This window comes from Saccostrea echinata, unplaced genomic scaffold, assembly GCF_033153115.1.
Source record: "Saccostrea echinata isolate AGI-Se365-2 ecotype Australia unplaced genomic scaffold, CSIRO_AGI_Sech_v1 ptg000012l, whole genome shotgun sequence".
Classification (NCBI taxonomy): Eukaryota; Metazoa; Mollusca; class Bivalvia; order Ostreida; family Ostreidae; genus Saccostrea; species Saccostrea echinata.
The window spans coordinates 21,439,814-21,510,000 of NW_026889761.1; the positions used below are offsets into that span (position 1 = coordinate 21,439,814).

Below are 70,187 nucleotides of genomic sequence, written 5' to 3' on the forward strand. Positions count from 1 at the left end.
TTTGTAATAATACTCAAACTGCTGATGAATTTCATTATATCTTAGAATGTAAAACTTTAGCCATGTAAGAAAAAATTACCTGGGCAATTATTATTCCCACAGACTGAATGTTATTAAATTCATGGAACTAATGTCAACTAAAAACGAAAAAATGCTGAAAAAACTATGTATGTTTATCCTAAAAATTTATGCTGCTGTCTGTCCTCCTTGACATATTTTTCCCTCTCTTATTTATTTTCTTTTTCAATCATCTGTCATGTTTTTTGTTTTGTATATGTACCTCTGACCAGTTTGTATATAATGTATATATGTTATTAATGAACCCCGTGTACCAATATTTTGGTTTGGGTGAATAAATTGAACCTTACATATAATCATTTAACTCCCCGCATTTTCCTGCGTATTATTTTTTAAACCTGTATACAATAATACATGTACTTACTATTGATTTAATTAAGAAAAGATAAAAACGCATTTTAAACATCACTAATTTTGTAATAACCAGAAATAAAACGTCTGTTGTTAGAAATGACATCTTAAAGGGATTGAAATTCAATTAAAATTGCATTCTTCGGTGCTATTTCCTGGTAAATGACACTGTAAAGAGAGTACAACAAATTATCCCTCTAATTAAAAACGTTGTGATACTTAAATGAATTAATTTGTTAAAGCTTTTTTGCGGTGATCACTTTCCTTGCCCAAGTCCGTTCCCTAATTAGTTAATACAGTGACAAATTCTATTTGGACAACATCTTGAGGATTCTGTTTGCTACATAATGTGTAAAATGTGGCACTGGTGTCCCTCCCACCTGTTCCATTGTGGGGAAAATTACATCTCCCACATGTGTACCCCAAAATAACGCCAAGACCATTGTCCATGGTTTGGTGGTACTTAATTCTCCCCAGGGACTCCAAGGCACCACAACAGAATAACAGTGTAGTTAGGAGCGCGGACCTCTACCCTCAGGGCAGTCGGTGTCCACTACAGCTTATGGGCGTTCCCTGGTCCTCCTTGTAAACGAATTCCCCACACAAGTGTACAAAATCCTCTAAATCTGCTGAAATACTGGTCAATTGATGGTTAATGAGGCTTCCCAGATCAGTGTAGCCTCAAGTCAACTATTGGTGTAGAGGATATTTTGATTAGCATAAAAAATCAAGAGTGATATACAACTTAAATTTTACTACACATTGTAAAAAACAAAACTCAATCATGTTAGGAAATAACGTTTTACAAAATTAACCAGTAAAATAAGTTGAATCATGAACTCACTGTATGCATAACAAATATAATCAACAAAATATGTAGTTGGCAATTTTATAGGTAGATAGCGCATGGTCTCTATTTCAAAGAAATATCATCAACAATGACTAATCATACATGTGGTAATCAGTATAAAATAAAATATCCCCATTCTCTCAGACACTGAGATTCAAAACGAAGCTTAATATTTTAACCTTATATGCTTGATAGTTTATATGTACGCAAATAGTATCTACGCAGAACAGAGTAACACAAGGTGTATTGATAAATAGTGGTGCAATAATTCTTGTAAAAGCGCTGATCAGGTGTTGATAGAAAGCATTAAAAAGACATCTCTGAAAACTGGAACCCACTTTGTATGATTTGATTCTGATCTGCAAGAAAGTACAAATCCAACGCTCCACAGATTTTATCATTAAAATACTGGGGATTTTTAAATAAACATCAGTTGCATTATTTCGCAAGAAGTGCCACTCATGAAATTTTATTACTCATTTTTATTTCTTTATTACTGAAATATGTGTAAAAGCCCTTCATAAACAGTCCATTCATGAATTCATGTTCTCCTGAAATGACGTCTAAGAGCCAGTCCCTATATTAAATATTCACATACAATAATGAATGTACAGAACTGACTGCATTTTGTGGAATTTCAGTATCAGTGGATTTGATACTCAATGAAAAAAATACAGGTTTTCTGCAGAAGTGTTGTAAAAATTTGAATTTACACATCATACAAAATCTTAATTTAATGTGAATCAGTTTCTGCCAAGTCTCAATGATTTTAAAAAGTGTTTGTTCACTTATTGCACAGTATTGCACGGACATTTTACGGTACATCAACAATGTACAAGTACTTAGTGTTTACATTTGTTATAAGGTAAATGCAAAGCAGCATATATGTGTGTATAATTCACAACAGAGTTGATCATAAATATTCATAATATAACATTTTTTTTATATATATGAATCAAGAAAGATTGGACATATGTATGAAGATGGCAAATAACGCAATAACATACAAAAAGTGTGACATATTTTGGCACCACTACTGACTTCCACACAATCAACACATATACTAGTTTCTACTGGGGTAAGCAGCTTTCTTGTGCAGTAATACAGAGTTGCTGCAGTCTCCCTGCCTGGGCCTCTGTGCTGGAAAAATATTCTCATCCCCATAGATCCTCTGTTCTTCCAAATTTGAAGATCAAAGAACTGAAAACATTAAAATTGACTTAAAATAGGATGATTTTATTAATCTAAGATTTTAGGGCTTAATTGACTTAGGAGCAGGGTTCTGTACCTTTCAATGATTGGGAATTTTAAAAGGAAAAAGTACAAAATTTGGAAATATTGATTAATTATATTTGTGTGATTGTAATTGTATGCTTATTCTCCACTCACATCTTTATGAATCATTATAATTTTAAAATCTTCTTTTTATATATATAAAAAGTACTGAAAAATTCTATATGCTTGCCATTTGGGAATTTTAAAGCTTAATTCTGGGGAAAAAAGAGTCAATTTTCAATTGAGACGGGGCCATTTTACTGGACCCGGATGCAATGGACATTATTAAGCCCTGGATTGTTTTGATTTCTTTTTTTGACAATATTATCAGGATCAATTTGTTAAATAATATTTTTGCATGAATGTTTAAGTTCAGAATATTAATATAATTGTAATTTTATAACAATGTGCTCTAAAAAGTTCTATAATAGCATAAAGAGAGTTAGGAATGAATAATAGAAAAGATATGGAGAAATTGTGGAATATTCAACTTCATCAAGTTGAATATATCAACACATATTTCTTTAATGTTGCTACTTTCAACCACTCTGTAATATTACCTGAAGAAAATGAGGGCATTCTGTAGGAATACAGCCACCCCTGGCCAGTCTGGGATTCCTATAATGAGGAATATACAGATAGTATAATTATCCTAACAAAACAAACAAAGAAAACAAGATGTGAAACACTGATGCCCTCATATGGCAGCTAATTGCAAAGGTTAATGTTTCTCAAATGCAATTCAAACTCCAAGGTCAAGAGATCAAAAATGTTGTTACTCAAAAAAGTACCTGTGTCAACTGATATACCTGTAAATACATGCATGAAAGCCCAAACACCAACCATTCAAAAGTTATGGTCAAGGTTAATATTTTCTATAAGTGAGTCAAACTCCAAGATCAAGGGGTAAAAATTAATGGTATGCAGGTGAAGACCTAATAATAAATACACATGCAAAATATAAATGCCCTAGCACCAACTATTCAAAACTTAGCACAAAGGTTAACATTTTTCAAAAGAAGGTCAAACTTTAAGGTCAAGGTGAAAAGGTCAAAATTATTGGTATCCCAAGAAAGGTCTTGTCACAAGAAATACACCTGTAAAATTTTAAAGTCCTAGTAGGGTGAGTTAACCATGCATCGGACACATAATCTTTGATTACGGGGGCATAAAAACTTCTGGCCAGTTTATAAACTTTATTCAAATTTGTCTAACATGTCTAATGGCAAGACATTACACTGTGACAAGATTATCATATAATGATTAATTGTTCCAACACATACATGAACAGAGCAACTATGACAGATTTTTTTTTTCAAATGACAGCTAAGGCTTTGTACAGACCTGGGTTATTCACTACATAGAACCCAAACAGGATCCAAGATGCTGCTATGAGGGCACCAAACCCCATCAGGAATCCAATAAAAAGCCATATCCTGGCTGCAGTCTGACCCAGGCAGCCATCTGTGTAGTTATCTCCCCTTATCTGACCATTGGATACAGAATTTATGCTGGAAAATAATTACACTTAAGAAAATGAGATTACAATTTATTTTCATATTTTTTTTAATTACCCCATTTAAAGTCCCTGATTAACAATTTTTTTCCCTTCTTTCATAGAGATTACATTTATTTAATTAATTAAATTAATTAACTCTTTGAAAGCTGGTGGTAGTGATTGTTACATTTATTGAGGAGACAAAATTGACGTAATACATTCTCTATGTTGTCACTTACAAGAAAAACGCTAACGTCCCAAACACACCGCATGTGTGAAAAGCATGGTTGAAGTCTTTCTGATCTGGGTAGTTGGCTGCAGCGTCTATAACAATCCACCATCCAGTAAAGAACTGCAGAATAATAAACAACATAGGTGATGTTAATTCGGTGTGTATGTCTTATAACTCCATCCACTTTTTAAAATGAACAGTAAATTTTTTGGCACATGAATTTTGAATTTTCTTCTTTATATTTTCAAGTTGGTTGCAGTCAATAAAAAAATTTCAAAGTTGAGAAGGGTTAATAATCTTTTACCAATTATTTATATGACTGCCAATGAAAAACCACTGGATCAAAAAAGGGAAATACATGTTACTAATCATGCTAATGGAAAACTTAAATAAAACAACCTTCATAGACAATGTGGACACTTGGAGATTGATTTAATAGTCTATGCATGTATAGCAGGGGAGATTAGCAATGACTAACATTTTGCTATTAGGTTTAACACCATTGAAGAAACTGCACCTTTACCACAGGGTTATTAGTAACTATTTTTGAGTCTTGATGACTCCATTCCATCAAAACTGAGGATTGTTTAGTCTTGATGATATTAGTTAACCTACTACCTTAATACATCTAGGGTGAGTTCACCATACATCGGACACATACCTCCCTTCGGACAACTTTTAAGCAATCCAACCTGAAAGTCTCCCTGTTTTGACTTGTTTCTCTCTTACAGCCGAAGATTTTAAGTTTAATATAACGATGCCTATTTTATTTTCATGTTGTGATATAAAAAAAACCATGATAATGGCCTTGAAGTGACGTCATATTTGACATAATCAAAAGGGAATAACCAGAGATTTTGATTTTTAAATTTTTTAGAGTTGTCACTCTTTCATTAGACTTCAACGGAGCGAGTCAGACTCGGGTGTATTTTGTTAATAATTGATAATTTTATAGAAAATTTCAAGAAATGTCATTTAACAGTTTGTATTAATTTTCTCAGAGTTGTTTTTTTTACTAATACGTTCATTTCACCATGCATCGGACACAAATTAACCAGGTGCATTGGACGGATAATTACTTTACTGTATAGAGATACATGCATAATACCAAACCTGACGACAGTTTTTGAAGAAATAAAAAAAATGTAAACTCAACATATTCAGTTAAAATACAAGTTATCAATACATGTATATGACAACTAGAAGGGGGCTCTCTTGTACTTCTTCGAACTATAAGATCTATGATCCCCGAAACCAAGGGGCTAGTTGCCGTATTACAAAGCACTGCAAGGCCTATCTAAGGCGATGTGCAACTAACATCTCTTCACATTTATGGATCGATAAAGTCAATCAAATTAAACTAGAAACTTAATTTTTAAATAAAAGATAAAAATATTTTCATTTTTTTTTTTATTCAAAAGCACCAAGATAAAGGTATGACATTTTTACGGTTCAAAATACCGTTTGTCAGATGCATGATGAATATCATTTGATCCATGGTGAATTCTGACGCATTTTTAAAAAAAATCGATTTCTAATGATATTTTCTCAATAAATAGCACGCAAATGTGTCACAAGTTGATATTTTGATCACATACTTCATGTTAAGTTCCATCTTGATAATATTTGGTTGGTAGCGATATCGCTAGAACTTGTTGAAGTAGAGGGTGTCCGATGCATGGTGAACTCACCCTAATACATATTTAGCTCCATTTGGATAATATTCGGTCGGTAGCAATATCGCTAGTATTTCTTTAAATACCAGGGTATCCAAATTGGCAATGCAGGGTGAACTCACACTATATATACTAAGAGTACTCAGTCGCTGCATGGGAGTTTTATCCATAAAATCACATAAACAACAACCAGTAAGCTTTGCGAGTGCTCGCTATGCTCATGAGGCTCACTGGTTGTTGTTTACGTTGCTTTATGGATAAAACTGCTGACTCCTGTGGTTGCTGTAATATTCAATTTGTTTATTTACCAATTACCAATTAAGGCCAGCACAATCTCTTGATTAAGATATAGCTTTAAATAGCTATATAGCTTTATTAAGCTATTCAAAAATGGTTTTTGTAAGAAATAGAAGTATTTGACTATTTATATATGTACTATTGTCAATAAAAAAAGCAACCCAAATGAAAGATAGTTTTATAACATTGCTGCTTTCAAGCAAAATATGAATTTCCATTGTTTGAGTAACTGTACACTACCTTGTGTGCGCTGAGGTGTGGATAAGCATGATTGCTTCTTGTTGTGCTGAATTATAACCAATCAATTATGTTGTGGACAATAACTGACCTCCTTTATAATTTCATTCAAGAAGTAACTGTATGGTCACTAATCAATAGCCCCAAAACTTTTAGAATTTTGAGTACAGTCTCTCAAGGAGATGCAATTTGGTGAGTGATTTTTACATGCATTGTATTCAGAGGAGTTCAAAGTTGTACATTATCATTACACCGAGGTGCGACTTTTTTTTTATACATGCTGAAAAAATAACACATTTGAGAAAAAAGTGTGACAAGCTATTTAATAAAGCTATATAGCCAAATCAAGCTATATGGCTAAATCAAGAGATTGTGCTGGACCTGCTCATGGGGAAAAAAGAAAGTACATTATAAACACCTGTATATTTCCATATAAATGTAATACAATATACATACATACAAGAGGGAAAGGGTTGCATGATTGATAGGAAAGACATAAAAAGGAGGAATGAACCAGATATTTTTTGTATATATAAATGAATAATAACTTGCGTGAAACGTAGCTACATTGTGTATACTCACAAGAATGCCTGAGATAATGGAGACGACTGCATTCCTACGTTCTCCAAGCTCTATACAATCACAGCGACAGTGACAGTTATCCAGAAATCCGGACATCTTGTGATGACGAATAGCCACACGATGATTTTTCACATTAGGTAATTCGCAATACTAATGAAAAACCAGTTTGATGTCAAAATAATCAACTTCTCTTAACCTGGCGTATCTTTTCTGCATAAAAATTCTGAAACACCAACAAATTCAATATTTTACAAGAAGTCGGTGAAACTGAAATGAAAACAAATAAAAATGTCTGAAATATCCGGTTAGATGGACCGAAAGGGACCAACCGTTTATTTCCGGAATATTTTTCTCGGAGTTGTCGTTCCGTGCATGTTACTGAGAGATGTTTTCGAGCACTTCGTTAAAACATTCTAAATCAAATAAGAAAACGTGTTAATAATATATTTTAAAATGAATTTAATGTTTTATTTCTTTGGTATAATGTCGATAATGCCCTTTGCCCTTTACTTAATGTACAAGATTTTTTTTTTTAGATCAGGAAAATATGCAGTTTTTTTTATGTATTGGAAGTCCATTCGGATATGAAACGCAAAGACCAAATCATAAATATCATATTGTCTGTCACAGGCGAAAAAAGGCAAAATATAAATAATGGTTTGAGAGGAGGGACAGAGATTTTCATAACATATGTCACTAGGTTAAAAACTAGCTACATAACAGCATTAAACTGTTAAAAATAATCAGTAATCTGCGGCGATCCTTTTTTTCCAAATTTTCATTCTTAGTAGGTCATAGGTGTAGTCACAGGGGGCAGCGGGGCACTAGCCCCCCCCCCCACTTTCAGATATGTGGAGGGGGGGGGGGGGCAAGAGTATGTCTGTGCCCCCCCCCCTCCTTAATGTAGAACAAAATCACAGCTATGTTGAAATTATAGTAAACCTCATTTTATGGCAAATTTATTTTGATTATTTTATTTTCAGCAACAACTGAGTAAGCATTTCTCTTGAAGTAGTAGTAATGTAATATACTTTATACGTGCCCTCCAATAATAATAATAATAATTATTATTATTATTATTATTTCATATATATATATATATCATAGTGCCCCCTCAATAATAACGTCTGATGACCTTTTTTTTTTTTTCTTCTTTTTTTGCTTGTCAAGGAATTTTGGTAATTGATAGTGCCCCCCAACTGAAAATATATAGTGTGCCCAGTCAAAGTGAAATTGGTTCCTACAGGCCTGTTAATTTCTTTATATTACACGTTTTAGATCTTTCTTGGATTTGAGCCCCCCCCCCCCCCACTTTTAAGTTTGTGACTACGCCTCTGTAGGTTAATGGCTGGACGGGGTATTCAGCTATCCAGGCCGATATTCACTGTCCATATGTTCCAAACCACAACATTTCCCCCACCTTAAATTATTTTCGACCTCGACAAAGACAAAAACAATCCAGATATTCTTCAGTTTAAAGGACTTTCACCTCAAATTACATGTATGTTCCACAGAGGAAGAATTTGATTATAATGGGGGATCAAAATTTTACATGGGAAGATATACATAAAAAATGTGATATTTTGGAAAATTATATAATAATAATGGCAAAAAAATTCTTGACCTTGTACACCATCAGAAGATCTAATAAATTTATCATGTATTCACTATACCAAAAGTTTGAACACATCTAAAAACTTTTTTTTTTTAATTATGCCATCGGTACGTAGCGGTATGATTATGCATTTAAATAAATATCAATCTATTTATTTATTTATTTTTTTGTACATGTATATAATATAAAAGATAATAAGAACGAGTTGAGTGGATATGAAACAAATATCTTTTGTTCAAAATTATTAATAATTGTTTTTCGGACTTTTAAGGACCCTCTATACACTAAAGGATTTTTTTAGACATTAAGAAAATTATAGTGAAGGTGTATATACTGGACTCATACATATATATTTTATATTTTCAAGATGGGGTAGCTCGCATTTACCTCCAGGAAAACTGTCCAAAGGCAATGAAGTACCGATGAACAGAAATCGCTGTTGTTGAATTAAGTGGGCAAAATATATGCAAATGAATAGTCAATAATTTATCTTAACCTATTTAAGGATAATGAATGCTTTATTTGATCCCAAATTCAGGTGTAATATCCCTCTGATAAGGTAGATAACTTTCCAGGGATATTCTTCAAAGCAATCCCATGAACGGTCAAACCAGAGTTTATTAATGAGGACCATTTAATTTTATAGTCAATTCATGCCAATTCAAACTGTGTTACAAATATCGATTTATATTTTCTATTGCCATTTTTTTTTAATTACTTATTATAGTTTACCTAAAACATTGCTCATTTCCTGTAAACTGTAAAAATTGAGATATTTCTATCTCTTGACATATAATTCTTTTAATTGTTACAGAAATTTTAGATGCAGAATTTTTATAATCAAATATTTAATATTTTTTCACTAAAAAATATTGTGAACAACGATAACTCCTGTAGATAAAAAGATAACTCTTGTAGATGGATGCATTTTTATTTACAAGCACAGAAAACAATGTGATATTTTGATTTAAAAAGCATCGCTTCAGTATGTTTTCTAATTGTGAATTAGATAGGTTTGATAGTAGATATTATTTTAATACATACCTCATATTTTTATAGTGAGACAAAAATTATTGATCTTTCTATTCACCATATAAAATTTTCTTTACATCATGATCAGACATGATATTCATTTCTGAAAAAAGTTAGCAACGCTTCATACTTCAAAATTTTTTCTATGTGAATCTAATTCTGTTGTTGTTGATGAAAATCAACGTTGGGAATTTAAAAAAAATGGTGAGATTTGGAGCAGTGGGATATTTAACCTTAAGTAATAAACTGTACATTTCAGTTTATTTTATTCTAGATCAAGAGGCAGATTACCCTATCTGCATAAACACCACAAAATCAGAACTCTTTAGTGTGCAGTGTATAGAGGGCTAGGGCTTTTAATTCATTATGGAATATATCGTATACATATCACAAAAACAAGATAAATAAAAAAGGGCTAAAACTCTCTCTCTCTCTCTCTCTCTCTCTCTATGTTGGCGGGGGTGGGGGGTGGGGGTGTACGCACATACTCACCTATACAGCAGTTATTATATCCCTATACTACGTTTTCTAAGAGGATAAATATAATAAATCAGTCTCAATAAGAAAACAAACTACATGTATATTCTGATGTTCATACATTTATTACTTGACCTGGAATATAATCGATATCATTACATAAAAATCTTTTCAAACAATATAAAAACACTCCAAACTCTGAATGTATTTTTTGATCACGTTGATAACCCCTTTTCCTGTCTGCTAACACAGTCAGAGAAAATGCAGCAAAGCAGAACATTGTCATAATCACTAAAGTCGATAAAGCAAATGTGTCCCACACACTCACAAATGTATTTTCAAAGCTGAATTTGTCGAGGACATTCTTACGCCGACAGAAATCATTAAATGTAGCGTACACGTACACAGTCATCATAGCAAATAATAGTAGATCACACTGAGGGCAACCCTGCCTAAAGCCATTTTTTTTGTAAAAGTCATTTCTTGGAATATTGGAAATGTATACCAATACAGTCAAAATACACAGGGAAATAAGAATCACATTGACACAATATTCTACATATGAATCATTGAAACAAATTTTGTGAATCAGCGGAGCATTTGCAAGAGCATATAGAAATATTAAACACACAGCCTCTAGCCAGGATGTATATTGAAATATCGAACTGAACGCAGTGATACAATAAAATACAGTCGCTAACTTCGCTGCCATAACTTTAACTGTTGTTTGCACACAAATATCACTGAAATATCCGGACCGGTCATAATGGTAGTTTGTTAGCGTCATAGCCAATCCTGCAAGTCCCAGGCACATGGAGTCAAACTGTCTGAGGATGAATGCCGTTGATTTCTTAGATATGGAGGCAAATGAATAGCTAATCAGCTTTCCCATGAAAATAAATATAACTAAAGTCACAGTCACTGAAAAGTTCCACATGTATTTTTTGGAATAAAAGGCATCCAATACAATTCCAGAAAAATACAGATAAAAAGCTAAAACAAGTCCGAAAATAGCACAAGCGACACAAACACATTGTCCTAGAAATTCTCCTATGGGACGTTGCGTTCTTTTCACTGTTGATCCCAAAGTTGTCCAAGGCATATTGTAATCTAGAAAGAGAAAATTATCTCAAAGTAATAAACACTATGTATCGTTGTGGGTAGGCAGAAATAAACGAGGAAGGTCGAAAAACTGGGTTCATCCTTAGCTGTTGCATTTATTATATAAGGTGTCGTCTACCCGTATAACAGTCCGCGCTCCATGCCCCAAGGATACCGCTATCGTATCTTAATATTCATTAATAATAATAAGTTAACATGTGTCATTTACTAAGTGAAGAATTTTATCAAACTTAGATTGAATACACAGCATTTAACTATACTTTTTATACATAAAACTAATATTTATTGTTATGCCCGAAAAAATACCCTAGCCATATATGACAGGAAAGGTATTTCAACTGGTTCCTTGATTGTGAAGTGTTTTTAAAAATAAGGCATCATTTAAAACATTTATCGGAATATAAATACGGGTTGCCGGGGTTGGTCACTTGATCAAATCCTAGAAAGCCCGAATTGCATTTTGGTAGACCATACCGTATTTATATCCCGATGTAAATGTTTAAAAAGATACCTTATTACACTGTACTTAAATTGACATTTGTTATGGTTCTAAATCCATGAAATGATATATTTTTTTCAAACCTCAACGGACCGTTCACGGTAGCCTAGTGGTAGGGTGTTCGCTTCGTGATCGGGAGGCCCGGGTTTGATTCTCGTTCGTCGAACCTGAGAAGTACACGTATAGGTAAAACTGCAGATCTATAGCTCGCTGGTCTGAAAAAAAGTGAGATGGACGACCAGAGGTTAGTGCTAGGGCTTTCACACTTCACATGTGTATTTCATGTGATAAGACCTTCCTTTGGATACCAACAACTTAGACCCCTTGACATTGACTTTGGAGTTTGTCCTCCTTTTGAAACACTTTAACCTTGACCATAAGTTTTGAACAGTTGGCGCTAGGGCTTTTATATATTTGTCTATTCCTTGTAACAAGACCTTCCTTTGGATACCAACAGCTGTAATCCATTGACCTTGGAGTTTTACCTACTTTTTAAAAACTTTAATCTTGGCAATAACTTTTGAACGATTGGTGCTACGGCTTTCATATTTCACATGTGTAATTCATGTGCGAAGGTCTTTCCTTGGGCACCATTAATTTTGACCTTGATGTTTGACTTACTTTTGAAAAAACTTTTAACCTTTTCCATATTTATTCAATGGTTGCTGCTAGGGCTTTCATTTTTCACAGATATATTCCTCGAGACAAGACCTTACTTTGGGTACCAATATATTTGATTTGCATTTGAGAAAGTTTAACCTTTGCTATAAGTTGCCATACATTACGGGGGCATCAGTGTTTCACAAACACATCTTGTTTTAGTTAGTTTCACATCAACTAATGTTATTAGGCCTCCTGGGCCTGGAATTGAGACCATCTAACGTCTAGCCTATTTTTGGGGGCATTTTGGGTGGCATATGACAATTCGGTCTGGACAACGCGCTTCGTTCAGATCTATGTCAATCACACGAGTAGTTGATAGAGGTATAACGATTTTTTTTTAATCGATCTTTTGAGCAGTTGAGATAAGAATTTGGAGAAATAAATAAAGAGCCGAGTGCAACTTTTTGTGTGCAATAACATACAGTTTTTTTTAAATAAAGGGTTTCTTTTCTTTCCTTTCTTTATTTCCTTAAGCTAACTGACTCATCAGAGTAATAAGTACCGGGAGTACATGTTATTAAGAAAAAAAAATCATACAGTGAAAGTGAACGTAAAAATACATGCATGAAAATAGTGTTATATATCAATATTATTTTTTCTTAACAATGTGGTAGTATTCAAAAATTTCCCCAAAGGAGATGGGCGAACATAGCATGCAGAAAGCCTATAGCTTCAGATATATAAAAATCATGTTCAATTTGTGAATTCAGTATTTAAAGTTCTCAATATTGAAATTTATGAAATTATGTAAACAAAACTTTTCTGAAGAAAATTTTCTCGGCAAAATTTATTCTTTTATTAAAAAAATAATTTTGTATTCGTGGGGTTCGAACCCTAAAAATAAAAATCCTGAGTATCATTTTCTTCCGGGACCAGCACGATAACCACTAGACTACACAAGTCCTGATGAATAGATGCAAATAGATTTAAATCATGTTTGTGATATGACCCTTGACTTAATGGACTTCAAGTATTTCTCGAAAAGATGCGAATGATATATCATAAAAGTATATTTTTAAGGTATAGTGGGTCTTTGCTCCATATTTTTGAAAACCAAAAAAATGTATATTTTTATGCAAACTTCGAGGATTAACTTTCAAAAAAATGGAGCGAAGACCTCAACTGCCCCCAAAATAGTGTTTTAGTATGAGAAAATGACTTTTTTGCCCTCTTTAGTGTGTGAACAATATTTCATAAGCAAATAATTTCAATTTTTGCAAATTGTAGAGATTTTACCTAAAGTATATTTTAATGTTAGATGAAACATCAAAGAAAATTTTGTTGTAATTGAGATTTAATTTTTCACCTTCATGTTTGTCACACTATAGGCTTTTCGCTCGTCATGTTCACCCATCCTCTTTAAAAGATCTCTAACATTATTAGTACTTAGTGATCGAATTACATGTACTCAGTAATTTAAAGACACTAGGATTAGTATCATAACACTTAAAAAAACTCTCTTAGGTCATTCTGGCACTGTAGCTCTCCGGTCTGTATTTTTCGGATAGCTACATTTCTGAAGTAAAGTTTGACGTCAGTCGATTTCAATGACATTCTTAACAGTCCAGATCAGTGTTTTGTCGATTAACTTCTTCCATCCCTCCCGGATTGCCTTTTGGCTAACGTCTAACAGTCTTAAATTCTTTTTTACATTTTGTAGAGATGTGTCAGATATTCCGCTGGTTTACAACATGTTTCATTAGGATTATTTTGGGTCTCTATTGGCGTTTTCCCAGAATGATTCATGATTTGATAAAAGTGCGCTGCTCCGTCAAATCACGAGACTTCATTTTTGCAGTTGATTTCGTAGAGGTCACATCAGAGAAAAATTACAATACTTCTGTTAGTACTTCAAATACTACGCCAGAAATCTACATACTTAATAATAAAACAATAAAAAGAAATTCTAGAGAAAATTGTTGAATAATATCGTGAAATATGGAAAATAAATGAATAAAATTTTGGATACCGCATGTTTGTTTTTCAACATTTTGCCGTGCTCCGTATATCACCATCAGCAGTATCAAAACGGCAATAATTTTATGATGTATTAAATAAAATCAAAAAATTTTACCAAGAATTTATTGGAATTTAAAAGAAATATGTTCCTGTGAAATTTCAATTTTATATGACGTCTGTAAGAGTAAATAATAGCAGAGTCCGCGTAATTTTTGAACGGCCCTCGTATAACATACTAGGTAGTGACTGTTTCTTCGCCAAGCGCCCGGCATTAGAAGGGAAAGTCACGGGTCTTTCGGATATGAGACCTTAAAACCGAGGTCCCTTGTCACATTGGCAAGATAAAGAAACCTTCTGCTCAATGGCCCTGAGTGCCGAGTATAGGTCTAAATTTGAAGCCCTTCACCGATATATGGTGACGTCTCAATTAGCTGCAATAATGTAGCCCTCTCCGATTTTTTTTTGGGGGGGGGGGGAGGAGCCCTCTCCTGAAAATATCAGATTAAAAAAAAATCGGAGAGGGCTACATTATTGCAGCTACGTCTCAATATGAGTGAAAAATTCTCGAGTGGGACGTAAAACAACATACAATTAATCAGATTTCTTGACCTTGGAGTTTGACTCACTTTTGCAAAATTTTAACAGACTTTAACCTAGCTTGGCCATAACTTTGAATAGTTAAAGCTAGGGCTTTTAAACTTCACATGTGTATACCTTGTGACAAGACCTTCCTTCGGATACCAACAACTTTGACCGTTTGACCTTGACCTTGGAGTTTGATCTACGTTTGAAAAAACCGTTAACCTTGGCCATAACTTTTGAACAGTTGGTGCAAGGGCTATTTCTTGTGACAAGACCTTCCTTTGGATATCAACAACATTGACCCTTGACCTTCACTTTGGATTTTACCTACTTTTGAAACTTTAACCTTGGTCATAACTTTTGAACAATTGGTGCTAGGGCTTTCATACTTCACATGTGTATTCCTTATGACAAGATTTTGGATACCAACAATTTTAGCCCATTGACCTTGACCTTGGAGTTTCACATTCTTTAAAATATCTTTAACCTTGGCCATAACATTTGAACATTGGGTTCTAGGGCTTTCATATTTCACGTACATGTGGATCACTTGTGACAAGGCCCTTCCCTTGGGGCCCATTTGACCTTGACCTTGATGTTTTACTTACTTTTGAAAAAAATTAACTTCGCCATAATTATCAACGGTTGGTGTTAGGACTTTCAAATTTCACAGGTATGTTCCGCTACACAAGACCTTTCTGCGGGTACCAACATCTTTTATCTTTTGTCCTGGAGTTTGGCTTGCATTTGAAAAACATAAACCTTCGCCTTAAGCTGTCATACAGGGGCATCAGTGTTTCACAATCATATCTTGTTGTTTTGTTTAAGAAATAAGTATCATTTTATATATACCTTTAATAGTCCAAATTCCAGACAGTCGGCGAAAATGTCATGGGTCTGGACACAAGAGGCTGTAAAAAAAGGTAAGGAAAAATTTAAAATCTTTTATCTCCCTTTCTTTCTTTTATTACGTATGTATCTATTCAAAACATACACTCATGTTTTATTTATCAGAATATTTCTTTAGAGAAATATGTCCCATATTTAATCAAATCCAGCGCATGAGCATATGCATTCAACATTAAACACCGTTTTTCATGTCTTCAAAAATTTGTGAAAATCTAAGAAAATGAGAAAAGAAAGAAGAAGAAAAGAATGACACCGATGGAATTGATCAGTACGTTAATTTCAAATTAGGATGACGAGTAAAATAGGGAATTCGTTCTTTCTGACATTCTTTTTTCAATGTGACAAATAAAAATCTGCAGCATGAGTTTGCTGTCTTTACTAGTTTTTAATTACGAAATATTAAATTATGAGGACATAACGAGGAAAGTACTCGGCCGTCGCCAGGTTTCTAAAGGGGGGGGGGGGGTTGCAAACGAGGGAGGAGAGGGATATCCCTTCCTTTCAGTAAGATTTTTTTTTTTTATTTCTGATACATTCTTGTGCATTCTTGATGTCAATTTTTCACAAAATAATTAAACGAAATCTAGCAGAATTAGTTTAAACATAAGAATAATGAATTTATTTTATCTTTAAAATGATCTGTCCGAATGTTCTTTTTAAAAAGATGTTGTGGCTGTGATCGCACCCCCCGCCCCTTTCCCGTTCCGACTGGCGTGGCATAAGTCCCTTTTCTAATATAACATTCCTCGAGATTTTAAAAAGAATTTTAAAAAAGATAGAACTACGTGCATTTATCAAAGATTGATTTATTTCTAGTATACTGTATTGTGTTGCATGAATATTAAAATAATTTTAACAGCATCTAACTTTTGACCATTAATACCTTTAATTAATTACCAATTTAACACCAGTGGCAGCAGAACCAGTATATGTAAGTCGTCGATGATGAAAATATACAAAAAAAAGGGTATGCGGGGGATTCCAAGTACATGTATTTAAAAAAAAAAGGCGTGCATGTATACAAATCTGTAGTACTCGTACTTTTTTTGTTTAAACTTTCACCTTTATAATATTTAAACATCACACAAACAAGTAAAAAAGTTATTTAACCGATACTTAACAAATATTATACAGAATTTTTCTAATGGAAACTTCTAATTATAATTATGAATTTACTTACTGGTAAGCTTGATTTAATCTAGAAGTCTTCGGGACAATTGAAAAGATGTTGCTGCCTTGAATGGTAAAGGCTTTCTATCGATAGTTTTTTTGGAAGTAACAGCTTGTACAGGGATCCCGTTTAATGCATTTACACACTAAGATTTATTGCCCAGCTTCTATTATAATAACTGAAAATCTGACCCTGTACAACACGTGTCAAATTACAACAGGATACATAGCCGTGTCCAAGACATCGAACGCGGACACGGTACTAAGTAGAGGGCGCACCGGAAAAAATGGTACATGAAAAGGATATATGTACATGTATCTACCTAGTAAATACAAATGTTACTGTCGAAGTCAAGAAATACCGTTATAAATTTACAGTATAAAATACTGTATTGCGCGCAAATGACTCTCGAACATCATCAATCTATAGGCAGATTACATAACAAATTACTGATGTGTTAACACAATTGAATTAATGAAGTATGTGGAGATAACAAACAGTATTGGAGCTCAAAAGTCTATTAAACATTACAAAAGAGGGGCAGAGCAAACACGGACCTCAAAGACATCAGAGGTGGGATCAGGTGCCATGAAGGAGTGAGCATCCATTGCCGACCGGTCACACCCGCTGTGTGCTCCTTATCATGATCCGGAAATAACGGAAAAATCCGTCGACAATTCAGTGTGTAAATAATGGCCTAACAATTAGTATGAAAAAAGTCAGTAAGCATTAGACTTAATGATAGATTGTATTTGCTGACAAGGTCATTGTATCGACCATAGAACTTACGAAAGGATGACTTTAAACGAGACTGCTGATATTCTTGTTTCATCAACTTGTTTGTCAGTAACTTACCTCGTTTTAAAAATCAGAAAAGACGATTAATCAGATGCACCCTTGACCCGAAACCGAAGCAAGGTCAAGGAAATCTTAAACAAAGACATAACCTCTGATTACAATGCAACTTTTAGTATGCTGTTGCGAAAGTGTGTCACCATCTTGACTCGAGGACCAATCAAAACTCAAGGCTACCGAGCAATGGAATTTTGAAACAGTTATCAAACTTTTTTTTTTAAATCTAAGATTGAATTATTATCTTACATAGGCTGCAGAACTCAGAACTCAGGTGTATACATGATCCTGGTTCTGTGGCATATCCTACACTGCAGAGCCGTCACAAGATTTCTGGAAAAGGGGGGGGGGGTGCGAAGGAGGCCCCGGAAGGGTAACCTTCCCTTCAGCCAGATTAAAAAAAAACTGGGTACCATTTTGGTGGGTTCTGTTGCAATTCGGAAGTTTTTTTTCAAATATCAAATAAACAATACAATCTAGCGGCATGACTTTAAACACATGACTAGTGAATTATTTTTTTTTTTCAAAAATTATTTTTGAGTCCTTAATGAGGGGATCCTATCGCACTCAAAGCAATACCAACCCCTTTCCGATGGCCTTGAATAGGAAAGGTTTTCATGAGATTGCAGTGATGATTTTGTGTTCTGAATCACAGGCCCATACGGGGCAATTTAAGTTGGGGGAGGGGCAAAGTCTATGAAAACTCGTGACAAGCAACCAAAAAAAATACGTTACTATTGCGGAATACAACAATATACTGGTAATTGTTTTTTCCTTTCTATTGAATAGTATTAATTATTGAAAAAATGAGGGGAGACACAACAGTAAATATGCTTTGTTTTCTACTGAATGTAGTAAATATTTGCAAAATTATTTTTTTTGGGGGGGGGGGCTTCTCAGACAGCTTTAATTTTGAACAAAGATTTTCATTTGAAGACGTTATCAAAGTCTTATTGAATGACCAGGAGTATGGATGGTCATGGTTGGGGGATCTGTGTTGTAAGAAAAATCATTTATGATATAAGCTCAACTTTCATTTGCATTCAAATGAAATCAATATGCGCTGATTAAATGCATGATTATTACGCTCGTGTATTGATTTGCTGAAACTGCATTTATAAAAAATGTGCATCTCTTTATTGATAAATATATCAAGAGTGCATACAGTCTATGCACATTTTATTTGTTTTTTAACAAAGATCTTCAGAAATCATTAAAGAAACATGCATCATTTTCATGTACCACAGATGTTTCTTGTTAATGATTAAAAAGAATAAATATAATCTTACAATGAACAAATTTTACATAATAACCGTAAAACATGTATAAAATATATCAAAATAAAGTGGACCTGTACATGTACAGCTATAGTTCATGTTCCTTCGAACATTTAGGTCTGTGTGGAACACAAGTGAATTAAGAAGTGATTCGAATTATTAGTACAGCACGTCACAGTATATAACTTAATATAGTAAATATGTGAAATAATTCCCTTTATTTCCTATTTTATATCAGCTAAATCCGTCAGATTATACAAATTAAGATCGCGAGAAATGCTTTCTCATTATGTCAAAAGATATGATTCTAATTTAAGAGACCCTTGAAAGATACTGGCCTTTCAAACGAAAGTCTTGAATCATACAAATGTTTACTGAATATATTTGACACAAATTCAGGAAAATCAGCTATTATAGAGCCTGGAATGTCTTATCTCCAGAAAAAATGTAGTATATAATTGAGGACAATTATTAATTGAAAGTGGTTTATGGTAAATTAATATAAATTCAAAAATCGAAATATTGCAACTCATTATATTTCGTCTAAAGCAAAATATGCAATATATAAAATTGCAGTTTTTGAGGTCAATATGATGATTAAGCTATATATCCAAGGAGTATAATATTCACCGAGCCCAAAAGTGCGAGGGTGGCGCAGTGGTTAGAGCGTCTGCTCTAGAGTCGCGAAGTAAGGAGTTCATCCTTACCTCGCGGGTTCGAATCCCACTGCGGGACGTGGAGACCGGTCCTTCGGATGAGACCGTATAAACCGAGGTCCCGTGTCGCAGTAGGTGCTGGCACGAAAAAGATCCCTCACTGCTCAATGGCCGTAAGTGCCGAGTATAGGACAAAATTTGCAGCTCTCCACCGGCAAGTGGTGGCGTCTCAATATGAGTGAAAAATTCTCGAGAGGGACGTTAAACAACATACAAACAAAAAACAAAAGTGCGAGGTGAATATATTTCTAAATCGGGTGAGTATCATTACCGCTACATTTTCAAAATTGTCTTACCGCTACATACTCATTACCGCTACAAAAAAGATTACATTACCGCTACATTTAAAAGTATACATTACTGCTACACTGCCTCTACTTGCCAGCGGCTTATGCATGTACAGGTTGATTAAAAGTACAAAATAATACATGTCTAAGACCTGTTCTCCCTGCTCACCACGGGAAGTGAAAGTAAGACTTTGAGCAGTTTTTTTTCAGTATTTTATTTAAAATCTATTTTACTTAATAAAACATTTTAGAAAGTTTTAAAACAGAGCATTGTTCATGGATAAAACACGCAGTCTTTACATAATTGGAAGAGCTTTGAAGGCCATTTACTTGACGTACTGCTGTCTGGAACTCTAATAATGAATCATAATGAATGAACTTATATTCAGTGGCATTGCCTGCTGATTCGATATGTAGCGGTAATGACTTGTAATCGATGATGATCACCCGAAAATTCGAAGAAATGTAAGAAATGTAACGGTAATGAGTTGAAATTTTTCGCAATGTAGCGGTAATGTTGACTTCCCTCTAAATCACATACTGTGTTAATTGAGAAAAACAGCAGTTGTTTTATTGTTTGATTCAATGATTAATTGATACAGGCTCGTCATCTTTCTTGAATTTGTTGCAGTCCTAGCCGAACGCAGTGAAAGAAGCGGGATTATAATAAATTATAACATAACTAGTTGTGTAATTTGGAATTTCTTGATCTATATTTTGTTTGGATGAAAAAAAAGAACGCTATGATCACCTGGTATTGCGGGTGCAGGCGAAAAATAACATTCCATAGCTAATTGTATATCAATTTGGGAGTTTTTGACTTATCATTGGTCTTATGTAGAAAAAAAAATGTTTTGTTCACCTGAAAGGTCTCATGCAGTTGAAAATAACTTAAACAATTGTAATTTTAACAATGTTGGATCTCGTTTTATCAGAGAGCTAGGAATTGTTCAATTATATAATTATTATATACATGTGTATATATTTCCTTCCTAAAACCATCTACATTTCAATTATGGAAAAGGTATGCAAGGTAACTGACGATGTCTGGATTGACTTCTCCTTCGTAATATGATAGAGGTCTGATGACATTTTCCTCGAAATTAGTGTTTTTATATCTTTTCGTAATATACTGAAATACTTCTATGAGCCTAAGAGATCTCTTTCATGCCAGCACCTACTGCGACACATGAATCTCAGTTTATACAGTCTCATCCGAAGGACCGGTCTCCACATCACACAGTGTATTCAACTATGATATAAGGATCAACTCCTTACGCCGCGACTCTAGAGCAAACGCTCTAACCACTGCTCCACACCAGCGACCAAGATCTTTTTTCATTTTCTTGGATAATCAACTTATTTATCAATAGCCTGCCTCATTTTAGAAATTGTTCATATGTAGAACATGCTCTTACAAATGGAATCGGCTGGGAGACATAAATAGATATGCAGGTGATAATGGTATATTGCTAAAAAAAATAAGGGAAGTTGACAAACTGAATTAAATTCCCAGCTGTAAATGCATAACAAATGTGCATCTGCTCAAACTGAAGTAGCTTAAAAATATAAATTAGGCACACAGAAATTACTGATGTTGATGTTATGTGCTTTTATTTCCAAACTGTCAATGATTCATATGACATATACAACATGAAGACAGTTTCATCTGATCATAAAGAAATTGACTTTATTTACCTCAGTATAACCTTTTTACTTTAAAGACAGTCAGATCTGTTTAACATCTGATTTCATCAATTAAATTCTGAATCACATTCAACTTATCCAGCTGATAAAGTTATATCCCACTGAAGCAAAGAATATTTAAAACTTTGGCAATAACACAACTGGACAGTCCTGTCTAATGTCAAATAGATAGTCCATGTAACAAGACTCTAAAATCATTGATTGCTATTAGATGAGAATCCATTTCATGACAGCAATGTCTTCAGTCAGCCAGTGTTGATTAGTCAACAACACTGGTTAGCCTCAGTGGTGTTGGAAGGTCAATATCACTTTTGATGGAAAGTCAATCACTTGTGATGGAAGGTCAATATCACTTGTGATGCAAAAACTTATTCTGAATCTTGAACTGCCATTTTCAGACACAGCAGACACATACACGTATTCAGCTCACATAGGGAGATTGACAGCATATTCCATGGCGTGGATATTGACCAACATCTTGCTGATCTGTTTGATGTACTCCCTACAAAATCACAACACTTCATATAGTTCTCAATCATAAAGGCATACTGTAGTTTCCTTATGTTACGCAAGTACAGAATATCCTGAAATGGCCCTTAGACCCCAAATCGTGAGAACGATAATTCGTGAGTGGACGGTTGATCTAGAGCTTTTACATGAATTTCAGTGCCATAGAAATAATTTAATTTAGCGAGTTGTCCTTCTCGCAAAATTACATGATAATTAGTTCCTCGTGTATATTAAGGAATCTACAGTAATACAAATCTTGGCAAGTCAATAAAAATATTACTCAACATTTAACAGAAAGATCCAAACTCGACCACAGAAAAGCTATGAAATTGTGAGAGAGGATAATGAAGTATATATATACCTGGAGTCCTTCTTGTCAAAGTCATGTTTACTGTGACCCTCGGTGTACAGGGTCTTGGCTGCAGACACGAGAAAACGACTCAGATTCTCCAACTGTGGCATGGTCCTGTCCTCATCTAGATCACTGAACCACTCCCGGGGGAATGTGGAGATGATCTGAGATAACAAAAAGTCAACAGTTAAACAATACCCTATGATATTCGGTACCAAAATAGTTTTCTTTCTTCTTTTTTTATTTTGTCCCTTGCTACGGTTCAAAACAAACACAGATTTTAAAAACAAATCATCGATGATGCTAGGATGAAAAATTTCATTTTAAGGAAATATGTATATAAGTCCTTTCAAACTTATCGCACTTTGATTAGAAATGAGCAGAGTAATACACAGTATCTGACATTTTGTATACCAGTATGTACAATATATGTTTGCAGAATTAACTTACAGACTGGCACTTCTGTATCGTCTCTTTGTTCACACCAGAATTACACAGTCCCAGAATGATATATCTATTGAGGAGTCCATCAAGTGATAAGCTTAGCAGCATCTGATTGGATAAAATACCATGCCAACTCAGGATGTTCCCTAGCAACTGAAGAAAAAAACAAACTTTCACTTTTTTCAAAATCATAAAATCAAATCAAATTTTAGATACAAATGTAAGATTAAATTTGTTACCTTTATACAGACCCACAGCTGTCTGTGGAAAAACACAGAGGAGTTTGATGATCGGTTTTCCAAAACCCTGCATAGGAGAGAAAATATTTTTAAAATCACTTAATTTCAAAATCACCACAGAAATTAAGTCAATCCTTAGCTTTCAAATACTGATCTGTAAAGGGTGTGTAACAGTCTTCAAACATGTACAGGTACCTCATTTTATTTTTTTTTTCTATTTAAAATCATTTATGATAAATTGTTTTGAATTCCTTTTTATTTTGCTTATTGATGTTCTCTAAATCCCTGCCCGTTTTGTTGTTCATATTTACTTTCGAAACACCATAAAAGGCTCAATTAATATTTCGTATAAACTTACGACTTTGGATACAGAGGCATAAAAACATCATCTTCTAACGTTGTCCTGATCCTTTTAACAATCGCATTTAGTAGATGCTGAAAATGAATTTCAATTAATTTTCATAACTCCATCCACACTTAGATCTTCTTTCATTAACATGAATACACTTACAGTCACAAAATCAGTGAGTGGTCTATTCTAAAAACTTCAAAGGGGTCTAAAGTCAAACACTACAATTATTGAGACAGTTTGTATTGTGAATGGCCATACCTGTGTAATTTTGTTGTTGGCCTGTATACATGGATAATCTTGACTGAGCTTGGAAACAACATTCACCAAGCGGGATGTTTGTGTTATTGATAATGGATCCCAGACTGATTCTGCTAGCACTGAAATCAAGTTAGAATTCTTAACCTTTATATTTCTACATGAATATTTTCAAAGATTTATTGGAACTTCAATTATAGTTTTCTTTATCAAATCTATCAAGTTTGGAAACTGAAAAATTTTTGACCTATTCATGAAACTTCTTCCAAATTTTGTATAAAATATATATAATTTTCTGAAGCCAATTTTTGTCACTATAGTAAAATTTTGAATACATGTCATACCTGTTAATTTTGGTAATATAACTTTTTCTACAATGGATGGAAGTAGTCTTGCATCATCGTCTCCTTTAGATATCGTCTCCTGGAGTTTGAATCCGTAAAATATGAGAGTTTCAAACCATTTAGTGTCCTCAAAGTCCAAACAGTTAGCCTAAAAAACAAAACAAATATATTAAACATGCATTCTAGAATATTTATACAAAGAATGCCAAATACTTTTTTTTATGCAGTGTCCCTCAAGCTGTTAAATTTATTTCCACAATTGTATTCAGTTTCTGAGTACCTGTTTATAAGACCAAGTTTCTTGTGTGTCAATAGATTACATTGGTTAAAGAGAAAGTCTTCTAAGTGCTAAATGTGAACACCTAACTATCTGTTAAGTTGCAGTAGTTCTAATTTATCCAAATAGGGCTTTCATAAGGCAGTGACACAACACTGCATTCTGCTACATGTATATCTGACCAGTTCATCTATACACACTGTAGCTCTAGTGGGTTCTACTATATCTGACCAGTTCAGCTATGAAAAACCATACCTCTAGTGGGTTCCAATTTATAAGACTAAGCCTTATATAAGGATTAAATAGTTTAGGGAGACACAGTCCTATGTACGCGTCCTGGTAAGTGTCCTTATAGGTTTGTTTCCACTCCTCAAAGTGTTCCCGGACACTGTCCACCTCGCTGAAATCCTCCACAACATCCTCAAAGACCCTCTCCTGGGACCCCAGCACTGACTCTGCAGAAAGTAAAACAAAAGAGCCTGGTCAACGAGCATTCTACAAATAAAGAGATCAACAAGTAATACATACTAGAAACTTCAGGAATATTTCTCTTGTTTTGAAATTGTATAAATTCAAATAATGAAACAAATATTTTGGTTTCACCCACATAATCAAATGTGAGCAAGTATTGCACAAGTATTTCATACACTTATTATGTCACTTGGACGTTCATATTCTGAAGCACTAATGTGACAAGTACAGAATACACAGGGGTGAGCAGGGCACTTCCAGTCATCAGTGTGAGGTACTACCACAATATACAGTGGACTTATCATTCATTAGGGCAACCCCACAAAACGGGGGAACCGTCACAGAGGGAGAGCTCATCTTTGTCAGTATATCATATCTACATATACAACATAAAATGTCATCAGCCAGCACAGGGAATTGTGGGTAAAAGTGCCACCTTTTTCCAGGTTATATTTTGCTATTTCTGATTGATTTTCTTCTTCGTCTGATGACAAGCCGTCATGGTGTCCAACTATGTCTTTTAATTCTCTTGCTCGTCTCCTGCGTGATCTGTAAAGGAAAGAGAGCTGATGTTAGCAAGCTTTCCATTATTTCTACATAATCTTTACTATTTCTGTCTCTATTTGTTGCTATTTACCTGCGAGCTTCCCTCTCTGCAGCTCGCCTCTGTCTCTCCTGTGCCTCAGGTGAGTTCATATCGACATTAGCATTGCCTGAAAAGTTAAAAAGTCAACACAATCAGTCCAAAGGTCCATAATGTGTATGGTCTCAATACAGGAACTAGTTTAAATACAAGCACCTTGATATGTAAAATACCACATTTTACTTACCTTCATCATTTAAATGATCAAAAAGTACATTGATTAATATTATTTTCAATCTGATATTCCAGGAAATTTTTATATTAGACTACTACACGTACTATTCATTCATTAATTCTATGATTCCCCTCTGACAAAGGAGTAACAAGTTGTTAATGAGAGGGGTGAGGGGTGCAAATCATGAATTATTGTGGTTTGTCTTAATAGCAAGAAATAATTATGACACACAAATACATGAATATGTATGTCATTAGTTGGGGTTAAAGGTTAAATACCGACTTGTCATGTACTCCTGACATTGGTCTCTGACGTCCTGCTGTCGACGTGACACCAGTTTTCGTGCTCGGTTCCTCCACAGAGTCAACATTCTCTGTTCTAGATTATCAATCTCTGGAACCTGTAAGACAGATATAGGAACAGATTTAAGATTCAGATTAATGCATTATAATTATCTGTCTTGGGGGGGGGGGGGGTGTCAACATTAAATTATTATAAGTTAGAAAAAAAAATCACTTATTTTTAAACAGAAAATGATTTTCAGTTGTATGAGACATTAACAGGAAGAGAAAGAAATTTCAGTTATATGTATGTCTTTGCATTAAAATCAATTATTTTCATCTTTAAGTGTGACAATACAAGTAAATGGTGTGTTAATGAGATGAAGTATACCTAAGAGCAGAAAATCACATGCTCAAGGCATTTAGCCTCAAGTCATTAAGATCTGAATGGACCTAACACCACAAAATATCTTTTAAAAATATGCTAAGACTCACATTTTCAAACTTTGCTTTTGATACAAATTTGCCATACATGAATACAAATTCATAAATGAAAATATTTGCTTACTTTTCTGACATCTACAGTAAGTAATTTACCCTAAAGCTAATTAATCAATATTCTATAAGAGCTTTAAGGTGACACACAAATTGTTCCCATCCCAGCATGGCCCCTGCACTACCTGCTCTAAATACTTGTCAAGTTTAAATTTACAGCCAAATATAAAGGCTGTTGAGTCTTAGAAATTTGGTCAATTTACCTTGATTTTAAATGTATACTGTATGAAAAGCCATATTGAAGCTTTTAAAATTTGTATGAAAATCCCTTGCTTTAAGTGTAATTCATTCAGCACAACATATGCTTAAATTCCTTTACATTGTCTTTTTGAATAATTGAATTGAATAACTCCAGAAAATACATAATACATTTCCACATTTCATTATGTAGAGAATAATTTGCTTTTTCTTCCTTCTTAACTTGAAGAATTCTAATGGGAAATCATTGACTCTTAAGTGACCAAAAATATTTTCCTTTAAATTTGAAAGTTACTATTTCTTAATTTACAATGTCGTTTTGCATGCATATACTATGTACAAGTGTTTTTAATAAACAAAACATTTTGAGACATATTTTATTTATACAGAATGCTGCAAGTACAGGTTCCCACCCCACAACTATCACAAAACATTTCCTCCCAAACAAGGTAAACACCCACCTTCTCACTGAGACAATCAACCAAGTCTCTGACATACCCCCTCATTTCTTGGAAAAAGCGGTAACGCTCTTCCAAGCCTGCAACTTGTTCTTGACAGGTTTCAATGCTTTTCTCAGTGTCGCTAATATCACTAACTAACGAGTCTCTTTCTCGAGCGTGGCTACGATGAACTTCATCCATAGAATTCAACCTGCAAAAGGATTCTTTTTAATGAGATCATGCAAAACATACAACTGTTTACATACTGACTTAAGTATACACTGCCCTGACTTAGGTGTATACTGACCAAATTTAGGTACTGTAGATGTACTTTTTTCCTGGGATTTTTACTGGGATTAATTTACACTACATACGTGGTCACAAATTTACCACGGAAATTTTTTACAGCGTACATTAAGTGCAATTTAAATGTACAATGGCAATTTTAAAAATCCATGTTATTTTCTACCCGCGAATTGAACAGAAATTTTGATTCTGCTGAATTATGACCCATGAAAAAAGTACATTTACAGTGTATACTTACCTGTCTTGAAGACGTTTTCTGATGACCTCCATACTAATTATAGTGGAGCCCGCGGACTTGGTCAAACTCTGGAATGGTGTGAATGATTTCTTCTCCATCGTTGTTTCTTGATATCCATTGTACTGGTCATTGTGTGCAGGTGTTGCTGAAAGACTTCCATCTGTTTGTTGCTAAAATACAAAATTTACAGTGAAATAATTGCTGAAGTACAATGACAAAGAAATTTTGAAATAGACCAATGCAACATTCTATCTAATAATCCACTTTGTTCTGAATTTCTGATTGTTTTCTTTGTTTATTTCCTTTGAGCCTCTTTAATTTGACCTTCACCTCTGAACCTAAGCTGACCCCCTTTTTAATCTGTTGCTCCTCCCACTCTCTCTCCTGGTCACTATCCTCGTTGTCTGATCCTGTCAAAATCAAGTCAATAACAAAAGTTCAGCAACTAACATGAAATATGTAACCACTCCAGCCCCCATAAAATAATCTATGTACATTTGCACTGTAATGAACAGTCATAAATTTAGTTCATCAACCCTCTCTTCATTTATATAACATTGTGCTTTGACGCTAATGATTTTCCACAGAAATCTATTTATGTAAGGCCAAAAAAAATAATAGTCTTGTTTCCTGCTACCCGACCTACCCTATTTTTTAGCCTCCGACCCGAAAGTTTTTTTTAAGTTTTGGAAGAAAACAAATTGGGAATTTCCGGAATTTCATTGTTCTGTCACCGTAATCGGTTTCCGTGTTAACACAAAACAAGCATTTCACGAAATTCTTGTTCTAAATATGGACTTTCATAAAATACCACTTGAGTTGTGCATAAAAAGACATGAAATTTAATTTTAAAAGACAACGTTGACCTGTGACATGTTTTATTTGATCTTGTATTAGTTCATATCCAAAAAATGCTGTCGGAAAAAAATAAAATAAAAATATAAAATAAAATAATTTTCCTACCTACCTACCCTATTTTTTTCAGGCCGGTAGCAGGAAACAAGACTATTATTTTTTTTGGCCTAAGTAAAATAAATACAATTTCATCATACCTGGGGGTAAGCAAAATTTGACAGAAATGACCTTTCAACCTGACAATTTAACAAAGAATAAGTCATGGTGACAGTTGTCTCTCTTACCAGAGGGTCAACAAACCTTAAATTGTCAAACATAGATATTTACCATGCTCAGCTGCCAAGAAGTCATTCTGAATTTTAATCCTGTCTCTTGCCTGGGTGTTTACAGAAAAGTCCATCCTCTCATCGTCCTCATCATCCGACTTATCATTGTCATCATCCCTGATTAAAGATTACAAAAGAATCTGATAAGAAATCTGAGATAAGGTAACAAGTTTATTTATTCAACAGTTGTTTTATAACATCTCCTTATTAATAACTTTTTCTTGTGTATAAACACAATCAATATTAATGTAATGTAACATTTGTTAAAAACTGTCACATCAAATAGCAAATGATGAAAGAATGTAAATGGAAGAGTTAGTCATATAAACAATCATTTTTTGCTTTGTCCTGCATCATAATATCCTTCTCTTCACTGACCTGACAAGTCGAGATTTAGTATTTTCTGCCCTCTCTGTGTCATCCAGTGGTATGAAATCTCCAAAATCTCTTGCCTGTTGTCGTCTCTTTCTGATCATGTGAATCATATTGGCATCTGGGATTTCCCCCTCTGTTAATGAACATGAAAAATTTTAAACCATAAATTCTATCTTTTCTTGAGATGACCTGTTATACAATATTGGCAGAAAAAAACTCACTCTTCATCATCTTCTTCAGCTGACTTCCCCCCTCTGTCTCCTCCTCACTCTCATTCTCCTCAAGGTCCTCACCATTCAAGGTCTGAAACTCTGCACGTAATCTCTGCAAACGCAACAAAATACTATGTATTCCACAGTTGGAACACAAATTGACATGCAGAAGATACTCTGCAAACTCAAAATTATTTTATGATACAGTTTTACAATAATTGAGTGCCAGAAGACAATGGTTATTACTCTTATTTCTTCATCCTTATCCTCCCTGTCCTCATATGAGTCCTCCCTATAGACTGGGGAGGTCCTCTGAGGGGAAGTCTCCTCCCTTTTCTTACTTTTCTCCTCTTCTTCTCTTGCTAACTTAGACGCCAACTTCAGTTGTTTGGCAATCCGCTTACTGTGACTTGACTTCTTCACTTTAAAAACTTCACCTATAACAAAACAATAAAGTTTAATGATTTTTCATAAATAAAAAATACCGAATACATACTTATATTTTTTTGCAAGAAAGGAGTGCATGATGTACACCACAATAGGATTTTTACAGGTTTTTCTTTCAAGTGAAGCATGGTGATCATACAGACATACCGTAGTATTACCCAGAGACATAGCCAATTTCTTGCAATCTCTCTGACGGGTGCAAGACTAACCCTAATTGCTCAAAAAGTATGCAATAGCTCACCAACATATTTTGAGTGCATGGGAGAGAGATTGTCCCTAAGGCTTATGAGTCAAATGGTGTGCAAGGACCTACCCTAAATCTCCTTGGTGGGTGGGAGACAAACCCTTTTCAGTTGAACAGTGTGCGATGAATAACCCTTAATCTCTCGTTGGTGTGAAGCTATCCCATAATCAGTCTGGACTAAACCTTATTAGTCAAATGGTGTGCAAGTACTAACCCTAACATCTCAGGTAAAAGTAAGCAATATGCAAAACCAGTCAAATTGTATGCGAGGACTAATTATTGGCTTTTGGATTATGGACAACAGCATCAAGGATTGACTTCAGATTATTGTGATGTCTGCTATGGTCATAAACGTTGACTGTTTCTCCACACCATCGCTCTTTGGCGTGTCAGACCATCACATTTTGGTGCAGCACGTCCTAGGAGACGGGCCATCGGACTTTGGTCAAATTGGTGTTCATACCATCTGGTTTTGGCACACACCATCGGACAATGGTGTGACCATCGGACTTTGGAGTCTTACACATATATCACTCTGATTAATCATATAAAGGCTAATTGATATAAATTCAGAGGCCTGTGATGAAACTACATGCTGGCCCACGCTAAAAGTTTCATCCTCGGACATATCAGGGCATAAATTTGAGAGATAACATTAATCTTTTCACCAAGCAAATCATTAAATATGTGTGGGAAATAAACATAATCTTTCTGGGTGAAAAATCATACCTTCTTCATTTTCTTCTTTAAAGCTGAGAACGCTGCTACTACGATGCATTCCTTGGGATTCCTCTTTCTTCTTTTTCTTCGACTTTTTAATTTGGTCATCGCTGATGATTTGGGATTTGATTTCATTCTGATCATTTTCAAAATTATTCTCATTCCTACTTTCATTGTCAGAATCGCTATCGATTGTTATTACTTTCTTGCGAAAATTTCGCCGAGGTTTCTTGAATGAGGTCGACATTTTCCCTTACAAATGAAGCCAATAAAAAAACAAGAAATAGTATCAGTCGGATATATCTGGTCCCTTTCATCTTTGAATTAATTTTGTTACCGGTTGAATAATTAAGATAACAATAAATCGTAAGAAATTTATCTTAATATTTTAGAAATTATTTCATTAGTATATTTAATTACTCAATAATACGAGAAATCAAGATATCCGTTCTGTACGGAAGTTTTATTTTGGATTTAAAGAAAATATTACCTTTTTTATTCTTAAAAGAATATTTTAGTTTTAAATTTCCTTCTATCATTTGAAAAAAAAATTAATAAGCTTTAAAGTTTGAAAAAATACGAAATATGAAGAATTATTGATAAAACGATAGTGAAACGAGACTTCAGAAATAAAAACAAGAGCAGGAGGTTCCTCCCAGTCAATGATTTTATCACAGTATGATGAGCGAAAGGGGGTAAATGAATCCAAACATGGACACTCCACAGACACATGGGTTTGTGGAGGAAATTAAATTTCATGAACTTCAATGCCATGAGGTATGCATCTTCGCCAAATATCAGTTCTGAATTTTCTCTGTCATATTTTGTTTTGAACATATTTTATTGGTAGTATGTCAAAGGGAATCAATGGACATATTGTAGGCCTATATATGCCTTATACTTGTAGAAATTTGCTAGGCGTATTTTTATTTTGTTTAAGGTTGTTGGAAAGGGTGCTTTTGGTGTTGTTAGTAGAGCTAAATGGCGAGGGAAGGAGGTTGCAGTAAAGCTAATTGAGACTGAATCAGAAAGGAAGGCATTTAGTACAGAATTGAAACAGCTGTCTAGAGTTGCCCACCCCAACATTGTGAAGCTGTATGGAGCATGTAAAGAACCTCCAACAGTAAGTAATGAATTGCCTCATCATTTTACTGACATGATAAGTATTTTAGTGGTGGGATTTCTTAAGTTAAAATGGACCTTCAGCTCAGCAGTCTGTGCGAAAAGTTTTATGGGTCACTCAGGACATTTGGGATTGTGTACTCTTGTGTACACACAGGATCGAACCAAAGTTTGTCAGACCAAAAAACCTAAAGTAAGAAAGTGAAACAGGTGAAAATGCAGAACCAAGGACACAATCATTTACGTACTTGAATTTGTGAAATATATTTTCTAAAAGTAAATGATTTTATGACTCCGTATCAAAACAGTAAAACTCAAAAACGAACACTGAGACATAGGAAATTCTGTTCCAGTGTAAAACATGAGGCATTGGACCCGAAGCCCTGTACATCAGTCAGGTCCAGCAGTCAGATGTCTTTCATATAGACTGCATCAGGATATCTTTTAATTGCCAAATAGAGATTTGTTTTTGTTCTTAAATGCTCATTTAAAAAAACATTTTTACATTTTTGGACAATCAGACTTTTTTGTTGTAGGACTCTCACCAAACATTCTGAGCATCCTCATCATACTAATAAAACTGTTGTTATTGTCTAATTTATATGGTAATTGTAAATTCTTTGTTCACACTTCCTTTTTGCAAAATTGATTTTAGCAATTAAGGTAAATATTATGCATATCTTTAGGTGTGCCTTGTGATGGAATATGCAGAGGGTGGATCTTTGTACAATGGTGAGATTATTACCTATACATCATCATGATAATTCCTGATACTTACAAACCACAGCCACTTATACAAAGAATCTGATTGATTTCATAGTACATAATTAACTACATCTTGATGTTAGCAAAAACAGAAAAATAAAATTAACAAACTTCTAATGGAATGTATGGCTATTTGTAGTGTTGCATGGGGCAGGCCCCCAGCCCACCTACACAGCCGCCCATGCTATGAGCTGGGCCCTGCAGTGTGCCAAGGGAGTAGAGTACCTACATGGAATGAAGCCCAAAGCTCTGATTCACAGAGACTTAAAGCCACCAAAGTAAGTACAGTAAAACAAGCTTATAACAAAGTGCCAGGGACGGACAATTTTGCTTCGTTATAAGTGTACAGCAAAACACACTTGTAACAAAGTGCCAGGGACAGATGATTTTGGTTCGTAAGAAAAGTAATTTGTTATATCTGTTATGTTCACAATATATTTTATAGCCATGGGAAATTAAAATCACTTGGCTGTAACCGTCAATTCATTATAAGCGTGTTCGCTATAAGCGTGTTTTGCTGTAATTCGTTATATCCATTAAGTTAACAATATATTTTTTTATTGTAATAAGCAATGATTGTGAAGAAAAACGGAAGCACCTTTTCATATTTTGTACTGTGTATAAGAGCACTTTTATTTGTTGTGAACATTTACTTATATTCATCAATGTTTTGTTAAAGTTCACACACATTAAATCCTCCATTTGTTGTAGCCTGCTGTTGATAATGGGTGGGACAGTTCTGAAGATATGTGATTTTGGCACAGCCTGTGATATACAAACACACATGACTAACAACAAAGGGAGTGCAGCGTGGATGGCACCTGAAGTCTTCGAAGGTTTGTATAAAACAGGATTTATTATTTTACCAGGGGTGTGCAATTACAAAAATTAGTTACTAGCTCGTCGGGCTAATGGCAGTAACAAAGTTACTAGCCCGAGGTTGCCAGTCACTAGCCCATTAAGTACCGAAAACAATACATGTATAAGATTAACAAAAAGGTAAAAAAAAAAAAACCATTTAAGTTGAAATAAATAAAGGAAATAATGGTTTGCGCTTTGTTATTGTCAAGTACTTCAACCTATTTTTATCAACTATAATTGTTACTGAAACGACTGGCGATAGCAACACACAATACATATACATGTAGGTTAAAACGAATTAAAGATTACGATTTTACAACAAAGTTAATTCGTACATCAATTCAGTCCACGTAAATATATGTATACTTTCGTTTTAGATTTACTAGCCCGACAGGCTAACGCAGTATAGATTTATTATAGCCCGACCTCTAAAATTGGTAGCCCCGGGCGTTGGTAATTGCACACCCCTGATTTTATGGTAGTATATTTTTTATCCTCTGAGATTGGAGCTCTTTGTAAGTCTATTTTCAGTGAGGTGTACAAAGACCATTGATCTTGAAATGATTTTCTATTGTTGGTATGGGACAAATTCTTATGGAATTTGTTCACTATAATTTTCAGGTTGTAATTACATTTAGAAGTGTTACACATTGTAAAGCAGTCTGTATTTCAGATATTTGTGTACTGATTTGTTGTATTGTTTACATGCAGTAATTACAGTTACATGTAAATGTATGATATATTGTATACTGATTTGTTGTATTGTTTACAGGCAGTAATTACAGTTACATGTAAATGTATGATATATTGTATACTGATTTGTTGTATTGTTCACAGGCAGTTATTACAGTTACATGTAAATGTATGATATATTGTATACTGATTTGTTGTATTGTTACAGGCAGTACCGGATAATTATAGTTACATATAAATGTATGATATATTGTATACTGATTTGTTGTATTGTTTACAGACAGTACCAGGTAATTACAATTATATGTAAATGTATGATATATTAATATATTCTAATTTGTTGTATTGTTTACAGGCAGTGATTACAGCTACCTTTATACTTATGATACGAGGGTTGATCCGGAAGTTATGTCCTAACTGCTATAAAATCTTTAATAATCAAATGTTATAAAAAAAAAATTTGAAGCACTAATAGCTACCTATTTAAAGTTTTGCCTGAAAATTTCATTCAATTATACAAAATACTTTTTAAAATATTACAATGAACCTAATTTAGGTTTTGTCTAGGCTTGGCCAGAATGTTACTGACGTTTTTATGACGTTCATTTTCAGCACTCATTTTCAGTTCAACTGCATATCTTTTTAACCACCCACATGCTTCTTTTTAGTAATCTTTACTGCCATTTTGCTATAAACCGTGTTGTTTTGAGTTGTAGTATTAAAATTATTTAAACTTTGTCCAAATGTAATTTCTAAATTCATTTTTTTGCGTAAATTTTGTCTATCATCAGATTCAAATAATTGTTGAAGTGAAACATCATAATTGTGTCTCTACATTTTTGCTGTGCAGCAGATATACAAGACCCCATATTGTGTTTATTTTAATATTTTATAAAGTTTTGCATATATCTGAATGAATTTTTTTTTTTTTTGCAAAAGTCAAAAAAAATAATGTTTTCCCAAAGAACCAGCTTCCATCCAAATTGATCAACTGATAAAAAATGCCCCTTATAAATAAAAAAAAAATCTAAATATAATTGTTGTAAGATACACCAAGATTTTGTTCATAAACCTCAACCCCTAGCCTGTCACAATTGATCTCTAACCGTTTACTTTGAAGTAAAGGGAAAAACTTTAGGTAGAGGTATAAAAATACATACAATAGTTTTGATGAAAACTTTTGATTATTAAAGATTTTATAGCAGTTCTGACATTACTTTTGGATCAACCCTTGTACAATGTAAACTGATTGACTGTATAGTTTACAGGCAGTAATTACAGCTACAGATGTATGATATATTGTAAACTGATTCATTGTATTGTTTACAGGCAGTAATTACAGCTACAGATGTATGATATATTGTAAACTGATTCATCATATTGTTTACAGGCAATAACTACATGTACAGATGTATGATATATTGTAAACTGATTCATTGTATTGTTTACATGCAGTAATTACAGGTACAGATGTATGATATATTGTAAACTGATTGACTGTATAGTTTACAGGCAGTAATTACAGCTACAGATGTATGATATATTGTAAACTGATTCATCATATTGTTTACAGGCAATAACTACATGTACAGATGTATGATATATTGTAAACTGATTCATTGTATTGTTTACATGCAGTAATTACAGGTACAGATGTATGATATATTGTAAACTGATTTTTTGTATAGTTTACAGGCAGTAATTACAGCTACAGATGTATGATATATTGTAAACTGATTGACTGTATAGTTTACAGGCAGTAATTACAGCTACAGATGTATGATATATTGTAAACTGATTCATTGTATTGTTTACAGGCAGTAATTACAGCTACAGATGTATGATATATTGTAAACTGATTCATTGTATTGTTTACAGGCAGTAATTACAGCTACAGATGTATGATATATTGTAAACTGATTCATTGTATTGTTAACAGGCAATAACTACATGTACAGATGTATGATATATTGTAAAATGATTCATTGTATTGTTTACAGGCAGTAATTACAGCTACAGATGTATGATATATTGTAAACTGATTCATTGTATTGTTTACAGGCAGTAATTACAGCTACAGATGTATGATATATTGTAAACTGATTCATTGTATTGTTTACAGGCAGTAATTACAGCTACAGATGTATGATATATTGTAAACTGATTCATTGTATTGTTTACAGGCAGTAATTACAGCTACAGATGTATGATATATTGTAAACTGATTCATTGTATTGTTTACAGGCAGTAATTACATGTACAGATGTATGATATATTGTAAACTGATTCATTGTATTGTTTACAGGCAGTAATTACAGCTACAGATGTACGATATATTGTTAACTGATTCATTGTATTGTTTACAGGCAATAACTACATGTACAGATGTATGATATATTGTAAACTGATTCATCGTATTGTTTACAGGCAATAACTACAGCTACAGTTGTATGATATATTGTAAACTGATTCATTGTATTGTTTACAGGCAATAACTACATGTACAGATGTATGATATATTGTAAACTGATTCATTGTATTGTTTACAGGCAATAACTACATGTACAGATGTCTGATATATTGTAAACTGATTCATTGTATTGTTTACAGGCAATAATTACAGCTACAGATGTATGATATATTGTAAACTGATTCATTGTATTGTTTACAGGCAATAACTACATGTACAGATGTATGATATATTGTAAACTGATTCATCGTATTGTTTACAGGCAATAATTACAGCTACAGTTGTATGATATATTGTAAACTGATTCATTGTATTGTTTACAGGCAATAACTACATGTACAGATGTATGATATATTGTAAACTGATTCATTGTATTGTTTACAGGCAAAAACTACATGTACAGATGTATGATATATTGTAAACTGATTTGTTGTATTGTTTACAGGCAGTAATTACAGGTACATGTAAATGTATGATATATTGTAAACTGATTTTTTGTATAGTTTACAGGTAGTAATTATAGCTACAGATATATGAAATATTGTAAACTGATTTGTTGTATTGTTTACAGGCAGTAATTACAGTTACATGTAACTGTATGATTTATTGTAAACTGATCTGTTGTATTGTTTACAGGCAGTAATTACAGTGAGAAGTGTGATGTCTTCAGCTGGGGAATCATTTTCTGGGAGGTCATCACAAGGAGGAAACCATTTGATGAAATTGGTGGTCCTGCCTTCAGAATCATGTGGGCTGTTCACAATGGTAAAGAATTCATCTTCATTTTGACATTTGTTTAATCATGTTTGCTAAGGCTAAGCTACCATTAACCAAATGTACCCCCTTGAAAATGAAGGTTTACATTCAGATGTCCTTGACTTACTTACATTCAGATGACCTTGACTTACACCACTGAGATTTTTTTTCAGGTACCAGACCACCACTTATAAGGAATCTTCCTAAACCACTAGAGATACTGATGACCAGGTGTTGGCATGGTAACCCAGCAGAGAGGCCCTCAATGGCAGAAGTCTGTAGAATTATGACCTACATGTTCCAGGTATTTAAAGGGATTCTTTATACATTTAATTATGTTTGCCTGTCTGCTTCTTTTCAATTTCAATACAATAGATAATGTATGTACATTGTAACTACATGTATGCATCCTATATGAACCAAACTTGTATGAGAAGTGTATCTGTCACTGCATATTCACTTATAAAGTATTCATTATTTGGATGCTGCATCTGTCCAAAGTGTACATTTTTTTCTAGATTAGTGGTCAGTTTTTAACTCACCTGAGCTAAAAGTTGAAGTGAGTTTTTCTGATTGCATTTTGTCTGGCTGATTGTCCTTCAGTAAAATTTCACATTTTTGACCTCTCAAAGTCCACTGAGCCACTTTCAACTAAACTTGCCACAAAGCATCCTTGGGTAAAGGGAATTTAAATTTGCTCCAATGAAGGGTCATGCCCTCTTTCAAGGGCATAATTAAGAATTAGTGAAAATGTAATTTAATTCTATTCAGTGAATTGGTGAATTTAGTGAAAATGTAATTTAATTTTATTCAAATCGTGACCTCTTGAGGTAGGAGGGGGCCACAATGGATTATCGAAGTTTTACATAGGAATGTACATGTATAGAGAAAAATCTTTTTTAAAAAATCTCTCAAGGCTTGATTAGTCATGTTGATAAGGATGCATCCTCAGGTAGTGTAGATTCAAATTTGTTCGAATCATGAACCCTGTAATAGGGTGTGGCCACAATAGGCAATCAAAGTTTTACATAGGATTTTATAGGAAAACTCTCTAAAAATCTTCTCAAGAACAGCAACAGCATAATTAGTCATACTAATATGGAAGCATCCTCAGGTTGTGTAGATTAAAGTTTGTTCAAATCATGACCCCTTGGGGTTGAATGGGGCCAAAATAGGCAATCAAAGTTTTACATAGGAATGTAAAGGGAAAACATCTGCTGATGAAGAACATCAGAACCATGAGTGACTCAGGTGAGTGTTGTGGCCAATGGGCCTCTTGTAATTTTAGAGCATGTTCATTGTCAAGTAGCTAAAAGCTTGCCAGGACCAAATGTGAAGGAAGATTGACCTATCTAGCAATCAGTACAATTTTCGTGCTTCATTTGTTACATCTGATTTACTTTTTCAAAATGAGTGGTTAGAGCAAAAAAAAAAAAAAAAATTGAAGCAGGTCCTTTCTCAAGTATTTGACATCCAACCAGAACCAAACTTGCAGGGCTGATGCATCTATGAATGCCTACAACAGCTTGTAATACTGCAGATTCTGCATCTAACTTATACACGTATCTTCTAGATCAGTTCTAGTTTTTAAATAAATTGGTGCCGGTTCATTTCAAAGTGACTATTAGCTCTACCAGTACCAAACTGGCATGAATATGTGCCTAAGGATATATACTATCATTCATGCTTCAGATGCTTTATCCGAGGTATATGTTTTGGCTAGGTGGACAGATTTCAGTTTTTAGAGCAGGTGCCTTGTTGATTTGTTCCTACACTGATTCACCACTGATGAGTTAGTATTGTTTAGTTTTTCAGTGGAGCAGACCAACCACTGGAGTATCCTCCAATGAGCGAGTCCTCAGATTCACCTGACTGGAGTAAGTCATTTACCCTTTCTATAATCAACAAAGAAGTCAAAGAAATGAGATATTTATTTTAATGACCAAAATGATATAATACATATATCTTGGATAGTCTGAAATTACAGTTTTGAACCTTTGAGATTTAATGTTCACTTAATTGAATACAGGTACATGTACATGTAGATTCAACTCCCTTACTTAATTAAATGAAAATACAGAATGGAGATTTAGTCATAAAAGAATATATCAGATTCATTTACATGCACAATGTAAGGATTATTGAACAAACATCAAATAAATATTTTTGTGCATTTATTAAAGAAATGGAGAGTTTATATCACTATACACTAATAAGACATAACCATGTAATCGTGCTAGAATCCTTCTTTTTCTGCATTTGTAACAATGGTTGTTTTATTTTCAGCATTCAGTTCTCGTCCAAACAGTATGGCCTTCAGTTCACCCCCGTCTACATACAATACTTCTGCCCCAGCATCTGAATCTCGATCTGATACTCTCATCAACCCCGACCCATACATACAGGGGGATCCCCCTCCCATCCCACCCAGAGGAAACCCACCACCAGTGGTGGAGGTAAGAGCTTGTTTTAGTAATATTTTTCATCAATTAATCTGCTTAAGTTCTGTATAAGACATATTCAGTTTAGAACTTTTTTTTCACAAAAAGTAGAACCCATTTTGTACAGGTGATTTCAATTTAAACAAATTTTAAGCAGTTTTCTTTCAGTAGATTGATTTTTATTATGCAGGGATTATGAAAAAAAATTAAATATTTTTTATATGAGTGTGCTTTGTGGCTAGTATATTGGACATTTGACATTGACAGTACCAAAATGAAGTAGGGAGAGGACAAATGAGCGCTCCAGCTTCTCTAGCGGCCAGCCGAGAGAGCTTAGCGGAGGGTAGAGCTGGCACACCTGTAGAGCAGTACAAACGGTACTCAGCAGATCTGACCCGCCTCAGCGAGGGGGATATCCTGACTCAGGGCAGTAATGGAAGTGGCAGCAGTACAGGCTCTCACAAAGGTAAGTCATGTACAGCACTGTACAAAAAATGTATTGTCAAATCACAGATTCATTATGAAAGCATCAAATCATAATCAGACATTTATACTTATATTATAATGCTTTGTGTACCAAACTAATGGCAGTTTTTCTGCATTTTGTACACTGTAATAGCTTACATTACATACATATATTCTCTGCAGTAAAATATGTAAACATGTATACAAATAATTAACCAAAAGATTCACTACATTGTACAGAACAACCAAAAGAATCATAAGCTAAAGTAGACGCTGAGAAAATTACATCATATAAATTAACTTTCTGTCAAGAGATGTGCAGTCTTGTAAGATACTTTCTGAATGGGCAACTGACTAATCTGCCTGTAATTGAAGAAAAAAGAAAAGAAAAGGAAATCTTGGCAAAGTTTATTATGAAATTTCTGATCCTTAACAAAAAAAAAAAAAATAAATGAATTAAAGAAAAAAAAATGTCAACCATCTCCCCAAAAATAAATCAAATATTTCAGGACAGCATATTGTTAATAGTTGACGATTTGGTAAATTATTGGTGAAACACAGATTTTATTTTTGATTAAATATACCAGGAAAGCAGGAGGATTTTAATTTTTTTGTGCTGCATTGATGCATTGTGTCAGTATTTGATTTCAAGGTTTGAACTTCTTTTTTTTTTAATTTTACCATTGTTGTTTATTCAGTTTGATTTGTATTATGAGAAGACTAACTTTTTTGTTGAAAAACCAGATTTACAAAAAAGAATCTGTTGCATGTGAAATATTAATGTTCCAAAGCATGGAATCTCCTTGATAATAAGAATCAATGCTGAAATAATGCTGAAATAATACAGATCTGGTGATAAACAGAATAAGACAGACATGTAAATATTTAATTTTAAAATGAAAATTATTTGAAATGTAAATGTAAGTGACTCTAGAAATGTAGTTCAAATGTTAAGGAAATAAACTTGATTTGAAATAAAATTGAAAAAAGAAACCATCAATAATTTTTATTATCCTGTATGGTTCTAATTCTTTATAGATGGGTTTTTAGAAATGAATTCCCCAGTGTAAAATATTTGTAAAAAGAATTAAAGTATAAAAGTTGTGTTCCCTTTGTTAAGAGTTGTGTCCCCTGTGTTGACGTTGTTGACATTATTCTGTTAGGACATCGTAGAACGGGATCACATGGTACATACATTTTGTTTTCTGGTGGGAACCCCATGCATAATGTGCCAATTTCAGGTGAGACTATTTTGTCCATTTCCAAATGCTTGTTTGTAGGTCAAGAAATTTATTAAATAAATACATTTGGAACACAGAGTGTAAATACACTGGACCTTACATTAAATGTCTTTAAATGAATTTGTTAAATCTAACTTGAAGTAAATTTTTTCAGATTAAAATTGTTAAATTAATTTTTATTACACATTGAAAATTGGATAAACATTTTAAAATTTATTAAATCTAACTCTCATAATTTAGTTGCATGAAGTGGGTGAAGGGACTATTTTGCATATGTTAAAACAATTTATGAATTGTAATATGTCTGTTTTCATATAATAAAATGTGTAATATGTATGCACTTTGTTACATGATTTTCTTCACTGCATGAAGCACATTTATGAAATCCATTGGTTAAAAAAGGAGATAAAATTTTCATCTATCTAATTTGTTAAGAGATGTTTAGTAGATAGTTGACTAAAAATGTATTTAATTGTTATAAGATATTTTTATACTAGTAATTGTCTTGTAAGAAACTAATTAAAGACCCTATATAAAGCTTTTCCTCTCAGAAAATGGAATTTTGTTTATTTAACATCATGCAGTTGGAAATACCAGGGGAAAAAAGAAAAAAAATCTTGGAAGACTTTTAAATTTAAATCCATTTTTTTTTGTATGATTGTCATAGAAATAAAAGTAGTAGAAGTATTACAATTTTTCACACTTCTTTAAAATGGATCACCCTTAAATGTTTTCTGAGGTATATTACCTGCCTAAAATACATGTACAATCAAGAATTGAGAATTTATCTGCATGATGCATGTTTCTACAGTTTAGTGTATTTTTGATCTGCAAATTTTAGTTGAGTTTATTTTCTTTGGTTAATGATGTTATTAGTTTTAGCTTGTTCTTCATTATGTTTGAGGTATTAATCCTTTTGAAATAGATTCACTTTATAATTAGTCTTTAATAATTCAGTTCAATTAACACCTTACAATAATATTTTAGAAATTTTCTATCAGTAGCTGTAAAAAGCATTTTGATGACTTTAATAAACGGAAATAAAATTCACTATGATAAAATATGGTCCTGAGTCCCAAAATGTATTTTAAATTTTATGTATTACATAACAGTATTCAAAAGGATTAAAGATCTCAAGCACTTGCTTGACCTAGTCCAAAATGCAAACAATTGACTCCCTCCCATTGACAGGGCGATCTCATCGACGCGGCGGATCTGACGAGGTGACCCAGATCAGACTGGGAATGTCTAGCTCCCCTGTGTTTGTCAATGTTAACCCTTCCCATCAACCCTTTGTCAGTCCCCCTAACAACATTCCGCACGTCAACACCTTTCCCGGAACACTACACTCCCCAAACCATGAAAACACCATCCCCCAGCGCTCCATCTCCCACACTCCTCCAGAGTCCGAACGGATAACGAATGTCGGACCCAGACACCAGTCGTGGACCCCAGAGATGGGTATACATCCTGTCTTACCTAGCAATGGTCAGCAGCCAGTAAACTCTACAGCAAGTGACCCTCAACAGACCACAGGTTTGTTTTGTGACATCATGAAATTGTTGTTATCATTTTTGTTGAATCTTCTTTTCCGTTAAAGAATTTTGGAAATCACAGCCCACTATGTACTGTTAATTTAAAATTCCTTTTCTGGATACTTGATATGGGATGGCTTTCAGACACTGATTGCAACATTTTGTTTCTGATTGATGATAAAACAGTATGGCTTCTCCTTATTTCTTTATGTTGTTTATTTGAATAAGCATGACCATTTAGAGTTTGAGAATGTCTTTGGTAGTTAATTGTAGAATATATAACCCAGAAAGCATCTTTACATTAACTCTGTTGATTTCATGTGATTGATATAGAGTATTCCATTTCACATTTCAAAAAATTGCTATCGGTATGTCGGAAGGTTTTGTACTTGAGAGAGAGATAGAGAGAGAGAAAAAGAAGTGAACATGATTAATTTTTTTGGTTTCAACAGGAACTGGTTTGTCCAATACAGATGCATTTGCGATGAGTCTGGTTCTTCAGTCCTTGGATCACCAGTTACAGGTAACCATTGCATTACTCTTGTCATGCTTGTGAGAAAATTTTAAATCTGAATTTAGAACAGAATTTTCCTTTACATCAAATTTGTGGGGAAAGTAAAGTGTATAAATGTCCAGAATTGAAGAATGTTTTAAGTGAGCGTTGGTGCTAGGTTAATTTTTTTATTGTATTGAAAAAAATCATTTTTAGATAAAGATGAATCTTCTTGCTGTAAACTTATCAAATTTTCTATAATGTTCTTACTTATGCCCCCTATTTGTTAAAGCTGGCCATGTTTTTATTAAAAAGGATATGAATTATGTTTCACAAAAATAAGAAAACTGGAACACCCTGACTTTACCACTTAGCCATACAGGAAGATAAATAGAAATACTTTATTTCTCACTTCACAAGCATTTCCACTGGAGATTTATCTTGCTTAAGCCTTCTTTTTTCTAACCTTTGTTGTTTTAGAAACATTTCTCTTAAAGAAATATGAGAGCAAAAGCCTTTCACAGCACTTAGTAATAAAAAAAAAATTTGATATTAAGATAGGTTTCTCACTGACACCATTTTCATTGATTTTCATGAGTGAAAATTCTTGATTTACTTGCTAAGAGGAGGTTCATGTTATGCACAAAATAGCATTGTCAATGTAGTGTACCTATTTATCAGAACTTGTCATCCTACTGCACAATTTCAAACATGGATGTAAAGTAGCTTTTATACATTCATAGCTAATGAAAAAAATCTCAGTTCAGTTACTTAGGAACAAGCATTTTGAGTGCAATACTCTTGGAATTAGTGGAAAATTGGTGTACATTCATTAAAACTTAGAAAATGAGCATCATAGCTTTGAAAGATATATATAAAGGTTACATTATCAATAGTATGTATGGCCATCTTTAAAAAAATGTTTGGTTGACCTCTCCTGACCGACTGGCTAAAAATGGCCCAACTCAAAAAATTTTTTTAACCTTCTGGAAGCAATTATTTTTTATGCATTCCGGAAAATAGATTTTGAGAATTCAGCATAGATTTTGAAATTTTCTTTAAAAAAAAATTTCTCACCTACCTACAGACTCAATTTTTTTTATCCTGAGTTGGGAGAGGACAATCAAACATTTTAAAGTTGGCTAATGCATATTAGAATACATAAATAGGAAAAAAGCATGCCAATTCCAGATTTAAAAAAAAAAATGAAAAGGGGAGGGGGGGGGTCTGTGCCCTACATGTAAGTGCCTGTGAATTAACATTCATTAACTGTAAAATGTATAATTCTTTGTATTTAAAAAAAAATAGAGTCTACTGTATCACTCTGAATCTAGATTTATAAATTTTCTATAACCATTTTATTAGAAACTTCCAGTTGTTTTTCCTTTGAGATTTAAGTCTGTTGTTTTGATTCCTTTTGCAGCCTCTGGCCCCATGTCCTACCAGTGTAGAGTCAATGGAGATATTTGATCAACATTGTAAGGTAAATAACAATAATACTTAAAGCTCCTGTTTATTTAATTCTTACCTAAAGACCCCAGAACTGACTGAAGGTTTTAGTTTTTAGTAATAAACAATCACGTTTTTTAAAACATAATTTTCTATGGAATTATAACAAAAAAAAAGCATTGTTGTGATTGTTGGAACGGGAGCAGAAACATTTGACAAATTATTTTGCACATTATAGAGAATGAACTGTAACAGTTGTAGAGAATTACCAAACAACATTTGAAATAACCTATTTAATATCTATCACTTACTGCACTCATTTACAAAGAATTTACCTCATGTCACACATTTACAAGTATAAAATGTATGAACTGATATCATGACCCCCCCCCCCCCCCCCCCAAAAAAAAAATAAAAGGAAGAAAAAAACCCAGTGAATTTGTCATTTTAGATTTTAAAATTCCATTCTAATTTCTTCATTCATAAGACCTAGAATGGATGAACTTAAAAAATTGTGGGGTAATTTTTTTTATGTCGACACATGGTAGATCAATAACCATTAAGTCGCCCCCAGAGAGGAACCTCACTTACCCAATTCTGAAGACAGAAATGGATTTGTTGTGTTGTTTTATCAAGCCTGATCAGGCCTGTACTTTTACCTCACTTTTGAGACCTGCCGTCCACCAAATGAAGGTTTATGGCTTCTCTTTCTTGATCTTATACTAAAAAAGCAATAGGGAGAAGAATGCACTGGGGTTGTGCAAGCAGAGTGCAAAATCCATGGGTGAACAACTCAGTACCTAAAATGCAGTATCTTAAGTGCACCCCAACACTTAATGACAAATACACAATTGGACAAATACACAATTGGACAAGTGTATGCATATCATGTTAATACATTTACTCTAAATTCAGACAGTTATTAAGAAAGGAACAAAGAGTGCTCTGCCTTGTTTGATGCAGCACAAACAATTGTTATATCAACACCAATATACATGTTTAACAGCCATTTGTTAAATTTAAATGTTACACTAAATGAGCCATTTATTCTTTGAAAATGATTATGTGTTTGCCAAAAAAAAGTGCAGGCATATTTTATTGAAATGTACTTCCTCTTTCCCTGCTTTCCTATAAAAACTGGTAAAGTATCTGTAAGTAAGAAACTTGTGTGAGGTCATGCAAAATACAATTTCCCATGTTGATGTTCTGCATTTGGAGTAATCCCTTTGAAATGGGGTTTTAAGATGGTTAGTCAATTACAGACACATTTTATGATCTGGTAGACTGGGTTAGAGGTTTGGGAGATTTTAGGTTGGCTGCTGTAATTTCTGATAAAGAAGTAATTTCAGGCACTTGCAGTCAGTTTTAGATACAAAGAATTAGAAAAGATCTGTCTGTGATATCATACTGATACAATGTATTATTGAATGACAGCTTTATAGACCAATCATGGACATACCAACACAATAAAGTTTGACTGAAATGGACATTCTTTTATACTGCTAGAGAAGCATCAAAAGTTTGGATGCAATATATGCCTTTTAAAATTCCAAATACAGAATTTTTATTATCAAATTACTGATCTTAAGAAAAAAATATTAGATATTAAATCAAGTAACTTGTCCTAGAAAGAATTATTCACCTCACATGAAATCTAACTACTGATCCAAGGAAGAAAGAATCATTAGACCTTAAGCTATAGTCCTTTTCAAAGGTACATATTCTCAAAATCACATATTTTCAATATTCACAACCAACTTGAATTTGAATTACCACACCTATACTTGATTCCAAAACATCATAAAAATCCTTCCAAACAAAGATACATAACAGAATCTAGTAAATATTCTACCAAGGCTCTTTATTCCTTATGATAATATTAACATCAGTGAAGGAGAAATTTCAGCAATACTGTGCAAAACATATTTCGGGAAATGGTGTAAATCAAATGTGGATACTGAAAAAAGAATTGCTGTATGACTCTTCAACACTTTAATGATACTTAAAGACCAGACTTTTTTCGACATCTTCAATGAGAATGGAACTAGGAAATTTTTGTATCTTATATAGGTCATCTACGAACTTTGTTAAAAATCATACTGATTCTACACATAAGTACTTTGAAAATGATATTAAAAATGCTTCAGTTCCTCATTGACAATATCTGTATAGACTTTGGAGACCAGGTCTTTCAACAATATTGGAATTCCATGGGTTCTTATTGTGCCTCTTTATTTGCAGAATTGTTTTGTACTTCTATGAAGAAGAACTTATTCAAAAACTTCAACATGAAAAGTGATCGGAAGGTCGTGTGTTCGAATCACGGCTGTGACTGACCTAAGTTGATAACAAATAGGTAGCAACTGTTCCTTCGCCAAGCACTCAGCACTTTGAAGTAAAAGTTGTGGGTCCTTCAAAACATAGGCCTTGTGTCACGGTAGGCTTTGACAGGATAAAGAACCTCACTGCTCAATGGCCCTGAGTGTCGAGTAAAGGTCTAAATTTAAAGCCCTTCACTGGTATATGGTGACGTCTCTATATGAGTGAAAAATTCCCAAACAACATACAATCAATCAATCAATCAATCAATCACAGAATTGATTTTTTTTTTTATAGATTTATTGAGATTGATCACTGTTCATTATCCTCACCTTTTTCATTGGAAACGTTTTATCAATAAAAAATATTTATGTTCATTCATACATGGATTTAGTATATTCCACTGATCTAATACAAATTGTTAGGCCATTCTTTTCATGTTGATTGTCTACTGATTCTACTCTGTTTACCTGCTCAAGACAAAGGGCTCACAGTGGGTTTGAGCAGTCAGCAGGAGATGCTTACTCATCCATTGCTCCGTATCCCACCTCTTGTGTTTTCAGAGATCCTTGTTTCTCAGCTCTCAATTCTGTTGTTTAGTTGGACTTTTGAGCATGGTTACTATCTGTTGTTTTCTAATTTCATGCTTGGAAAAAATGATAACTAGTCTGTGAATCAAATTACCTATCCCACCAATTATGTTAGCCTAGTAGTAGGGTGCTTGCTTTATGATTGGGAGGTCTGGGTTTGATTTTCATTCCTGGCGATGTGTCAAACCTAAGACATTTTATGATTTAACATATATGTAGGTAGTGACTGTTCCTTTGCCAAGCACCTGGTATTATAAGTGAAAATCATTGTTTTTGTTTAGACCTTAAAAATGTGGGTCCTGTGTCATAGTAGGCTTTGGCTACATAAAGAGCCCTCACTGCTCAATGACCCTAAGTGCCAAGTGCCAAGCCTTTCTCCTGTATTTGGTGACAACTAATATGTGTAAAAAATTCTCGCATATAATCAATCAAATTTCCATCCCAGGAAGAAATGATCATGAGCCTCTGAATCAAACTACTGATCCTAGGAAGCATAGATAATTAGACCTTAAATCAAACTTCTGATACCAGGAATCATAGATAATTTATACTTTACTTAAATCAACTTTGCTTAAATCAAATTTCTGATACTATAGGAATCACAGATTTATTTAAAATTTAAAAATCATAGATAATTTAGACTGTAAATCAAACTTCTGTTACTAGGAATCATAGATAATAAGAATTTGCTTATATTAAACTTCTGATACTAGAAATTATAGATGGTTTAGACTTTACTTAAGATTTAAACTTGTAATACAAGAAATCATAGATAATTTAGACTTTAAATCAAACTTCTGATACTAGGAATCATAGATAGTTTAAACTTTACTTAAATCAAACTTCTGATACTAGAAATCATAAATGATTTAGACTTAACTTGAATCAAACTTCTGACAGTAGATATCGTAGATACCGGTAATTTAGACTTTACTTAAATCAAACTTCTGATATTGGGAATCATATATAATTTAGACTTTACTTAAATCAAACTTTTGATACTAGGAATCATAAATGATTTAGACTTAACTTAAATCAAAGACTTTGCTTACATAAAACTTCTAATACATCATCTGATCTGTATCTCTGATACTAGGAATCATAGATTCTAGGAAGATTTCACCGTAAAATCAAACGACTGATCTTAAGATGTATAGATAATTAAATCTAAAATTATATTACTGATCCCAAAAAGCATAGATTTTTTAGACCTTAAATAACACTACTGATTCTTAGAAAAAATGATCACCAGAACTTATAAATAGAGGATATTCAATGTTTTGTAGATGAATATGGAATTTATTTCACGAGTGGGACAGGATTTTTTGATATTTTCACGAGTGCGAAGCACGAGTGAAAATATCAAAAAATTCTGTTCCACTCGTGAAATAAATTCCATATTCATCTACAAAACATTGAATTTTCTGTTTATTACATTTTCTTTGATTTTCCTTTGCCTCTGTCTTTTCATAACACAGTGTCATAGGCTTGACGTCATAGTTAAGCGGTTGAGACGTCATGTAGCGTAGCAGTTGTGTGATTGAAAACGTTACATAGCATGAATTTTAGCAACATATTTGGGAAGAAATTTGCAGTTTTAGCTCAATCAAGATGCTTAGTTACGATCTCTATCTTATGACAGTCCAGGAATTATTTTTTACTTACTTTGATATCCTTTCACACTGTGAGAGAATATCATTTTGGTATCCTTTCACACTGTGAGAGAATATCACTTTTTTTCAATAAATAAATCACAGTATTTCTCTGTTGAAAATGTAATAAAAAAAATTATACGCATGTGAGTTAAGGCTAGGTATAGGCGTTTCTATGCAAATGAGCTAATAAAAACGCATAAGGGGTATATTTATTATTCAGGGAAAGGTTTGATTTATTTTCTTATGCATATTTAGTACCCACGATATGTTATAGCCAGTAATCATTATGACGTCATATTATGATGTCATTGTTCTTACCTACTGGAGGCAATGAAACACACAACAAAACAGCTTCGGCGCAAGGGATTACCCTATTTAATTTTACATAAAAATTGTATAATGCTAAGAAGAGTATTCTGTAGATTAATAAAACTGCTGCACAAATCCTAGGTATTATCTCATTTGATCAGAATTCGGGGAAAGGTATACCGGACTGTGCATTTTTACCCTGATTCAACTTAAAACTTTACAAATAGAAATTATACAACTGAGCTGTTGATATTTGTGCAGCAATACCAGCAATCTTTGAAATATTTTGCTTCTGAATATACCTTGTATCAGTTAAATAAAAAAGAGCATGCCCTTGCGCCGAAGCATTTTTGTTGATGTCCATTATAATCTTGTGTAGTAAAGAACACTGACGTCATAATATGACGTCATAATGTGTACTGGCTATCTCATGTTGTGGGTACCAAGTATGTATTAGACAATAAGTTTCAACTTTCTCTGTATAATACATATAGCCTTTAGGCATTTATTTAGTTTATTTGCATAGCATTTGCCTATACCTAGCCTTAACTCACCTGCGTACTAGGGATTGATAACAGACTTTAATCCCAAATTATATGGTTCGTTAGGATAGGACCTACATGTAAATGACTATTTCAATTCAAAGGATAAGATTTCCTGACGTTAAAGTGTGTTACAGTAAAATATTTATAGTAAAATGAACTGTTTCATGAAAAGAAAGGTATTTGTAAATATCTTAAAAAATGATACGCGTTTACTGCATCATGAATAAGTTCAGTTGGTCAATAAATTTGTTGGGGGAAAATCAAGATTTTTAAGTGTTCCCACTACACCATAGACGTTGATACATGGCTTCTTTACAAGATAAATATTGTTACATGAAATAGAATAGCAGCAACTGTTCTTATGTCCATTATCAGGAGAAGAACTAGATGGAATCTCTAGAGGGATTACATTTCCCAACTTAAAGGCAATGAAATTTCACTTTAAATCTTTCATTTATCTAACATTTCAATTCCTGTCAGCAATTCTCAGAAGTACAGGACTTAGAAGTTATAAATTTAATTTGGATCCAGTTAGGATTTCCCCAGTGGCAAGTTAAATGGAGATAGCTACAAAAAGCCTGAAGTTCAGATGTCTTTAAATGTCTGTAAATGTCCTTTAGTCTTAAGCACGAAATCAATATCATTGAAAGAATGATGGGGTGATGGATCATTTCAAAATTTATAATGCTCAGTGATGAAACACTTGCTAGAACACAATTTGGGTTTTTAGAACCTTGATCAATACTGAACTTTCAGGTTGTTTTAAGACAAAAAAAAATGGAAGGTCACAAGATGATGTTTTCATGAAAAGATACCGAGACATTCTAAGATTTTGATAAATGTAAGATTGGGACATGTTATGTTTAATTTCTTAAAGCAGAAACGTTTTGAAAAATCTGTTTTTCCTTGTCAACCTCATGTACGGTGCCTCAATTTCCTGGCTCAATAATCTTTCAGCCTAATTTTTTTTACGCTACTAAATTCTGTTTAAGAACGTCTCTTAGCTCAGTTTTTCAACGAATAAAAAAAAATTAGAAAAAGTTTAGAATTACAACATTCAATGGATTAATTCTGATTTTGCAAATTGCAAACTTTTTAAAGTACCGTGGTCAAAAGTGATTTAAATTAAGTGCGATTACTTTGTTAAATTTTGACGCTGTGATTAAAGTGAAAAATGTTGATATACAATGTATGTATAAAAAAAAATGACTTCATTAAGAAAATTTGCGTAAATTTCAACACTACATTTCCAACACTAGCCTATAGATACTTGTAAAAATATTTCATATATGCATTACATCCTTCCGACAATATCCTTAACAAATTAGGTAAAAACAGATAGAACAACCACGCTGCTGTGTCACAGGAAACCTGTTTTTAATTCCATTGATATCCGAAACTTTTCATGAAATGGACTTCCGTTCAAGCTCATGCACAACTATTTTTATTCTTGAACTGAATTTTTATTCTATCTGAATTCTTATTCTATAAACGATTTTGCACTTTTTTTCCCATAAAGCGTAGATTTTAAATTTTTCAGAAAAACTAGTACCATAAATTTGGCTTGTGGGAAAAAAACACTAGCGAAACTTTTTAAAAAAAAAAAAAATATCAAATATATGCAGATTTTCGAACCATATAACTTGCATTCGTGTCATAAAATAAACTATATGTGGGATATTAAAGACAAAGTTAAATTTTTAAAAGGTACCGAAAATCGTGTCTTGAAAAATTCAATATCTTTAATAAATATAGAAACCTCAAAAGACAGATCGAGACCCATAAGTCATCGGCACCACCAATTGTTAATGACACATCTGGAGGGAAAATTGTACAAGTATTTTTCTGCAAGAGCCAAAAAGTGTTCAAATTATCATTCACCTCTCATCCTAAAACACCGTTAGGATCGATCTATTCCCGCGGACAAACTCTGTATAGGTTGATTATTCTCCAAAAGTAGCAATTAGACCGATGTATTGATGTTCACCCCTTAAACGGAGGAGAAAAGGGTTTAAGGCATCATCAGCTCTGTATACCAATTCTTAATGATCATGTGATCCCAAACATACCGACAAATATTTATTATGATTGTAAACACTTGAGCAGGAGAATTCTATGTAGAAGTGGTATTAAGATGTAATTGTGGTATGGAGCTTCTGGGAATCCTCATAATTGATTGGAAAAGATCAGGAACACTGGACAAAGCATGAAATGACCAAAATCGATCTCCTATAGATTAACATTCTCTGCGGAACACAAATAGTTGTGTCACCAACAGATTTGAAGAGTAATAGAATGGAAATGACGATTTTTTTTTTATCAGTTATTAGCCATATTTCAATCTGTTGGTCGTTCTTCATTAAGTTCTTCGGGATCAAAATCATTGATATTTCACAGTATCAGACAGAATATTATGAACACATATATAGTATAAATCTAGTATAAATTTTTTAAAGTTGTATTGTTACGGAGGACACTGACTTTTGTAAAACTTTGTTTTTGTCAACTAAGTGAATGGATTACAATGTGAAAGATCAGCATAGTTACAAGAATCAATTTTGTTTCTCTTATTAATGTTTACCTCACTTTTTCAGTTAGCAGAAGAATACCTTAAAGTACAGACAGAACTGTCTTTACTGGTCCAGAGAAAGTAAGTATATTATATTAGCAGAACTATACCTTTTGGTTAAGAGAAAAATAATATAAATGTACTATGTTGACAGAATTTTTCTCTGTTGGTTCAGAGAAAGGATGTATATTATGTTTAGAGATTTTTTTTCTGTTGGTTCAGAAAAAGTAAGTATATTATATTAAGAGAATTTTTTTCTGTTGGCGTAGAGAAATTTCTTATGATGACGGAACTTTCTCTTTTGGTTCTGACAAGGTAATATACCGGTATTATGTTGACAGAACTTTCCATATACGTTAAGAGAAATTCCTCATATTTAGAAAATGTGTATTATAAAATCACAAATTCTAAATTTTTGGAAATATTCTAACAGAAGGGGGAAAAACAGCATGTAAATGAAAATTCTGAACTAGTGTTAATCCTTTTTATCCACTTTGAAATATTTTTGTTGTAAGATGAAAAGAACAGAATCTTTTAGTTTTAACTTTTCAGAAATGATGGAAAAATTTGTGCTCTTGACCGGATTTATAAATCAGAACTTTAGTATGAGACAGAAAAGACAAATATATTGTATACAGAATGGGAATTTTCGTGTTGTCCTCTCTGATTTCAGAGGACTGTGTTGGCTCTGCCCATAATTTGCTTTGATTACATGGACTTCTGAGATTGATCACTGTTCGTTATCTTCACATTTCATTTTCATATAATCTTTTTTTTTTTCATTTTATTCAAAAACTTCTTCATGAGAAGAAGAAAACACTTACTGTGGCCTTCAACTCGATATTTAAATATATCGACGACGTATTATCAATTAACAACATATGTCGACTCGATATATCCCACTGAGCTTGAAATAAAAGATACCACAGAGTCTGCCACATCTCTCATATTTTGATGTTTTACTAGAAAAAGACATTAATGGTAAACTAACAACCAAGCTTTATGATGAACGTGATGACTTCAATTTTTCAATCATCAACTTCCCTTAAGTAAAAATATACCGTTATCACCTGCATCTGGGGTTTTGTCTCCAAGTTGATTCGATACGCAAAAGCATGCTCTACTTCTAAAACGAGACAAGCTATTAACAAACAAGTAGATGAAACAAGGACATCAACAGTCTCGTTTGAGGTCAACATTTCCGCAAGTATTATGGTCGATACAATGACCTTGTCAGCAAATACAACCTGTCATTTAGTCAAATGCTGATTGACTTTTTGTATACTAATTTTTAGGCCATCATTTACACACTGAATTTTCTAGGGATTTTTCTGTTTTTTCCTAATCATGACAAAGAGCACACGGCGAGCGTGAACGGGCGGCAGGGGATGCTCACTCTTCCATGGCACCTGATCCCATCTCTGATGTTTTTGAAGGTCCTTGTGTGCTCTGCTACCGATTTGTATTGTTTAAATGGACTTTGAGCTTGAATACCGTTCGTTATCTCCATATTTCATGATGTAATAGAATACAATGTATAGTATCAAAAATTTCACCACAATGATATACTTTTGCCATTAGCTTACCGTGAAAATCAACATTCTTATGAAGCTTTTATTGTTGTGGAAACATTAGATTTCGTGGTGGCTCAGTTTTCGTGGTATTTGTGAGTACCTCTCATCCCCGAATTGACATCCTCCTTAATTAATAAACTATGGTTACGAAGTCATATTTCCTTTTGTAGGTACAAGAAATTATGTTCCCACGAACCTGTAAAATTTAAGCTATCCCCGAAAATAAGCCTTCACGAATTTTATTTATCCTCAGTATATATATTAGTTGATATAGAATGAATCACACAAAATAATTCTGGGTCAATTACAGTTACTAATATATCTTGATTCTTGATTTTCCATTGTAAATTTGATCATCTTATGGTCTTAATCGTACTTCTCTGCCAGATAGATGGCCGACTTTTTATCATACGATGTAAGGTCAATGGCCATTTAACTGCTATTACCATGCTATTTTGATTTGGATCAGAAGGTTTTATTTGTCATACTATTCAAGTTTGTCTTTTTAATGATTATAGTTTTAAAAGCTATGCAAAACAATGTATTTAAGTTGATATCTGCTACCCTGTAATGCTAAAATTAGTCAAGAGGTAGATTTTATTTTGGAAACTTCGGGCTATTTTAGTCTCGTTTTCTTAATGTGATGCAAGATATTGCACTGTTCTCTGCACTCATTGCCACAGCGACGGGAAATAGATTTCTATGATTGGTGCACGACAGAAATAAATTATTGCTCAACATATGTTACATCTAATGTCAAATCTAATCAAAAATCAAAGCATTCCGTAAATAGAATGCAAGTTTCATACAACTGAAGAAAAAGAAAAAAATATTCAGAAAATTTGATGAAGTAATGATCAGATTTTAGTCGTAACCGTTTTTAGAAATGATTGTTGTACAAGAAAGGGATGATTGTGAGGTGAATTCTGTGAAAGCAATTTGAGCGTCTTTCCAAATTATCCCAAATTGGCTTCGAAGCAAGTGCCCTGTGTAATTTTATCTGCTTTAGGCATATTTCTCACGGAGGAAGGAAATAAATGTCTTTTTGTGTGAGTACAATCCAATAGTTGGGGAGATACGTGATTTATTAGACGATATCCAAGACTACTAAGGCGGCACTAAGAAATGAAGAACTCTTCTAACGAATTAAATGTTCTGATTGACTCTCTCCCTCATACTTTTTATGGACTTCTGTGACACTCTATAATCATTTATCAAAATAATATTTTAATATCATGATTTCATGCAGAAATACTTAATTCAATCTAAGAAAACCCAAAGAGACAGCAAGGTCATCGACCTCCCCTTGTTTAGTTCAATGACGACAAATTTTTATTCTAGAAAATAAACAACACAACTTTACATTAAACTAATTACAGTCCACCAACTAGTGCTGGTACAGAAATTTTAATGCAAAATGAAGCTATTTAAGTATTAATAGTGAAAAACTATACAAAATCTTAAAATGCATTGATTTTGAGTTCATATTCCTATACGTTGTCTTTTTAGCGAGCTCTTTATGAATTCTCATTTCATTTTACAATTTCTTTAGTTGCTAAGCACATGGTCTATATATATTATAGGAATGATTTGATCAAAGAATTTGAACAGGATGAACACAATCAGATGTGTAGTACTCGCTTAGCTGAGGAGTTCAAACAACTACGAGAGGAAAACGTAAGTAACCTCCATATTTTTTACATTGACAAAAATTTCCATCGTTTTTAATTTTCAAATAAATTGAAGTAAGCATTGGTTTTTCCATGAAGGTATGTTTGTCAGTATACTGAAGCGGGACTAAATAAAGCAACGTATATCCTATAAATCTCATTGGTCAGTCTCTATTTGTTGAGATTTTTGTATAAGTACGGAATTTTACACATGTGTTTCTCTCTGTTGATTAAAATACAATGTATAACAATCTAGATAAAATGACTTCACAGAGGAAGTTTGGATGTGAGGCAGGCCTACACGGGCCAATAAACCTACTTTCTGGTTCCGATTTAGATTGTTATTTGAAATATCCATTATCTTCTTTAACAAGAGTGGTTTACAACAATGTAACAATCTGTAAGAATAACGAATTTAAAGACTCTTTGCCACTCCTTTACGCGATTCCTGGTATCTCTAATTGAAATATGGAGAACTGGTGAACCTTTCAATAGGCTTTATGGCACCGTCGGGAGACACTCGCTTTAAATTCAAAGTTGTGCAGAAATTTGGTGTTTACTGGAAAAGTTTCCATGGGGATTTATTATTTACTTTTACTGGTGCATATAACGGAAGGCAATCTGTTTCATTTTCCCTTCATAATTTGAATTACTATAATTTGAAAGTTTGAATTTTTTTTCACTGTGATGCACTCTTTATCGTGTATTTAGGCCATTATTTACGCATTGAATGCAACGGTTTTTTCCGTTTTTCCGATCAAGACAAGGAGCACACGGCGGGTTTGACCGGTAGGCAGGGGATACTTACTCCGCCATGGCACCTGATCCCACCTCTGATGTTTTTAGGGGTTCGTGTTTGCTCCTGATTTGTATTTTTTCTATGGACTTTTGAGTTTCATTGTTCGTTATCTCCATATTTGATCCATCCGTCTAGCTCATTTTAGGTTATGATTTTTCTCTCCCATTAATTGGCTTGATAAAACTTGACTGCAAAATGGAATCACGCCCTGCTTAGACGAGGATGCCTTTTTATCCCTCATAACACGTGGCTCTTTAAAAAAAAATGTCATCCCAATATGCACCAAGATGCCTTTTAGCTCTCATAATACGTCATTTAAAAAATATCATTCCAACATGCACTAAGATACCTTTTATCCTGTGCCTTATCCTCTCATCTAAATCCTATGGATAGATCTCATTCAGACATCTCTCTTCTTACTGTACATGTGGATGGTCTGCGTATTGTAACTGACTTTTCACATTTCCAACTCCTTCTTTCTCAAGAACCACCGGTCCAATTTTAACCAAACTTGGTACAAAACATCCTTGGGTGAAGGGGAGTTTAAATTGTTAAAATGAAGGGTCAAGTCCCCTTCAAAGGGGAGATAATCAAGAAAATACAAAAATTGGGTGGGTCATTAAAAAATCTTCTCAAGAACCACTGGACCAAAAAGCCTGAAACTTATGTGGAAGCGTCCTTGAGAAGTGTAGATTCTAAATTATTGAAATCATGACCCCCGGGTGTAGGGTGGGGCCACAATAGGGAATCCAAGTTTTGCATTGAAATATATAAAAAAAATCTTTAAAAATCTTTTTCTCAAGAACCACTGGGCCAGAAAGGCTGAAACTTATGTGGAAGCAGTGTATATTCTAAATTATTGAAATCATGACCCCCGGGGGTAGGGCGGGGCCACAATAGGGAATCCAAGTTTTACATTGAAATATGTAGTAAAAATCTTTAAAAATCTTTTTCTCAAGAACCATTGGGCCAGAAAAGCTGAAACTTATGTGGAAGCATTCTGTGGTGGTGTAGATTTTAAATTGTTCAAATCATGACCCCCGGGGGTAGGGCGGGGCCACAATAGGGAATCCAAGTTTTACATGAAGTATATAGTTGTAAAAATCTTCAAAAATCTTCCTCTCAAGAACCACTGGGCCAGAAAAGCTGAAACTTATGTGGAAGCATTCTGGGGTAGTGTAGATTCTAAATTGTTGAAATCATGACCCCCGGGGGTAGGGCGGGGCCACAATAGGGAATCCAAGTTTTACATTGAAATATATAAAAAAAATCTTTAAAAATCTTCTTCTCAAGAACCACTGGGCCAGAAAGGCTGAAACTTATGTGGAAGCGTCCTTGGGTAGTGTAGATTCTAAATTATTGAAATCATGACCCCCGGGGGTAGGGCGGGGCCACAATAGGGAATCCAAGTTTTACATTGAAATATGCAGAAAAAGTCTTTAAAAATCTTTTTCTCAAGAACCACTGGGTCAGAAAGGCTGAAACTCTTATAAGGAAGCATACTGTGTAGTGTAGATTCTAATTGTTCAAATCATGACCCCTGGGGTTAGGGCGGGTCCACAATAAGTACTACAAGGGGGGGGGGGGAGAAATCAGGTGAAAAACAGCAAGGCCAAAGTTACTCAGGTGAGCGTTGTGGCCCATGGGCCTCTTGTTGAAATTATCTTTGACAGTAGGCAATGTTTTATCTCAAAACTTGTGAAGATGGTGGTGTGTAAGTGATATTTTCATTGAGTAGTTGATACGATGCCAAACAATTTCTTCAAAGGAAAAAAAAGAAGATATTTTTTGCTGTTTTCCTCCAGCATTTTGAACCAGTCGGTTTGAATTTCTGTTGATTATATAGCGTAAGCTTCATGTTAGACAACATTCCACAGAAGGAAAGAGCTAGTGAAAAATATTGACAGTTTATAGTGAATTATGGTTTTTTTTTTTCTAGGAGAGCCTGACATTGCTTCACAAGAATTTAAATCAGCAAGTTGAGCAAATTAGACACGAACAACAGAAAAGGTGAGATTGAATTTTGAAAATTAAAAAAAAAGAACTCCGAAAAAAATATTTGAACTACGTACAAATAGGCAACATTACATTTTTATGTTGGGGAACGGTAATTTTCTCCTTTTTTTTTTTCAGGCGCTGATTAAACGAAGAGAGCAATTCTTATTCTGGGGACAGCTAGTTATATGTTTTATGTTTTGGTTGTATGCCTTTATGTGGAGAAATCATTGACTTTTCAATTTTTGTCAGTAGCTTAATATCATTTTTATGAAGAGGATTATATCTGAGCTCCTGTTTGGAGATTGTCATTACTTCTCTTTAAAAGGACATATATATTGCTTTATTGTTTCAGATCTTGTTTTAACTACTTAGATGAATTCACAGAGTTATTTTTTTTAGCATGGACAAACACTGTGCCATATAAGTCTGAATTGGTAGTTCTTAATACTATTCAATCGACCTTAAAAAGAAATTAATAATGTAACGATTCTGTTAGTATAAGTTATGTTTTGTAAACTTTTATTTATATAAGTTTCTTAGAAGCATTTTTTGTTTGAAAAAAAAAAATGTTTGACAATCTTTAAATGCAGTTAATTATCTTTATATGTATATTACACGCCACTATGCATACAACAGGGCAGAATACTTGGCCAGTTTGAGATACAATGATACTGTTTTAAAGAAAATACATCGCTTGTTGTGAAATTGTTGATGAATCAGGCTTTGATTTCTGGTAAAAATATTTTTCTGTGAATGTTGAACCTTTTTACCTTTTTGAAATTTTAATCATGTTATTATTAAACTATTGAATTGATTTAAGCTGAAAACTGACATTATATAGATTCAGTGGGGTTTATGTGCAATGAAATGTAGATATATATAAAATAAATTTTTACGATATATGCTACGGTTTGTTATTTGTTTCTTAAAAATAACAAAACGAAGTTTCTCTCCAGTAACTTGTCGTACAATTGTCTGATTCACATATATTGCAGGTGTTTATTAAAAGTTCTTTTGTTTTATTAAATTTATTAAATTTTTTCGTAAACGAAGTAGGCTTTTCTTCTGAGATGCCCAGTATTTTGTGATGGCTAAATATGTCGAGGGAGTGCTGCCAATTAAGAAGTTGTCTGGTGGGTGAGAATTTAGAATTTATTGAGTATTGTAACTGTCTCCAAGGGTTGTCTGGAAATCAGGTAAGCGTTTTGGGATTTCATTATTGAATAATTGGAGAAACTACGGACTAACACGTGATAAAATATACATCCCTTAATTGAAAAGAAATTGTCTTGGAAGAACGCAAACCAAATATTTGACATTTTCTCTTTTCTTACGAGCAGGAACATTCTGAAGTCAGGGTTTTCTGTCTAGAAATGGTTTATTCCTTTCTTTTCTGCACTGTAGAAATTCTCATTTTTTTTTCCACCAAAGATACACGTACATCTTTAAAATAAACCACACCACATGTACAATCTTCACTGATTGAAAATGAGGTAATATAACGTACTCTGTAGATATGAACTCTCAGATAAACTAGAATGATTTTTTTTGGTAAGTCTAAGACAATATTAAATGTTTTTCATAACCATCATATCGAAGCATATTGTTTTATTAAGAAGCCATAAACAAATATTAGTAGATAAAACAACACGTGATATGTATTGCTATCAAATATTTGGTTTCCTTTCTGAAACTTGCAGAAGCTAAGTGTAATAAGCAAGTAATGCAGAGCTTAATACAGTTGTGATGAGGTTGCACTAGTATTTAGTAGAATTTCGATGTGTTTCAAATCGTTATGTGTAAGTATGACACCTTAACTATGCATTTTCGGACAATTTTGATTGATGGATTGATTTTTTGGTGGTTTGGAAGAATGTTGACACCAAGTGACTATAATACAATCTCCATTATTTAGATTGTTGTTGAGGGTAGGCAATAAAACACCTATATTTTTTTTTAACATTTGAAAATCGATGGTTAGCACAAGTAAAAAAAAAATTAAAGCAGAGAGCTGGGAGTATAAATGATTTATTGGAAATTATTATTTTTTAAAGGGAAACAATGAAAATTAATGAGTGGAGAAAGTAATTTTAAAAAATAAACGAACATGCACTGTAAAAACAGTGTTTAGATCCTAAACACAAAACTAAACACGTAATTTGTTTCACTTTTTTTTTTACTCGTTTAGCTCTAAACATGTCTCATTTCTAAACACATTTTAACTTCAGGTGTTAAGTTGCTTAACATGTTTACTCCCTAAACACTTTTAGCTAAACACATAATTTGTTTCACTTTTTTTTTTTACACGTTTAGCTCTAAACACGTCTCATTTCTAAACACATTTTAACTTCAGGTGTTAAGTTGCTTAACATGTTTAGTTGTACAACATTGGTTCCAGAACAACTGTTTAGTACATGATAAACGATTACAAGAAAACTTAATGTATTTGATAAGTTTTCTAGAAATACAGCATATTAATGCACTGGTATGTACATATATAGATAACAAAATTTTTAACTTCAAAGGTACCCATGTCACAAGAAAGGAACAACTATCAATAACATCACTGAACATTTAAACATAGATTTATTATAAAGAATTTTAAATTAAATATACATGTATGCTTAAACATAATCATTTATTACAGTTAATTTCAAAATTAATCAGCTCAGCAAGCAGTTACTCCTCACATCAGTAACAAAAGGTTCATCAAATTTATCAACCTTCAGCAAGTCCTTCACTAGCAACACATACAGTGTATGATTTGTATCCAACTGTCAGGAGTTGGGAAGTAATCCATTTCCAATGTACAAGAATGGTATTCAAAACTACCGAACAGTAGACTTTTCAAATTCCAGTTTCCTCTAGAACGTTAGAAATGCTGAATTGTAACAACAAAATGCACTTGAACTTGGAGATGACACCAGTTATTCTGATACATGTGTTTTTGCTTTTAAGGTCAAGATCTAGTAAATGATTTTAGACTGCATTTTTGATGCTAGATCCATTATGACGTCATAATCAAATAAAACCTTTTTTTCCCGTACTTTACGACTGTAATAGAATTATGTAGAAAATAAAGTATTTTCCTGGAATTCAAATGTGAAAAGTGATTCCGACACCTATATTCAATTTAATATTATTTTAAAGAAGAGGCTAAGAACATACAAATAACCATTTTTTTGAGAGACTGTAGGCAATCTGGATACATTTAATTTGTGTGATATGGAAAAAAACTCACATATTCATGACTGATTTTCTTAATTTTTCAATGAAAATGACAATTTAAAATATGATTTTTCGTCTTGCTTACCTACAAGTTATGCCCCGAAACACCTTATTTGACCAAGCTATACTTATAAAGCTTCATTAAAAGAATTTATTTTTCAAATTTGAGAAATTTATTGGCTCCTTTTATTTACTAGATCTTGACCTTAAGTTCGATCTGGACCATATCCTGTAAGAAAGGAATTTAAATTATAGTAAAAGTATGCTCCTCACTGAAATTTTACATTTGTTTTGATAGACATTATTGTGCAGCTTTTTATTGAAACTCATTTAACTATTATATAGTGCTAATACTGATATAGATGTTTTAAACGAAATTCGATATAGATACTCCTTTCTAGCTTTCATGAATGCAAAATAACCGAAGGAAATCTTGATCTACATTCGTAACTGCATGTTTATATTTACGTTGCTCATTGTGGTCAATTCATGTAAAATAAAAATAGCAAACAGTCTTTCTATCGTAGTGATGTTGCCTTTCAAATGTCCTTCACAATCTCTTCATGGTTATCACTATGGTTATCATTCACATCCTTTGATACATCTTCTTTAGCTTACATTCGGATTTTCTTTGTTTCGATAACCGCTCTAATAAACGTTCAAATATATACGCGTCATTTCCGGGAAGATAACTCTGTATTTCAAAGAAAAGTGTTCAATTTCTAAACACTTATATCTAAACACGTATTATATCTAAACGCGCTTAGATATAACACATGTTAAGACGTAAGTGTTTAGTTTTTAAACATAATATTAAACATGTTTAGGTCTAAACACGTAATGGAAGTGTTTATTTTCTAAACACGGTTTTTACAGTGATGAGATATCTAGGTTACCAAGGAAAATCATTTAAATAAGGCAAATATTACAAAATATGCGCTCTTAAAACTGATCTCTATGTTTAAAAAAATAAACGAAATGAAAAAGGTGAGGTTAACGAACAATGATCAATCTAAAGAAAAAAAAAACCAAAAACCTAAAAACAGTACAATCTGTGAATAGGGCATAAGGACCCTCTGAAAATTCCAGAGAGATAGGATCAGGAGCATAGGAGTAAGCATCTCCTGTCAACCGGTCACACTCGCCGTAAGCCCTATGCATTGATCAGATTGTCAGAATATTCTGTAGTCAAATTTAGTTTAATCAAAACATAAGGGCCAAACAATCGATATGAAATATCTCAGTCAAAATACGACCCATTGACAGGTTGTATTTGACAACATGTTCATTATGAAGACCATATAATTTACGAAATACTGATTTTAAAAGAGGCTGTTGAAATCATTGTAACATCGACTTAAAATTGTCAGTAGCCTGCCTCGGTTTAAAAGTTGATCGTTCTCCGAGCGTGCACTTGAGTATCAAGTTGGGAGATGAAATATGAAGATAACGAACAGTATTAAATCTCGAAAGTTCAATGAAACGATACAAATTTGGAGCAGAGCAAACACGGACCTCAAAATTTAGGGGTGAGATAAGGTGCCATGTAGGAGTGAGCATCCCTTGCCGATCGGTCACACCCGCCGTGTGGTGCTCCTTGTCATGATCGAAAAAAAACCAAGAAAAATCTTTAGACAGTTCAGTGTATAAATAATGGTCTAACAGTATGAAAAACGTTAGTCAGCATTTGACTCAATGAAATGTTGTATTGCTGACAAGGTCATTGTATCGACCATTAAACTTGCGAAATAGTGACTTCAAACGAGATAAATACCATGTGCATGCAATAGCGGAATATTATGTATCTTGATAAGGAAAGTTAATGATTTAGAAGCTGAAATTTCGTTTGTCATACAATTTAGTTATAAGATGGCCTGTATGGCTGTAATAAGTAAAACATTTCAATATTAAACAGAAGTTACATAAAAAAATCTTGATTTGAGATACTGTCAAATTCAATACTTTATAAAAGGCTGTTAAAACATTTTGGACCTTTTTTTTAATGTATTCAAATATTTGCATAGACTATCTATCCAAGTATTATGTGTGTGGTGTTGTAATAAAAATAGACCCCCCCCCCTTAAAAAATAAATAAATAAATGAATAAATAAATAAAGATAAAAAATGTGTGGGATTTGTAAAATTATTCTTAAATTTTGGCTCTACTTAAACAAACTTAAAACTTAATAGAGTAGTTATATATATTTATATAGTTAGCGAAAAATTAGTGCTCGATTTGCAAAATTATATTTCAATTTTGTCAATAGGTCATACTTGTCCAAAACTAAAAACTTAATGGTGTTGTTTTGGAGTAAATTATCAGTCATATTCTTTTAATTATCTTCATTACACCCATTAATCTAAAATTGAAAACAGTTTCTCACTTTATTATGATGTAGATAAATATATTTCTATTTTTCACTTTTTTGAAAAGAAAACAGGTGATTTGTCATTGTCTTGATTTATTAGAATGAATTCCAGGGGAAAACACGACTATGAAAATTTTTAAGTCTATCACAGGAAAAAAATAGGTCTTTGTAAAGGTTTTAAACCACGGAAAAATCAAATAGATAGTTGCTAGGATTATTTTTAGCATTCATCCTATTTTAAAACCTTTTTTGTATTCCATCATTTTCTTTGGTAGGCAATTATTAATTTAATTGTTTAACCGGTGAATAAACAGGTACATAATATGGTGCCAATTATGCTACACAAAAAAAGTACGTAGGTGTAAAGACAATAGGGCCCATTTGTATTTCATTGATAAAATTACTTTGCATTTACATTAATTTTACATTTGATTTGTATCATTTTGTATCATTTCGTTTCATTCAAATATTGGATAACCAGTGATGTTTTTTTTCTGCATTTAGATGTTTAACTTAAGAGAGACACTGATGACAAACTTTTTGATAAATGTTATGACTAACTTTTCTATCGTCAGCATTCCTTTTTTGAAAAGCAATATACCATTATCAACTGCATATAGTGATTTTGTCTCCCAGTTCAATAATACACAACAGGCAACTGACAAATAAGTTGCAAGGATATCAACAACCTCGTTGAAAGTCAACAGTTCGCAAATTAGATGGTCGATACATTGATTTGCAAATATAACCTATTTAAATTTCTTTTCATTTCCATAATAATTGTTTTTGCGTAGTTATATCTGTGCTTAGTCAAGGGTGTTTAAATCCGGGCTGGAATTCATAAAATACTTTAAGATGTGTGCTAAGATTAACACTTAAAGGTGCTTAGACACAGATTTGAACTTAATATTTTCTCAAATTTTCTGTATAATATCACGACTTATATATTGCAATAGCATTTCACACGAAAATATAATTAAAAACTTATTTTATCTGGAAATTATTGGAACTACGAATTCCGGGACGCGTTTGATTAACACATCTTTGCACAAACACACAAATTTTAACTTTATCCTTAATACTTAAGAAAAGAAGCGATTTTGTTATGTATTAATGAAAAATATTACATCTATAATCCAGAAAATTCAGAGTAGGAATGTTCGAAAGCAAAACCAACTAACCAGTATTGTCAGTCCGTGCTCTGTGATGTGTACAGAGTTTAACAAATTGAACACACCCGTGAAACGTAAACTGTTTTTGTAAACAGGGCACGAGCTCTGTTATTGTTAATGTTTACGATTCACCGGGTGTGTTCAATTGTTAAACTCTGCACACACCACTGAGCACGGACTTACAATACTGTGAGTGGTTTTTGCCTTCGAACATTTCTACTCTGAATTTTCTGGATTATAGTTTCAATGTTTTTTATTAATACACAACAAAATTGCCACTTTTCATAAGTATTAAGAATAAAATTAAAATATGTGAAAGCGCAAGGATGTGTCAATCCAACGCGTCCAGAAATTCGAAGTTTTAATAACTTCGAGATGAAATAAGATTTTTATTATATTTAAGTATGAATGCTATAACAACATATAAGTCATGAAATTAGGCTCAACTCCAATATATGGATAAAATAGTACCTGTAAAATTACTATTTGCACATATTCCTACATTTTAAGGATTTCTACAGACTAATATTTAACATCAATATTCTGGGGACAGATCGACGGTTGACAGTTGTTGACAGTTGACACTTTCCATACGTTCTAGTGTCGACCGGGGACAGGTTGACAGTTGTCATTTTCCATATGCTCTAGTGTCAACCGGGGACAGGTTGATGGTTCACACCTTCCATATGTTTTAGTGTCAACTGGGGACAGGTTGACGGTTGACACTTTCCATATGTTCTAGTGTCGATCGGGGACAGGTAGACGGCTGACAGTTGATACTCTCCATACACGTGTATGTTCTAGTGTCGACCGGGGACAGGTCGACGGTTGACAGCTGACACTCTCAATATGTTCTAGTGTCTACCGGGGACAGGTCGACGGTTGATACTTTCCATATGTCCTAGTGTCGGCAGGGGACAGGTCGACGGTTGACAGTTGACACTTCCTTTATTCATATCTAAGTGTTGATACTTTTATTTTTATATCCTAGTGTCGACTGGGGATCGACAAGAACAATTTAGGGATAGCTTAACTTACCCTATATATTGTTTTGTCATGGGTGATAGACTAACCCTAACCAAATCAAATGGTGTGCGAGGACTAACCCCAACCTTTTGAGTTGGTGCGAGACTAACGCTTATCAGTCTAATAGAGTGGTAGGACTAACCCTAATCTCTTAAGTGTGGTCCGAGAATGACCGTTATCATATGCAAGGACTAACCCTAACCATTTGAAAAGGGTGCGAATCTAACCTTAATCAGTCAAATTGTTTGCGAAGACTTAACCTAATCTCTCAGGTCTAAGGTTATGTCCCTATTAGCTAATCATCTGAATAAAATGCTTCCTATTGTGAGGTCAACTATCTCGCGAGATAGGTGAAAAGGAGTAAAATTGTTAATTTTCAACTGTCAACCGTCTACGGTTGACAGTAGATTATAATGGAAACTGTCAACTTTGTTTGGTTGACAGCAGATTACAATGGAAACTGTCAACTGTCAACCATGCTATGTTGACAGTAGGATAGACAAGAACTGTCAACCTTTTAATATGGTCGACAGTAATATGGTCAACATTGGAGGACAAGTGGAAACCAAATCACTACTAATCTTTATTTACAAGCTTCCGCATGGGAACTACATACCCTTATAATGGAGTTGACCCTGAAATTATACAGAAAATTTGAGAAAATATTAACTTCAGATCTGTGTCCATGCACCTTTAAGTATAAAATAAATTCTTAGCTAAGAAGAAATTCTTAAGTCATATTCATAAAAAATCTAAGTGGAATTCTAAACTAAGTTTAATTCTGAGAAAAATAGAGAGCTTAAGTCGTTGTGATGGAGGTATTTACTACCATGTGTATTACATCACTACTGATAAGTATAGCTATGACATCAACTTTGCACATTTGCATCTTACCACTTGAAAAAATATCAAAGTCAAAAAGAGTTTCTAGTTAGATGTTATAGCATGGTTTCATAATGAAAGATTAAGATTTCTTCTGTGCACCATTATTTTTATTTTGATAAGGAAAACCTAAGTATTTCTTACATGTATCTACTTAAAAACACCTTCTGATGACACTTAACTTTAAGTCAATACGTCAATACTTAATTAAGCACTAAATATGTTAACTTAAGCTTTATACTTAAGTAAATACTTAAGTGATACTTACGGAACTTAAGCAAAAAATATATATTAACTTAAGTGATTTTTTTAACTTAAGAATATACTAAGAAGTTTTATGAATTCCGGCCCCATTCTCAGGGTTAAGGTCATAAGAGTTTGTATTCATCTATAAATTGATTAACAACAATACCATGAACATAGAGATCGAACACGATCATATTATTTTTTTAATTTACAAGTTGTTTATTATATATTTTCAATTTTAGTTTTGAATTGGTGTCCAGCAGTTTAATTGTTATAAGACGGATTTCTAAGAAGATAATATATTTGAATTGTAGGTACTTACAACACTTTATATCTTGTACATCGCTGTTAAAGTTTAAACAAAATACAGTAACTATTCATCAGGAAAACTTAAGCTAAATATTTTAATATTTAATATTATGGGGAAGATAACGCGATTTTTTTTTGTTTTTTGTCCAAATAGAGCTGAGTAAATGACTCATATCTAATTAACACTGTAATTTGATATAATGGCCTTGTTTTTATTATGAATTAGATAAGAAATGTTTGTTTGCGCATAAACAGAGTGAGGTAGAAAATAATATTAGGTCAAATATTTTGACTGATATATTTGAAATCAATTATTATGTTAACTTATTATTTCATACTGATTTATCTACAGACAACTTCGTTTACGCGATCAGGATACTAGTGTCACAGCGGATGTGAAAACATATAAACCAGATAGTTGCTAAATATGCCATCATTTTTGTGAATAAATTTCGCGTGATCTCTGGATTTACTCGATTCACTCTTGTTGATGGAAATGGTCGTAAATGATAAAAACGACAAAGAGGTTCCATGCAGGAAAAGAAACGAGAGAAAAAGTTCTGCTTTAAAATGATACTCACAGCTGCTATTTTAACTATATAGTTAATACGTAAGCTATATTGACTTTGTTGAAACACTAAATCCATCTAACAAGATTTTCCCGTTCTCTATAAATAATCTAATATAATATAATAATCTCATATACTAGTGTGTATATATATATATGTCATAAAGACATCGGTTGAAGCACTGATAAATGATAGATTTATTTAAAAGATAAGATTTTCTCTCTGAAAAGCTTGCACTAGTTATGATTTCCACTTCAATTTACGACCATTTTATTACGTGATGAAGGGAAACATGGAAAATCATTGAGGAATTCTTATGTCGTTATAGGTCGACTCAGCGATTAATAATGGTAAAGATTCCACGGGTCTCCGATGTCTAATAGAACTAATGATGCGCAAGAAACGAGGAACGCGAATTTAAGGATTGCATGTAAAAATACCATACATCAAACATGGTTAAACTCGGTAATGCAGGATATATCTATTGAGGTTTCCTTTACCAGTTCTCTTCCTGAACTGCAGGTTAGATAGGTGTGCTTAAGATACATTTAAAATTCAGCTTACGTAAAGTAATAATAAAATAATACACAGTGTGATTCATTATTTTTTTTACACTAACTTTGAAAGCCCCCTTTTGGAGACATGATGGGGAAAATATTAGTAAGGAAAAAAGGAACAGAGCTGAATCTTCATCGATCTACCTAATCCCAATGTTATATTTTCATTCTCATCTCCCAGGAGAATGAACACAGTTTGGAAAAATAATTGGAACAGTTATTGAGGAATGTAAAATTGTCATTCCCGTCGGAATAGAACTTACTTATTTCCAAAATTCAATGAACTTCATGTTTGGCACCGCGTAGA

General features: G+C 33.3%; 4 protein-coding genes across 6 annotated transcripts; 1 reads left to right on the forward strand and 3 right to left on the reverse strand.

The window, feature by feature from the left end:
• Nucleotides 1-1,163: 1,163 nt before the first annotated feature.
• LOC133186116 (transmembrane protein 50A-like) lies at nt 1,164-7,325 on the reverse strand. Its single transcript, XM_061321389.1, has 5 exons — nt 7,077-7,325; nt 4,292-4,404; nt 3,899-4,065; nt 3,115-3,172; nt 1,164-2,479 (listed from the first exon to the last, which is right to left on the reverse strand). The coding sequence occupies exons 1-5, from the start codon at nt 7,170-7,172 to the stop codon at nt 2,434-2,436; spliced, it is 480 nt and encodes a 159-aa protein (XP_061177373.1). The 5' UTR covers nt 7,173-7,325; the 3' UTR covers nt 1,164-2,433.
• A 2,990-nt stretch (nt 7,326-10,315) lies between these two features.
• Nucleotides 10,316-11,304, reverse strand: LOC133186117 (uncharacterized). Its single transcript, XM_061321390.1, has one exon. It carries the CDS (start codon nt 11,300-11,302, stop codon nt 10,316-10,318), a length of 987 nt encoding a protein of 328 aa, XP_061177374.1. The 5' UTR covers nt 11,303-11,304.
• Nucleotides 11,305-21,829: 10,525 nt separating this feature from the next.
• On the reverse strand, nt 21,830-31,467 carry LOC133185526 (PAX3- and PAX7-binding protein 1-like). The gene is made up of 19 exons (XM_061320819.1): nt 31,213-31,467; nt 30,039-30,229; nt 29,802-29,904; nt 29,584-29,713; nt 29,207-29,322; nt 28,355-28,434; nt 28,025-28,194; nt 27,502-27,691; nt 26,289-26,406; nt 25,826-25,901; nt 25,625-25,737; nt 24,973-25,172; nt 24,441-24,588; nt 24,100-24,218; nt 23,848-23,924; nt 23,490-23,556; nt 23,257-23,403; nt 22,816-22,970; nt 21,830-22,446 (listed from the first exon to the last, which is right to left on the reverse strand). Exons 1-19 carry the CDS (start codon nt 31,448-31,450, stop codon nt 22,371-22,373), a joined length of 2,514 nt encoding a protein of 837 aa, XP_061176803.1. The 5' UTR covers nt 31,451-31,467; the 3' UTR covers nt 21,830-22,370.
• Nucleotides 31,468-31,809: 342 nt separating this feature from the next.
• On the forward strand, nt 31,810-60,549 carry LOC133185528 (mitogen-activated protein kinase kinase kinase 7-like). Of its 3 annotated transcripts, XM_061320820.1 has the most exons (18): nt 31,810-31,980; nt 32,144-32,326; nt 33,012-33,057; nt 33,230-33,368; nt 33,802-33,926; nt 37,751-37,879; nt 38,044-38,174; nt 39,678-39,747; nt 40,157-40,326; nt 40,579-40,777; nt 41,940-42,017; nt 43,209-43,553; nt 44,005-44,075; nt 45,469-45,528; nt 53,507-53,562; nt 56,639-56,732; nt 59,464-59,534; nt 59,658-60,549. In XM_061320820.1, the coding sequence occupies exons 1-18, from the start codon at nt 31,903-31,905 to the stop codon at nt 59,662-59,664; spliced, it is 2,052 nt and encodes a 683-aa protein (XP_061176804.1). In that variant the 5' UTR covers nt 31,810-31,902; the 3' UTR covers nt 59,665-60,549. The 3 variants fall into 3 exon arrangements, with proteins under 3 accessions (XP_061176804.1, XP_061176805.1, XP_061176806.1); XM_061320821.1 differs by lacking the exon at nt 41,940-42,017; XM_061320822.1 differs by lacking the exons at nt 41,940-42,017; nt 43,209-43,553.
• Nucleotides 60,550-70,187: the final 9,638 nt, after the last annotated feature.

Bases quoted from the DNA above. Each gene is read 5' to 3' on its own strand.
- LOC133185528 (XM_061320820.1), top strand. From the start codon at position 31,903: ATGAATCCAAACATGGACACTCCACAGACACATGGGTTTGTGGAGGAA. The intron at 33,927-37,750 runs GTTTGTATAAAA...TATTGTTTACAG, and splicing joins GGCACCTGAAGTCTTCGAAG to GCAGTAATTACAGTGAGAAG. The intron at 39,748-40,156 runs GTAAGTCATTTA...TTTTATTTTCAG, and splicing joins CTCAGATTCACCTGACTGGA to CATTCAGTTCTCGTCCAAAC.
- LOC133185526 (XM_061320819.1), bottom strand. From the start codon at position 31,450: ATGTCGACCTCATTCAAGAAACCTCGGCGAAATTTTCGCAAGAAAGTA. The intron at 29,905-30,038 runs GTAATAACCATT...TTGCGTTTGCAG, and splicing joins ATAAGGATGAAGAAATAAGA to AGATTACGTGCAGAGTTTCA. The intron at 22,971-23,256 runs GTAAGTTAATTC...TTGTTATCTCAG, and splicing joins CGATACAGAAGTGCCAGTCT to ATCATCTCCACATTCCCCCG.
- LOC133186117 (XM_061321390.1), bottom strand. From the start codon at position 11,302: ATGCCTTGGACAACTTTGGGATCAACAGTGAAAAGAACGCAACGTCCC.
- LOC133186116 (XM_061321389.1), bottom strand. From the start codon at position 7,172: ATGTCCGGATTTCTGGATAACTGTCACTGTCGCTGTGATTGTATAGAG. The intron at 4,066-4,291 runs GTAAGTGACAAC...ATTATTTTCCAG, and splicing joins GGGACGTTAGCGTTTTTCTT to CATAAATTCTGTATCCAATG. The intron at 3,173-3,898 runs GTCTGTACAAAG...TCCTCATTATAG, and splicing joins CTATGTAGTGAATAACCCAG to GAATCCCAGACTGGCCAGGG.